Source organism: Pteronotus mesoamericanus, unplaced genomic scaffold, assembly GCF_021234165.1.
Source record: "Pteronotus mesoamericanus isolate MK-2021 breed Mesoamerican mustached bat unplaced genomic scaffold, CSHL_Meso_final scaffold_165, whole genome shotgun sequence".
Lineage (NCBI taxonomy): Eukaryota > Metazoa > Chordata > Mammalia > Chiroptera > Mormoopidae > Pteronotus > Pteronotus mesoamericanus.
In genome coordinates, this window is record NW_026555307.1 from 8,289,985 (window position 1) to 8,362,073 (window position 72,089).

Consider the following 72,089-nt stretch of genomic DNA (forward strand, 5'->3'; position numbering starts at 1 on the left):
TTTAGTTCTCTGTGTGTGGATTCCTCCTTTCCTCTCATTTGGGGGAAACTTCTTTTTCTCCCTAATTTTATGAGTTTATTTTTTTTTATTTTTTTATTAATTTATTTTTTCTTGTGCTTCAATTGGGCCATCTAGATTTCCTGACTTTGTGGATTAAACTTCTATGGTAGTAGGCAGGTCTTTTTATATATTTATTTATTTATTATATTTTCTTTCTAGGCCTGCATCTGATGATGTCAGTCGTTGACTCTACCTGACCTTGGGTCATTTATTTTAGCCTTCCAGGAATCTACTATCTGTGTCTGTCTCCTGTGATTGTCAATCTGGTCATTCTGTCCTCATCTGTCAGGTTTAGGCACCACAGGGTGGAACAGTGCCTCCTGCTGGCGGGAATATCATGCCCCTATAGGCTGCTGTCACTCAGGGGAGTAGTCTGCCTGAGCAAGATGGAGATCATGGACTGGGGAAGAGTCAGGACTGGGACTCCCCAATGCCTCTGTCTCCAGTGTCTCCTCGAGGGTCTCTGGGCAGCTCTGTGACCCCTTTGGCCAGGGATCCACTATTTCTGCTGACCCCTCTGCACTAGCCCACCGGCTTACTTGCACACATGTACCGGCCACAGCAGGCACCCTCACCAGACCATATGTGCTCACCAGCCACCCACGCACACGCCCCTGCACTGGTCAGTTTAGGGTCTTTTATTGTGTGCTTTCCCACTTTTGATCCTTTGGGGGCATGGCCTGCTGTGCAAATAGGGACTACAGAATGGGGAGGGAGTCTGCTCCAGGGATCTCAGATAATCCTCCAGTTCTTTCCCCAACCCCTAAGTCTCCAGTCTCTCCTTAAGGGTCTCTATGCAGTTGTGTGTCCCCTTTGGCCAGGGATCCTCTATTTCTTCAAGCCAGTCTGCACTCGGCCCCCAGCGCACACACACACAAGCCGTGTGTGGAGCATGCAAAAGGCAGGTTAATTGATTCTCTTATGCCTGGGTGAGATGGTAGCTGCAGAGTGGGAGGTGAGTTATCACTGGGGATCCACTGGCCACCGTCTCAGTTCTCTTCACAAAGTTTTCCTCACCAATCTTTCCTTGGGCACTAGCCCACTCTCCTGCTGCCTCTAACCAGAGATCATGGAAGGGGGTTGCCACTGCAAATTTTTGCGTTGGCCCTTTAAATGTCTCTTTGCATCTCCAGATGCCTGTCTCTGGCAGAGAGCGCCCCTAAGCTTTTTGGGGTTGCGCTTTGTATGTGTGTTTTCCTGGTTTCAGCTGCCGTAGCCTAGAGGTTCCTGTTTATGGTTCAGACCCTGTTGTTCTCAGGGGAATCCAACTGGCCAATCCGATGTCCCTCTGGTGCTGGTGCCCGTGGGTGCCCAGCCCACCCTCTCAAGCCTCCACCACACTTCTCACCCGTTAGGATGTGTTAAAGTTGATTCCACTGTCTGTCCGCAGCTCCAAGGCTCCTCTCCCTCTATTGTTCCATTGTTTTCCAGGTGATTTCTTCACTATTTAGTCACAAGTCCAGTTTGGTCTTGGGAGGAGGTCTGCGTGACTCCCATTCACTCCTCCGCCATCTTTTCGATCGATATTGTACTTCTTGTCATTGATTTTGTTTATGTGATGTATTACATTTATTGATTTGCAAACATTGCACCATCTTTGCATCCCTAAAATAATCCCCTTGATCATGATGTATGATTTTTGTAATGTATTGCTGGATCTGGTTTGCCTATATTTTGTTGAGGACTTTAGCATCTATGTTTATCAGAGATATTGGTTTGTAACTTTCTTTCTTTGTTATGTTTTTACCTGATTTTGGAATTAGGATAATATAAGCCTTTTTAAAAAGATTGTGGGAACCTTCCTTCTTCTTAAATTTTTTAGAATGTTTGAGATGGGTAGCTGTTAGTTTTTTTAATGTTTGGTAAAATTTGCCTGTGAAGTCATATGGTCCAGGGATTTTGTGTGTCAGGAATTTTTTTGATTACTTCTTCAAGTTAGCTAGTTGTTATCAGTCTATTCATGTTTTCTTCATCTTCCTGATTCAGTTTTGGAAGATTGCATGTTTCTAGGAATTTACCCATTTTGCCCAGGTTGTCCAATTTCTTGGTATATTGTTGTTCATAGTAATTCCTTACAATCCTTTTTATTTTTTTGGTATCAGTTGTCACTTCTCTTCTTTCATTTCTGATTTTTTTCATTTGAGTCCTCAGTCATTTTCCTCGATGGGTTTGGTTAAAGGTTTTCAATTTAGTTTAACTTTTCAATGAACCAGTTTCTGTATTCGTTGAACTTGTGAATTGTTTTTTTATTCTCTGTCATTTAATTCTGCTCTGATATTATTTCCTTCTACCTACTCTGGGCTTTGTTTATTGTTGTTCCTTCAATTCATTAGCTGTAGGTGTAAATTGTTTATTTGAGATTTTCTATCTACTTTAGATAGGCCATATTGCTATGAACTTTCATCTCAGGTCTGAGTTCACTGTGTCCCATAGCTTCTGGGTTGTTGTGTTCATTTTCATTTGTTTCCAGGTACTTTTTAATTTTTCCTTGATCTCATTTTTAACCCATTCATTATTTATGAACATGTTATTCAGCTTCCATGTATTTTAATATTTTTGAGTTGTTCTTTGAGGTTGATTTCCAGTTTCAAGCCATTCTGATACAAGAAGATGATTTCAATGTTCTTGAATTTGTTAAGGCTTGTTTTGTGTCCTACCATGGGGTCTGTCTTTGAACATGATCCATGTGCTTTAGGAACAAATGTATATTTTGCTTCTTTTGAGGTGAAATATTCTGTAAATATAAATTATGTCCATTTTATTTATAGTGTAATTTAATGCCACAATATCCTTGTGAATTTCTGTTTGGAAGGTCTGTCCATTGTTGACAGTGCGGTGTTAAAATACCCTACAATGACTGTATTGCTGTCCATCTCCTTCTTAAAGTCCTGCAAGATTTACTTTATATATTTAGGTGCTCACATGTTGGATGCATATATGTTTACAAAGGTTGCATCCTCTTGTTGGAATACTCCCTTAAGTGTTATATAGTGATCTTCTTTGTCTTTTATTATGGCCTTTGTTTAAAAGTCTATTTTGTCTAATATAAATATTGCTACCACAGCTTTACTTTATGTCTATATGCATGGAATATTATTTTCCATCTCTTCACTTTCAGCCTGTGTGTATCTTTTGTTCTCAGGTGGGTCTCTTGTAGACAGCATATATGCAGGTCATGTTTTCTTATCCATTCAGCCCCACTTCATATTTTGATTGGAGCATTTAATCCATTTACATTTTTAAAAGATTTTATTTATTATATTTTTAGAGAGAAGGGAAGGGAGGGAAAAAGAGAGGGAGAGAAACATCAATGTGTGGCTACCTTTGATGAGCCGCCCCCCCCCCCCAAGGTCCTTGCCTGCAACCTAGTCATGTGTCTTAGACTGGTAATTGAACTGGTGACCCTTTGATTCACAGGTCAGCGCTCAATCCACTGAGACACACCAGCCAGGGCTAATCCATTTACATTTAAGGTTATTATTGGTAGGTACTTATTCATTGCTATTTTTCTCTTTGGACTTCCCCCCGCCTCTATTATTTCTTCTAAACCAGTAACTTTAGTATCACTTGCAAAGTTGATTTGGTGGAGATGTGCTCATATAGCTTTTTTTTTTTTTTTGTCAGGAAGCTCTTAATTTCACCTTCTATTTTAAATGAGAGTCTTCCTGGACAGAGTAGTCTTTGTTGCAGGTCCTTGCTTTTCATTACTTGGAATATTTTGTGCCAGTCTCCTGGTTTGTAGTGTTTCTTTTGAGAAAGCAGTTTAGCCTTAACAGAGCTCCTTTGAATGTCACTAGCTGTTTCTTTCTTGCTTCCTTTAAGATTCTCTCTTTGGTTTTAAACTTTGCCATTTTAATTGTGATGTTTCTTGGTGTAAGTGTCTTTGGATTCATCTTAACTGTGACTCTCTGTGGTTCCTGAACTTGCGTGACTTTCTTCTTCACCAGGTTAGGGATGTTTTCTGTCCATACTTCTTCAAGCATATTTTCTATCTGTTGCTTGCTCCTTTCTCCTCCTCTGATATCTTTATGATGCAGATATTGTTACATTTCATGTTGTCCCAAAGCTCACTAAAACCATCCTCATTCTTTTTGAGTCTTTTTTTTTGTTTTGTTCTGACTGGGCGTTTTTTTTTTTTTTCCTACCTTGTATCCCAACTCACTGATTCAATCCTCTGCTTTATCTAGCCTGCTTTTAATTTTGTCTAGTGTATTCTACATGTCAGATATTGTATTCTTTATCTCTACATAGTTCTTATTCATTGTTTCTATGCCTTTTTTTATGCTGATGTAATTACCACTAAGTTCTTTGAGTATCCTTATAACCCTTTGAACTCTATGTGTGATAAGTTGCTTGCCTTAATTTTATTTAGCTCTTTTTCTGGTAATTCCTCCTTTTCTTTTGATTGGGAGTTGTTCCTTTGTCTCTCCATTTTAGGTGACTCTTTTTGTTTGCTTTTACATATTAGATTGATACGCTTTGACTCTCGGTTTTCATGGGGTGGCCTTCCGTGGCAGTCCTGTGGGACTCGGGTGCAGTCTCCTTGATCTTCTATGCTTTTTGTGCAGGCGCTGACAGAAAAAAATAACACAGAGAACAAAACCCATACCAGCCAAAATAGCCACTCCCCACATACACAAAGCAACAGCAATATCAACAAGTGAGCAGAGATTAATAAAAGTGCACAGTGAATAAGAATAATATAAGAAAGGTAAAAAAGTATATGAAATGAAAGAAAGAAAAATGATTTTGAAAAGGTACCGGGAGGAGAAATAATAAGAGTAAGGAACAGAAAAGAGGTGAAGAAAGAGAAACTTTTCTTACTTACATTTTAAAATGAAAGTAAGAAAAATAAGAAAGGGAATAAAGAAAGCAAAATGGAGTAAAAAAGGAAAGAATTAAAATATGAGTACTGAAATAAGAAAAAGATGCTGAACTAATAGGAACAAAATTGAAGAAAAAGAAACAATGTTAGGAAACTATGCCAAAGAAAAAACAATGCAACCAATGACAAAGAACCTGGTGGAATTCATCTCAACAGAGTCGAGTTCTTGCCTGCCGGCCTCTCCTTCTGGATATAACTCCGGCAGTCAGGTGCCATCCACATCTAGTTCTTGGCAGCCTGCTCAAGGCTACAACAATCCACAGTTTGTGGCTGTTTCCTTCAGACTTGGCTGCACCTGGGATGGTCCTCACTGTCCTGCCCTGCTGACTTTTCATCAGCACAAGGCTCAGGGGTGGGTCATCCTACATCCCAACACACCACAGGTAACACTTCTACCTGCCTCTATCTGTGCCATTAGTCTTAGCCTTGATGCTGTCATGTCTGTTTCTGAGAAGACTTCTGATGAGATCAGGGGGATAGGACCCTTGGATCTCCCCTGGGAGGTATTGTTCAGATTTCAGGGAAGAAGAGGATGTGTTTCCTTGCTCCTGCACTGCATGTCTTCATCTGTCCAAGATTACTTCCAATATTGTGTAGTTTCTGATGAATTAGCTGTCCATTTTATGTGAGGGGCCAACCTGTTTTAAAGGGTCAGCTCTTTCCTGCCTTGTGCTGATGACAGCTCTGTATAAGAGCTGAGGCTGGGTGAGGCACTGAATACCCCTTGCTGCACCAATTTCTGCAGTGTTCTGCATAGCCCATGGCCTGCTACGTGAGCTGGGCAGGGCCCACTAAACCCCTCAATCTCCCTGCCCAGCTGGATTCAGTGGGAAGAAACTGTGCTTTAAATCTTGTCTTTTTGCTGGAAGAGAAGCTGCATGCAGTCTTCACCCAGCCACATTTCTGCTTTTTAAAAAAGTCTCTACGGGTACCAACACTGCAGTACTAAGTCACTGTCTGGTTCTCTGTACATACCACCTCCCCCAAAAGCAAAATGTGTCTCATAGTCACAGCTGGCTGCAGCCTTCTGGTACCTTTGACAGACCCAGGTGCAGGAACCTGATTGTTTCAGGAGATTGAATTCCTATCTGCAACTCTCCTGGTTGGCGCTACCATGATGGATGTGTGGCTTGCTGAGTGTGTGGTAGCCTCGGTCTCCCAAACTCTGTATATCCTCCCAAGTCACTCCTGGTTAGGGGATCCTTGTGCAGCACTAGGGACCCCTCCTCTAAGAAGGCGGGGGGTGGAATTTAAAAGCCGTGATTTCTGTCTGGTCTCTCTGCTGCTGCAAGTGCCACACACAGGGGGTTTCCCCTTCACTTGTAATATCTGCTTACCAGATGCTACAAAACATCTTCTGTACATCTTTGGCCTGAAAACTTCATATCAGTCAAGATTCCATTGATTGTTTGAGTTAACTGTCAGAGATCAGTCAAAAATCCAAGTTGTGGGCAAGAGCAAGTGGACTCTGCTTTCACCTATTGGCCACCATCTTTGGATAAATAAATACTATGTTTGCCATGTATAGTGCACACTTTTTTGCCCCAATTTTTGAGGGAATAAAAAGGATGTACATGATACATGGGTAATATTAATCCTGTATCTATATAAATGTTTTTAATTTTTAAAATTTATGCATATGTGTTAAATGTGTAACTAGAAAGCAATAATGCTATCCATATGCGAAGTAACACCCTGGAATATGATAATTAGTTTTATTTCTAAATAATAATTGAATTAAAAAATTAAAATAAAAGATTTTTTTCCTGAAAGTTTGGGCCAAAATGTGGGTGTGCATTATACATGTCAAAATATGATAAACTCTTAGAAAGACATAAAATGCTTTCCAAAGAAGAAATAGAAATCAGAATATATCCATAAAAAAGTAAAAAGATTGAATTTGTAATTAAAAACTACCTAAAGTGGAAAGATTGGACCAAGGTGCTTTCACTGGTGAATTCTACTACACTTTTATGGAATTAATACCAATTTTTAAGAACTTTTACAAAAAATAGAAGAGGAGGTAATGTCAACTTTCCTTTGAATCCAGTATTAGCCTAATATCATACCAGAAAAAGACGTCACAAGGAATGAATCCTACAAACAATTTCTGTTATGTAGATATAAAAATCTTCAACAAAAAACTACTAAACCAGCCCTGGCTGGTGTGGCTCAGTGGATAAAGCACTGGCCTGAGGACTAAAGGGTCGTTGGTTTGATTCCCACGCCTAGGTTGCAGGCCAGGTCCTCAGTAGGGGGTGCGTGAGAGGCAACCACACATTAATGTTTTCCTCCCTCTCTTTCTCCTCCCTTCCCCTCTGTCTAAAGATAAATAAATAAAATCTTAAGGAAATAAAACCTACCAGACCAAATCGAACAATATGTAAAAGAATTATGTGTCATGACCAAGTAGGATTTATACCAAGAATGCAAGGTTGACCTATCATTTAAAAATCAATTAATATAATACACCATAAAATGAAATAAAGGACAAAAAACCTCCTGCTCATCTCAATAGATGCACAAAAAGTATTTGACACAATCTAATACCCTTTTATGGTAAAAACACTTTTTTTAAAAAGAATAGAAGTAAACTTTCTCAACCTAAGTTCACCTACAAAAAATCTACAGAGAACATAATATTTAATTCAAAAAGACTGAATGCTTTTCTCCTAAAATCAAAAACAATTTGAGGAGATCTATTCATCAACTCTATTTAACATTGTAATAGAGTTTTTAGGCACAGAAGTTAGGTAAGAAAAAGTGAAATAAAAAATTTTAAGATGACATGGTCTTGTTTATATTGTAGGTAATCCTAAGGAATCTAGTAGAAAACTACTAGACTAAATAAGTTCATTAAGGTTTCAAAGTATTTGATTAATATACAAAAATCAATTGTACTTGCACAGAGTTGCAATTAACAATCAAAAGTGAAAATAAGAAAAAATTCCATTTACTATAACATCAAAAAATAAGAATAGTTTGAAGAAAATAGCCCTGGCTGGTGTGGCTTAGTGGATTGAGTGCCAGCCTGAGAACCAAAGGGTTGCCAGTTCAATTCCCAGTCAGGACACAAACCTGGGTTGCAGGCCAGGTCCCCGGTAGGGGGTGTTTGAGAGGCAACCCCACACTGATGTTTCTCTCACTCTCTTTCTCTCTTACTTCCCCTATCTAAAAGTAAATAAGTAAAATTTTTTTAAAAAAGAATACTTTGAAGAAAATAAGTGTAAAACTTATACTCTTTAAACCACAAAGCAGTCTTAAAAGAAATTAAAATAAACCTAAATAAAAGAAAAGACATTCTATCTTCACTGGTCAGAACACTTAATATTGAAAGTGGCACTATTTCCCAAATTCATCTACATATTGAGTGCAATCCCTTAAAAATTCCACCTGGTTTCCTTGGTAAACTTACAAGCTGATCTCAGAATTCATGTGGGAATTCAAGGGACCTAGAATAGCTAAAATAATCTTGAAAAAGAACAAAGATGGAGGATCACATTTCTTAAATCCAAAATTTACTACACTATAGTAGTCAAGGTATTGTGGTAATAGTATAAGGATAGACATAAAGATCAGTGAAACAGAACTGAAAAATTCAGAAGTAAACCCTTAGATTTACATTCAACTGATTTTCCAGTAGGGTATCAAAATAATTCAACGGGAGAAGTAACAGTTTTTCAACAAATCATGTTGGGGGAATGAATATATTTACATGCAAATGAATAACTTTGGGCTCCCACCTCACACCATAAAGTAACTCAGAATTTATCAACACCTAAATATAAGTGCTAAAAAGTATAAAACAGCTAAAAGAGAACATGGCTGTTAATTTTTGAGAACTTGAATTAAGCAATGGTTTCTTAGATATGACATCGAAAGCACAAGTAATAAAAGAAAAAAATAGATGATTTGGACTTTACCAAAATTGAAAATAAAAACCTTTGTACTTCAAACAACATGTGAAGAAAATGAAAAGACATTTCACAGAACAAGAGAAAACTTTTAAAAAACACATCAGAATTCTATTTTAAAAAAACACAACTTGATAGTAAAGAGACAAGTTTAAAAATGAGCCAAGTATCTGAATAGACATTTCTGTAAAGAAGATATATAAAAGGCCAATAAACTCATGCTCAACATCACTAGTTACCAGGGAATTGCAAACCATAATAAGATACTATCACATAGCTATTAGGATGGCTGGGAAAAAAAAAAGGCAAGATGATAACAAGCAAGTATGTGAAGATATCTGAATCCTCATATACTCTGGTGGAAATATAAAATGGTTCAGCTTCTTAGGAAAATAGTCTGGGATATCTGCAAACTGTTAGACATATAACCATATAACCCAACAATTCCATTCATATATAACCAAGAGAAATAAAAATATGTTCACAGAAAAATTTCATGAATGTTTATAGTAGCATTATTAATCATAGCAAAAAGTTGGAAACAACTTAGATGTCCAGCAACTAAGGGGTGGATAAATTAAATATGGTATACCCATACAACAAGGTACTATTCAGCCATTAAAAGAATGAAGTACTGACACATGCTACAGCATAGATGAACCTTGAAAACATGTTATGTGAAAGAGGCCATATATAAACACATGCTACAGCATAGATGAACCTTGAAAACATGTTATGTGAAAGAGGCCATATATAAAAGACATTATGATTGGGTTTATATGAAATGTATAGACTAAGCAAATCTGTAAAGACCAAGTAGATTAGTGGTTGCCTGGTGTTGGAAGGTATAAGGGGAACAATCCCAAGTAATTAAAGGCTTGTTTAAAGTCTCAAAAGCAGTGGGTGGGGTGAATTTTGATATGCTCACACTATAGAATATTTTAGTTAAAATTAATGAATTATATTGAACCATATGGATGAATATTGACAATCTAATGTTAAGAGGAAAACTGAGTTCCTTAAGATTTTATGTACCATGAAACTCATTTCATAAAGTTAAAATGTACCTCAGATAAAAATTAATCTTATGTAAGAGCTCTTGAGTTTCCAAATCTAAATTCTTTAAAAATTAAAAAAAAATTCAGAATGAGAACTTTATGGATTATAAGGGAACATAATTTACAACTGTAGGTTCCATATACAGCTGATTATAATAACTTGAACTACATGGACATCTTTTTTTTTTCTTCCCCTAAAGGTGATTTTAACTGCATGACAACGTGAAACAATAAAAATAAGTTCCTTGTATTCCTTACTATGGATTCTTTACAACTTCCACTCACCTGAGCACGATATTAAAAGTTACACAGTTTGTAAAAATAGTCTGCAATTTGACTTTTAATGTTAATTTTTCTCTCTTAATTTTCTCAGGTAGTTTGAAGCCAAGGTGGAATACTGATGATTAATGAGATTATAAATTTTGACCATGACTATAGGAATTTTTACCAAAATGCTAGTTTTAAGAAACACACATCTTTAAGAAGCAGAGGTTGGTTCTCACTAAACTAAAAATGCATCGCAGTCTCTCAGAAGCTAGTGCACAAGGATGGAACCTAGACATCAACACTCAAATGCAGTCATTTCAGAACAGCAAGGTGATGATAATACGAAGGAACAAAGACTGTGGGGATTCCATCTGAGTGAGGGAAACTGTGTAGCCCTGGGTAGCAGGAGCAGGAACATCAAGTCCAACATCTATGATGCCAGTAGTGTAAGCTGGGGATTGTGGTCAGTAGCTGCTGTGGTGACCTCACCACATAAGTTCTGTGTCATCACTTGTAGCATTGTTCCCAGTTCTATATCTTTATACCTTAGCACTCAGATTTTGTTTCGGCAGCTCAGTATTCTTTGAATGAATCTCTTATCTACTCAAATAAACACAAATAGACCATATCTACTTTAACCAGTATGTATTTCCATTAAAATTAGAAATAAAACAAAGGTTGCTATAGTAAGAATTTCTGTGGGTGATAATGACCTCTCTTTATTTCTACACAAATGGAGAAATAGAGCATTTTTGTTGGTAATGTTTTAATATAAAGAGGCAGCTTGAATCTGGAATTAAAATGTACATCCCAATGCTTCATTTAAACTCTAGATATTGAACTACATACAAGCAGAGCACAGAGCCTGCAGAGTAAGCATAGATAACACAGCCTGCTCTAGGAAACACAAGAAATTCAGGGCCAAATAAAAGATAATTTGTGCATTTTAATGCATTTCACCAAGGCAATACATAAGTTCTCTTAGGACATACAAACAGGAGGAAGGATGAAAATAAGTTATCCCTGAAAACCAACCCTTCAGTCTGTAAAAATAGGGAAAAATGGTAAGTCTTGCCCAACACCCTCTGTCATCAGGTCTGCAACATGAAGGCAAGAAAGTTAAATATATGACTTTATCTGCAGATGTTTTTAGATTAGTTTTTTAAAGGTTTTATTTATTTTTAGACAGGGAAAGGGAGGGAGAAAAGCGTCAACGTGTGGTTACCTCTCCTGTGCCCCTGCTGGGGACCTGGCCCACAACCCAGGCATGTGCCCTGACTGGGAATCAAACTGGCAAACCTTAGGTTTGCAGGCCAGCGCTCAATCCACTGAGCCACACCAGCCAGGGGATTATCTGCAGATTTTAATTTTAAAAGATTGAAGGGATCTAGCACTTCGTAATCAATACTGTAATAAAAAATGTTAAATTTTCAGAATTTACCAGCATATTTTAAAAGTATTATTAAGCATCATTACATTACAAAAAATATTACTAAGGAGGATAAAGAGTTGTCCAAGAAATTTCATTTTGGGATACTTTGTATTTAAAAATGAATAACATTGAAAATATAATCCCAATGACACTTTTATTGAAACTTGATAAAGTAATTTTAAAATTCTAATAAATATTTGTCTTCACTTACAAATAAAAATTGTATGTTAATAATATACATGTATTTATTTCTGAGTAATAAATTATTAGAAATTGTAATTCAAAGATTGCTGGAAAATAGAGCACAGAAATAGAACTGAGAATAAGCATTTAATATAAAGTAAATATGTTTTATTCAGTAGGAGAAAGACACTTTTAATAAATGGTACTGAAATAACTGGCTTTATTCCTGAATGTAAATAAAGCAGACATCCTGTATCACACCACATACAATAATTAATTCCAGGTGCACTAAAATGTTAAATCTATATGCGTGCATATGTACCTACATAAACACACATGAAAAATTGTACACTCTTTTCCTTTATTCTCTTGCCCTCTAATATTTTCTATAAGCAAGGTCTTCCTAAGAAGTAGAAAAACCCTGGAAGTAGTTTGGGAAACATTATTTTATAGAAATAAAATATATAAATATAAGAATGTGTATTATAACGACTTAAATTTCAAAGAGGGAACAAACTGAAATGTCACAATTGAGGAATAGTAGAATAGGTAGTGGTAAAAGCATACTGTGAAATATACTGAATTATCAAAATTATCAATTGTCTTGAAGGAAAATTCAAAATGTACATCAAAAAAGTAAATTACAGATAAATATGTATCATTTACTTTTGTAAAAACATATTAAAATTACTTGTTAATGTTTAAGGACAAAAGAATATATGGGGGATATACACAAGGTTTAAACATTACTCAGAGGGCAAGAGAGTGAAAAATGAAGGGGATAGAGATATTTATTTTAAAAAATTTACTGGTACTGTTTCATTGGTTTGGGTGCACATGCATTACCTCTGTAATTTTAGATGAGGAACTTAATAAATGACTTGAAATATACTAATGAAGAAGATAAAATTTCATTTAGAAATATTCATTTTTAAGTAATGCAAACCTTTGGAATGAAAAAGCATCTTTAGTAACTCTTCCATTTGCAGATATTTTTCTCATTTTAATTTTCTCAAGTTGATTATGAAATATGCCTGCAAATAACTCAATACTAAAAAAAAGCTAATAAACAAACAAAATCCTTTAACATGATATCTAAGAATGGGAGCAGGAAATGAAAGGACAGACCTGCAGTAACTTGGGACATGTGATTTTCCTTCCATAGAATGGTATCCATTCAATGTAGGAAGTGGTTTTTTGAGCATGAATATTGAGATACAGGAAAGGTCCATGGTAAAACGCCAACTTAAATCTAAACAAAGCTAACTTGTGGGATATTTTTAATATAAAAATTTCTTAATCCAGTACTTTCAGTAGGTTTCTACACTATAATGGCAGAGTTCAGTAGGTGTAACAGAAATGGTATGGTCCACAAAAGCTAAAATATATACTATTGGTCTAGAACACAATACACAATTTAGTGATACATTTGTTGCTAGTGCAAAATTGTGATGCTCTGGTATTTTTTTTCTTTTGAGAGTATATCTCTACTTTTTTTTAAAGATTTTTATTTATTTTTAGAGAGAGGGAAAAGGAGGGAGAGGGGGAAACATCTGAAGTGTGAGAGATACATCAATTGGTTGCTTCTCACATGCCCCCAATTGGGGACCTGGCCAGCAATCCAGGCATGTGCCCTGACTGGGAATTGAACTGATGATCTCTTTCAGGCAGGTGCTCAGTCCACTCAGCCACACCAGCCAGGACTCTATTTTTTTCCAGTTGTGTGTCTATACATATATAGCTTAACAAAGGGATACAAAACATAAAATACAGTAATGCCCCACATACTGATGTTCGGGTCAACAACCAACTGCACGTACAACTGTTGCATATAGTATAGCCTAGATGTTGGTAGGCAATGCCATTTACGTTTATGTAAATAGACTATGTTTGCGCACCAATAAAATTATCTAACAACACATTTCTCAGAACACATTCCTGCCATTAAGTGGTGCATGATTGTATATCCTATTTAACTGACATAATGCTTAGGACAAAAAATTTTTCAATGTAGAAAAAAATTATGTGTGGAGGTTGGCTACTTTATTTCTGCATCTTTAATCTAAAACTGCTCATATCTAAGAAATTCTGGGTAAATTATTCTGTGTTGCACTCCCTCCTAAATTTCCTTGGTGTCAAGGGATTCTGGACTATTAAAAACTCCTCCTCCAAGCCTTTTGCAGTCACTTTTCTAGTGCCTAGAACAAAAGTAATCCATGGGCTACTTGCTACTTAGTCAATACATTTTTGCTTTCATGGTTTTTAGATCTGAGCTGCCATTTGAAAATCAAGAGCCATCACACTTTTAAAAATGTAGATTTCTGGATTTTCTGGAAGTCAGAAGAGCTGGCAAATGGTGCCCTATTTTCCTCGCAGCATCAATTAGCTGGACCCAAACACTGTGCATCCTTTTTAACTACTCTGAATTTGTTATTCTTTGGATACCTACAGTTTGCTAATTTCTTTAGTATGCTTGCAACAACTTTATGAATGAGAGTGAAAAATAGCTTCCTTCATTTTTGTTCTCCGAGTGCACTTGTAACATCAAGATTGAGGGAGGGAGGGGAGAGGGGGCAAGGGAAAGTGGTGAGGGGAAGGCAGAGACAAATGTATTTGAAAAAATAAATTAAAAAAAATAAATAAGATTGTTAAAAGTTTGTTACGATATATCTACTTCCCTGAAAATTCCTTGAACACTTGGGTTACCAAGTGTTTTGCCTGAAAAAAAAATTGGGTTTGGTGCTTTGTCAAAAGCTACTGTATTCACATATACATTTCCCTGTTGCTGTTTGTCTTTCAAGAGTTCTGATTTTGTCATTTTTATCTTCCTAAAAAAAGTAATTTTGTTTAGGTTTTCCAATATATTAGAAAGGACAGTATTCAGTATAGCATTTTAAATCAGGAACTATGAGATGTCGCTATCTATATTCATGTTTTCATGTTTTTCCATTTTTCAAAACTATTGCTGTTTTCCTTTTCACATTTTTTCTTCAGAAGTGTCATCAATGTTTTATCTATATTGTTGTCTGGTTTTACATTCTGTATTATAAGTAGTTAAAAGGATGCGAATCTGAATAAGGTCCTTCTCACACATTACACACATTACCTTCCCCTACTAACTCCCAAGATTATTTCATGTTCCGTAAGAAATAACTGACAGTAGAAAATTTTCTTAATCCATTAGCCTCAATGGGTTATTCTTCAATTGCATATCTTGTCTGATGTTAAGATCTGCCACAACCGTTGTCTTTCAACAAATAATACTGACAACAATGAATATAACAATGACTAACATTCAGTGAGTATATTTATTATGACATGCACAATTCTAAATACTTTGTCTTATTTTATCTTCACACAAAATTATGAGGTAGGTATAATTCTCCATTTTAGAATTTCTACTAAGACACATGTGTATAAAAACAGAAAAATTCCAAGGAAGGGTAAATACTAAACAGATAACTACTATCCTTCATGAATGAAAATGGGTACAAGGATAGTGGTCAAAGGGTATGTTGTTCTTATTTGTAATTTTTAAATCTTTTATAAGGAAACTATATTCACGAATTATTTCCGCAATTAAAATGAGACATGATAAAAAAAGTCAAAGGACAATGTCCATTATGGTACTGTGTATAATGGCAAAAAGCTCTGGAAGAAACTACAATTTCTATCAATAGGGATATGATAAAATGGTATGATGGCAACACAAGGAAACACCATAAAGCCATTAAAGGATCTCTATTTACTGAGTGCAAAGTTGTTCATGAAAGTTTGTATAGTAAGAACGCCTAAATTTTCTAAGGAGCAAAAAGTAGGTTGTCTTCAAAAATAAAGAGGTCACTTCTCTGTTATTAAAGGTATTTTAAAAATAAAGGTATTTTACAAACAATGATGTAAACAGATGGACTTTACAGTCACATAAATTTAAGATGAATTATATGATTAAGAATATAACAACTATAGACAAATTAGGAGGAAAAAGAACATAAAAATCACAGGATTACAATTCAGCATAAATTCTCTGATTTTTAAGGTTATAAAAATGTCAAAAGTTCTGTAATTTTCAGCATTTGCTAGGCTGAGTTACCTGATGTCAGGAGAAATACAAATTTTATTAAAGAGCTTCCAAAATGTATTTTACTAGTGGGGTGTTTTTCCTACATTTTTCTTGGGCTAAATAAGCTGCTGTCAACAAATAGCCTGTTTCTTTATTTAGAATTACTATTATTAAGATAATTCTGATGCTGAATAGTTGAGCTGTAATTAAAAGCCTTCCTACACATTTCATATATTCTATGGTTTATCACCAGTACAAATTTTGATGTTGAATAACTTGTGAGGCAAAATTAAAGGTCTTCCCACATTCCCTATATTCATAGGGTTTCTCACCAGTATGAATTCTGTGATGACTAATAAGTTGTGAACTCTGAGAATAGGCTTTCCCACATATCTTACATTCGTAGGGTTTCTCACCAGTATGAATTCTCTGGTGTCGAGTAAGGTCTGAACCAGAACGAAAAGCCTTTTCACATTCCTTACATTCATAAGGTTTCTCACCTGTATGAATTCTCTGATGTTTAATAAGTTGTGAGCTCTGACTAAAGGCATTTCCACATTCCTTACATTCATAGGGTTTCTCTCCCGTATGAATTCTTTGATGTTGAGTAAAGTTTGAGCCACTACTAAAGGCTTTCCCACATTCTTTACATTCATAGGGCTTCTCACCAGTGTGAATTCTCTGATGTCTAGTGAAGTTTGAACCACTACTAAAGGCCTTCCCACATTCCTTACATTCATAAGGCTTCTCACCAGTGTGAATTCTCTGATGTCGAGTAAGGTCTGAGCCACAAATAAAGGTTTTTCCACATTCCTTACATTCAAATGGCTTCTTGCCAGTATGAATTTTCTGATGATGACTGAGTCTTGATGGATGTCTAAAGGCCTTTCCACATTCCTTACATTTATAGGGTTTTTCAATGGTATGAATTATCTGATGTGTAGTAAGCTGTGAGTCATGTCTAAAGGTTTTCCTATATTCCCTAGTTGCACAGTATTTCTCTTTATTATGAATGATTTGCTGTAATGTAAAGGATGGATGCTGACTAAAAGTGGGCATGCCTTCACGAGTGTATATTGGTCGACTGAAATGTCCCTCCTGAGAGGCATGTTGTCTCTCAAACTGGTCATTACATTCCCAATCATCTCTGAAACTAGAGCACTGAAGGTCATGTCTTGTAAGTCTTCCCATTATCTCCCACTGGGCTGACTCTATTTCATAAATTTCCTTCTTCAGAAATAATTTCTTGGCTTCACATCTTGATTCCAGGACTGAAAGAAAATATAAAAGCAATCACTCAGATATTTCTTGTTTGGGAGAAATAAAACTTCAATTAAAATGGAAGAAATAACCATATTTAAAAAAATAGACTAGCTGAGTGAGGAGAGATCACATAGATGAAGGCAGAAAGTAAGCTGTTGGTTTCCAAACATTGCTTCAGATAGGAATTATGTAGGGGAACTTGCTAAATATACAGATAATTTAGTCTTATCTCCTTTGTTATAGGATCACTCTAATCATACACACACACACATTCAAGTGAGAGCATGCCACAGCGTGAAGTGTAAAGTAAGGAAAATAGTCACAACTAGTTAGCAGAGTTGACAGAATTAAATTATTAAGTCAAAGGAAAAATTCTAAGGGGCTGGCAAACTATGCCTGCAGCACTGCAACAATTTTTATAAGTAAAGTTTTATTGGAACACAGCCACATATTCATTTATGTATTGTGTATGGTTATTTTGAGCTACAATGATAGATGTGAATAGTTGTAAAAGAGCCCACACTGTGAGCCAAAAATATTTACAATCTAACCCTTTAAGAAAAAGTTTGCTAGTTCCTGGTTAGATATGTGCTGTCCATTTCAGTAGTCACTAGCATATTATCTATTTAAATTGAACATAAGTAAAATAAAATAAAATAAAAATTCAAATTCAGTTGGCACTATTCACTTTTCCAGTGTTCAATAGCCAATTGTGGCTAATGGCTACCACACTGGAAATCACAAATATAGAACATTTCCATCATCACTTGAAGTTCTATTTGACAGCACCTGTCTAGATTCAGTAACTGGAGGACCAGGGTCTCATAACAAATGATAAAGAAATAGAGGGTAGTGATCCAGATGGGTGAACAGCGTAAGCGAAGTCAAAGTTGAATTAATCTAGCATGAGTGATAGCAGGGAGGGTTCTTTTGTGGCTAGATATATGTTTGGGTTTGATGAAAATACTATTTGCCTTGAAATTCTATGATGCTGACCTTAGAAGAAAAGAACTTAACACAGATGCATAAGCACTATAGCGGTGCTGATCAACTGATAGGGAGGGCATTTGTAGGCTCAAAGAGAAGAAATGAAAATATAAAGGAAGGTAGTGATTGCTATTGAAATATCAGAGGCATAACAAAAGTCAGTTATATAGACTTGTGAACTCAAACTCAGCTAATCACGAGCACAGTTTTCTTGGGCAAATTAGTTTTGTCCCGTTGAGCCCCCAATTTTCTGCCTATACAATAGGAATAACTAGCACATTTATTGTGAAGGACTTGAAAAAATACATGAAAAGTACTTTGTATAAAACACTGTTTTGTATTTAAGAGATATTATTATGAAAGAATTTCTCTACAAATATGGGGATGTTAGGCAAGTAAAGTATTTTGAAGAGCATACTATAAACTTGGAGGGAAACCTTAAGCCAAAGAAATGAAAATTATTCTGGTATCATCACCTTTCTCTTCTCCTTATATAATGATTCAGCTAATACTGTCTAATCTTGCTCCTAAATACAGTTTCAAACTCTTCCCTCTGTCCTTACTACCTAATATGAAATCTCTATCTCTTGGTCTACTGGAATAGTCTCCTATCTAGTTTTCCCACTTAACGTTTACAATCTTGAACCCACATCACTAGAATGGCATTGCCTGCCACTGGCTCTGCTTACAATTCTTCAGTGAATTCCCATGGTATTCCTCTTACAATAAAAGCTAAGCTCCTGAACATGATCTCCAAAGCTCTGAATGATCTAGTTCCTGCCTGACTCTTCAACCAAATTTCATACTCTGATCCCTTTTGGTTTCTAAGCTCCATCCACACTGGCCCTATTCTGCAGTTCTTCAAATACTCCCAGCTCTTAGTCCTTCTTAAGGCCTTTCCAGGTACTGTTCTTTATATCTAGAAGATGTTTTCTTTCACTGTTAGCCTTAATCACTATTACCCATTTTCCATATCTCTACTTAAAGGACATACTTTTGGGGGTCTTCTCTGATCCCTTTACCAAATTAATTCCCCCTGTAATTACCTTTTTAGCACTTTATTCTATTCCTTAACAGGATTTTCACAATTTGTAATTATGTATTTTTTTATGTTCATTTTAATATCCTTTTCTCTCAATAGGTCTTAAGCTTTGTGAAGGCAAGAAAAATATCTGATGTATTCATCAATGTGTATTCAATACTGAGCACAGTATCTCCCACATATTGGAAGCCCAACAAATATTTATTGACTTACCAAGCATGTATACTCTTTAATAATATGTCTAAAATATTCTTCTAGAGAAAAGGGACATACTGTTTTCAAACATGGCACACTGAATATATGCATTTGTCACTATTCCCTCTAAGTGATAGTAATGAGACTAAATGAAAGAAGTCTCACTAGGACAAAGAGAATGAGAGAGGAAAGAGTAGCAAAAAGATTTTGGAAGCAAGAGAGTATATGGAATAGTAATAAATGATATATCAACCATTAAAAAAAAACCCTGAAAAACTAAAGTTGCAGATTGGTCCTATTGTTGAATCCCAGATATTTTTAAGAACTGAAATCATTGGTTACCTTGGGAAAGAAGGGTGTATGAGGGGCTGCAAACAGGATGATTAATTGAAAATCTGAATGAAACAGGCAGACCGCAGATTCTCAAACCTACCTCATATAGCAGGCTGATTCCCCAGTCTACTATATCCAGTAAACTCCCAGAATCTGTCAGCCAAAGCTTATTTTATGAATTCCCAGAAAGAGTAGAGGATTTCATTCTGGAGAAAGCCAGCCCCCGAAAAAAGACTTGAGAGCTGTTCTCAGCCACTGAACTGTTCTAGGCAGATCACTCTCAATAAATCTACACCTCCTTAGATACCAACAAGCTCTAATCAGCTTTTTAATGCCAGTGTTTTATATGCTGATAGCTTTGAGTTACTAGCTATTTCAGGAAATTTTTAAACATAAGAGATTAAAATAAACAAAGAGGACAAAAGAACTCCGGAAAGAGAGACATAGGGAAAACATTTTAAAACTCAAAAGAAGAATGCTTCTGAAAACAACATATAACAATCGCACAAGAAAATGTCAGAAAAAGAAATATTCAAAGAAAAATGTTTTTTATAAAAACTCATCCAAGAATTAGAACTTAGTAAAATCCCACAGAAGTACAACATAAAAAGAGAGATGGAAAATAAAAAATAAATTCTAGGGCTAGGGCAAGAAATTTAAGATCTGATTTATCAGTTTTCAATCATTCAAAAATTCAATGAGCCCTTCCTTTGTGCCAGACATGGTATGGGGCACTGGATATGAAAAGTAAAGTTTAAAACATAGAGGACAGAGAACATAATGGGGGACAAATGATCAAGAAAATTTCAATTATATAAAGTTTTCAGAATAAAATGTCTCAGTGTGTTCGCAGCCAAATGAAAGAATATAATCAATATCATGTTATCTCAACATAACATATTAGAACATCATAAATAAAGAATTCTAAAAGCTTCCACTCAAAGGAATTAAACAGGTTACATAAAAGAATTAAAAACCCAAACGTCTTTTGGACTTCTCAAAAACACCAGATGCTAGATTTTAGAAATCCACAGGGCAATGTCATCAATATTTTGATGGCTAGTTTTCAACCTAAAATTACATCTCCAGACAGATTATTAATCAAACATGTGAGTGAAATAAAAACATTTTCAGACACACAAGGATCCACAGATATACTTTCTGCTTACTTCTCTTACATACTTCCCTTGGTTGCTTTTGGAAGATGGACTTAAAAGATAGTCAGGGAATGAACTAAGAAAGAGCTCCAACAGTCAAGGTATACAAAAATACAGAAGAAAGACAAAAGGAATTCAAAGGAGAGAAGTAAAGGGAATCAATGGAATGATGTTAAGGGAATCCATATAATGATAATGAAGGGAAATTCTAAAATGACAACTATGTAACAGTCTCAGCTGGGGCAGAAGAGCAGAGGACTAGAGGAATGTCTCTGTTAAAAAATAAACCAGTTACCTGATGTGTCTGAAGAGTTAGACTAGTAACAGATAAACAGAAAACTAAGGACCTCTCAATGAACAAAAGGATTGACAGCATGGAAATTAACAGAGCTCAGCAACAAAGGCCAATTATCTACTTGCTGAGTGAAGTGAATAATGACATAATTTAAAACTGTGGCCCTGGGCAAGTGGCTCAGTTGGTTGGAACGCTGACCTGTACACCACAAGGTTATGGGTTGAGTCCCAGTCGGGACACACGCCCAAGTTGCAGGTTCAGTTACTAGTCAGGGTACGTACGGGAGGCAACCAACTGAGGTTTCTCTCATATCGAGGTCTCTCTCTTTTTTCCCCCTCCTTCTTCTCTAAATATCAATAAATACATTTTAAAAACTGTCATATATTTGTAAGATGAGGAAAGAGGCTATAAAGTAAGCAATATCTTCAAATTCCACAGTGAAAGGTCAATCATTACTAAAACTAGATATTTTGAAAAATTCTCAGAGGAGAAAGAATAGAAATGGTGACAAAAAAGTGTCATGGGAAAGGAAAATTATATAGAAAATAAATGTAAAATATGACTCTCAGAAGGAGAATACAGAGGTGACACAGAACCAAAAATAATATTTTAGAGGTGCAGTCTTTTAGTAATCAGATGGTTCCCTTCTGTGCTGAGCAGAATTTATGAAGAGAGATTTTAACTAGCTATATCTTGGTAGAATTTCTGAAGTACAAAGGAAAAAATTCTCTTAAAAGTTTGAATAGTTACCAGCCTTGAGTTACCAGATTTAATAGAGAAAACTGGATTTCTGATTTTCGTGAAAGACTGGATTATCTGGCATCACTGGGCTTGCATTCTCACATGATAGTTGTCTGCAGGCCTTAAGTGCTTACCCCTTTGAGACAGGGTGTATTAGCCACAGTCTTCACTGCTGCCTAGTTCCACATAAAGCCTCAGGCCAAAGTCAGTTGCCATGTACATCTGCAGTACTGCTTTCCTTGTTTTCACCTTCATTCCTGAGGAGTTTCTGCTGGATATATAGAATTCTGGGTTGACAGTTCTTTTGCACAATAAAGTACTGTTCCACTTTCTTTTGGCCTACCAAAAGGACTGCAGTTTCATTCAAATCAGTTTCTCTCCAAGTAAAGCATTATATTCCTATGATTCTTTCAATACTTTCTTTGTCATCCATTTTCAGCAATTTGATTATATGTCTGAACATGGACTCCTTTGGGTTTTTAACCTGTTAGAGGTGGTTAAGTTTCTTGAATTGGTGTATCTTTCACCAGTGGTGGTAAACCATTTTCAAATAGTTTGTTTAAATTCTGATCTTTCTCCTCTCCCTTTGGGATCTGAATAACAAAAATGTTAAGCCTTTGTTGTAGTCTCACAAGTCCCTGAAGTTGTATTCTTTTATTTTCAAGTCTTTTTTTCTGTTACTCATATTGGCTAATTAATTTTGATCTACCTTCAAGTTCACTAATTTTGCTCCATTACCTCCATTCTCCTATTGAGTCTATCCAGTCATTTTAAAATTTTGGCCATTGTATTTTTCAGTTCTAAAGTTTCCATTGTTTTTTATGTCTTTTTAAAAAAATCTTCATTTGAAGATATGTTTTTAATTGACTTGAGAGACAGAGAGAGAAAGGGAGGGAAATGTAGATATGAAAGAGAAGCATCATCAGTTGCTTCCTATATGCTGACTAGGGATCGAACCTCAACATAGTTATGGGTTGTGACTGGGGACTGAACCCACAAGCTTTTGGTGTACGGGATGATCTTCTAGCCAACTGAGTCACCAGGCCAGGTCTATATCTTCTATCTTTTAATTATATTGTTTGGTTTTCTGCTATTGACTTATATGGGTTCTGTACATATTTTTTATATATCCATATTTTTATATACCCTTATCAGGTATATGATTTGCAAATATTTTCTCCCATTCCATAAGCTGCCTTTTCATATTCTCGATGGTTTTTTAGTTTATTAGTCCCACTTGTTTATTTTTGCTTTTGGTGTCAAATCCAAAAAAAATCATGGCTGATTTCAAGGAGCTTACTACTTATGTTTTCTTATAACAGTTTTATGGTTTCAGGTCTTTTGTTCAAGTATTTAATTCATTTTGAGTTGATTTTCTGTGTATAATGTAAGATAGTGGTCCAGTTTTATTCTTTTGCATGTTAGTCAAATTTTCCCAACATCATTTATTAAAGAAACGGTCCTTTCCCCATTGTATATTCTTAGCTCCTTTTTAATGAATGAGGTACTACACATGTATAACGTGCACCTTTATTTTTCCTCAAAAATTTGGGCAAAAGACTGTACATTATACACAGCAAAATATGGTAATTAGCCCTGGCTGGTATGGCTCAGTGGACTGAGTGCTGGCCTGCGAACTGAAGGGTCACTGGTTCAATTCCCAGTCAGGGCAACATGCCTAGGTTGCAGGCCAGGTCCCAAGTAGGAGGTGCACAAGAGGCAACCACACACTGATGTTTCTCTCCCTCTCTTCTTCCCTTCCCCTCTCTCTAAAACTAAATAAAATCTTAAAAAAATATATGGTAATTAAAGTCAGTCCTCCACCTACGCAAATTCCCAAACATGGTTCAGAAATACAGTTGACCCTTTAACAATGTGGGTTTGAACTAAAGCATTTAAGTAGATCCATGCAGTTCAAACCACACTGTTTAAAAGTCCACTATAGCTTGAAAGCAGAAAAAGTGATGCTTCCAGATGGTTCCTTCTTTCTCAAAACTGCTTTGCTATTCAGGGACCTTTGTGGTTCCACTCACATTTTAGGACTGTTTCTATTTCTCTGAAAGTTGCCATTGGAATTTTGACAGGACTGCACTGAATCTGTAGATTGCTTTGGTTAGTATGGAAATTTTAACAATACTAATCCTTCAATTTCTTTCATCAGTGTCTTATAGTTTTCAGTGGTATATTTATTCCTAGGTATTTTATTCTTTTAGATGCAATTGTAAATGAAATTATTTTTAAATTTCTTTCTGAGTGTTTGAGTGTATAGAAACCCAACTGATTTTTGTATATTGATTTTTGTATCCTGCAATTTTATTGAACTCATTTATTACTCCTAAATTTTTTTTTGTGGGGATCTTTAGGGTTTTCTATATAAAATATCATGCCATCTGCAAATACTGGTTTGGCCAAAAAGTACATTTTTTTTCTGCAAAATGAAAGACACATTTTTCATTTTCACCAATAACTTTATTGATTTGGATATTTTGAGTATATCAGCTATCTTTCATTATTGGCTTATAGTGGGCAGAAGCCAGGGGTGCCACTAAATATCTTCCAATGCATAAGATAGCCCTACAGCAAAGAATTATTTTGCCAAAATGTCAATAGTACCAAGAAACTTTGCAAACCAGTTTTGACATGTACGATCAGTCATAGCACCTTCTCCATACACTGCACAAATATTTTTTTTGCATTTCAGTTGCAAAAAACTGAAATGCAAATAATAAAGTAATAATATTTTAATAAAATACTTTACTAATAAAATAATAATTTGCTAATAAAATACTTTAATAATACTTTAATAAAATAATAAAGTATAATAACACCAAAAATGTTGCTTATTTTCTTCCTTCTTCAATATTAAAATGACTACACAAAAATTCACCAATTTTGATAACTTTTTTAAAATGCATGCTGATATGGTAGCTGTCACAATATAATCTAACAAAATTCTTTCAAATGAATTTAAAGACAACTAAGCACTACAAGAGCCACTGCAGGGAAAAAATGTAATGGAGCTTTTGGTGAACCCAATGGAAACTATTTTACTTCTTCCTTTCCAATTTAGATGCCTTTCATTTCTTTTTGTTGCCTTACTGTTCTGGCTAAGACTCAGTGCTACTTTAAATAAAAGTGGCAAGAATCCTTATCTTGTTCCTGATACGGGAAAAAACTTTTAGCTTTTGCCTCAACATGATGTTAGCTGTGGGCTTGCCATATACAGCCTTTATCATATTGAGGTATTTCCCTCTATACCTACTTTGTTGAGAGTTGGTTTTAAGATTTTATTTATTTATTTTTAGAGAGGGAAAGGGAGGAAGAAAGGGAGAGACTCATCAATGTGTGGTTGCATCCCGCGCACCCCCTACCGGGAACCTGGCCTGCACAGCCCAGGCATGTGCCCTGCACTGGGTATCAAACAGGTGACCCTTTGATTTGCAGACCGGCACTCAATCCACTGAGGCACACCAGTCAGGGCTGTTAAGTTTTTATCATGAATGGATGCTTTAAAAATTCAACATTTTAAATGAAACTTTACTTAATGTAATTTTAAAGTTCATATAAAAGACCAAAAAGGCAAGTATAAACACATACTTCTGAAGAGAAAGGTGGAGGAATCTGTCCTACCAGAGAGCAGAATGTTTTTTAAAGAAGCAAGAGTTATTAGGACAGAAATAGATAAAAAAGCCAAATGTAACAAGAGTGAATTATGTATACATGGAATTTAATATATGACAAAAGAAACATTGCGGATCAGTGGAAAACAGACTTTTTATTCAGTGGGGCACCCATAATTTGTTCTTTGTATGGGAAAAAATTACAACGAATCTCTATTTCACATCTTTGATAAAAACAATTCCAGTTACATTAATAGGAAATTCCAGTTACATTAATAAGTCAAAACATCACAAACAGGAGAAAACTGGGCTAGGGAAATGTTTTAAGACTCTCCCTCAAAGGTATGAAGCACATAGGAAAAAGGTAGAATTTTTCCTTTTTATTTTTTTCATCATCATTTATAAAGTTAAAGTTTTATAAACTATATATTATAATTTAACTACTAATTATATAATTTAACCATACTAACACAGAGAATGACTATTCATCAAATGATAACATAAAGAAAAAAGAACCACAACTGGCCCTGGCTGGTGTGGCTCAGGGGACTGAGTGCCAGTCTACAAACCAAAGTTGCTGGTTCAATTTCCAGTCTAGGGCACATGCCTGAGTTGTGGGCCAGGTCCACAATATGGGGTGTGCGAAAGGCAACCACACATTGATGTCTCTCTCCCTCTCTTTCTTCCTCCCTTCCTCTCTCTAAAAATAAATAAAATCTTTTCAAAAAAACCACAACTGGAAAAGATGTCTATAAAACATGTTACTGACCAGAAATTAAGTATCCAGAAAATATTTAAGAAATTCCTACAAATCTTAAGAAAAAGACCAACAGTCTAATACAAAAATGATCAAAGTAGCACCACACGAAGACACACTAATGGCCAAATAACATATGGAAAGGTAATAATCTTCAATGGTAACCAGAAAAATTTAATTTAAACCAGTGAAATAAGATTTTATACTCATGAATCAGACCGTTAAGAAAATGAAAAAAATCTTACACTTCAGTTACAGGGAGAAAAGGTGGAACAAACACTTGCAGAGGAGTTTGGCGTTACCCAGTAAAGCTGAGTAAGTATGTATGCCAAGACCAAGCAATTATATTCCTAAGGGTATTTCCTAGCAAATCTCTTACATATGCAAATCTAGAAATTTACATTTTATCTTATAATTTTATGTTAATCTTGTTATATATACCCTATGGTATACATAAAATATATATTTAATATACCTTATTGTATGTATAAAATGTATATTATGTATAAAATGTATATTAACTACATTTTGTAACTATTTTTTAAATAAAAAACAATAGGTTGAAGAGCCAAAAGGTCATAGCTGAAGAATATATTAGTAAATCAACAGAAGTCAAACCAAGAATTTCTATGTAAAAGCAGTATAAATGGAAAAACAGATGAAGAGTAAAAGACACTGGATGATCTGGATGTTCTAATGCCTGTTTAACAGGAGCTTAAGAGGGAAAAGGTGAAATGGCAGCAAGGTAATATTTGAAGTGATGACTGCCAAGGACTTCCTATAACCAAAAACAGGTAAGTCCTCAGATTGCAAAATATACCAGAAGTACTGTTGCATTTCTTCAGGTCTCTGCACAAATGTCAACTTAATCAAAAAGTTTTTTTTACCATGTCACATAAACTAGCACCCTCTATCCCCTGTTTCTACTTCGTTTTTCTTTTTAACATTTACTATTACATGATAAATTATGTATTAATTTATTTGTGTATTTCTCCCTGCACTGGAGGGTGACCTCTGAGAATAAAGTTTTTTCAGGTTCTATTTGCTACTGTAACCCTCAGTGTTAAGAACAGGGCTGGGGCCCTGACTGGCAGCTCAGCTGGTTGAGTGTTGTCCTGCAAAGTGAAAAGTCTCCAGTTTGATTCCCGGTCTGGGCATATGCCTGGGTTGCGGGTTCAGTCCCTGGTCAGGGTGCATGTGAGAGGCAATCGATTGATGTTTCTCCCTCACATTGATGTTTCTCTCTCACATTGATGTTTCTCTCCCTCTCTGTCTCCCTTCCTTCCCCTCTAAAAATAAATAAAATACAATAAAATATAAAAGAATAGTGCTGGGTATACAATGGGTACTCAGTAAACATATACTGAATGCTGTCCCATTTTTCCTCCTGCATATAAAATCTCTTATTCTTTGCCAGCTCTAAGTTCTCAACAGAAGCACAGGCCCTTCATTTCCAATATTCTACCTAAAGTCAATGACATGCGTGCTCAAACCTCTGACTGCTTTGTGGATCAATTTCTCTTCCACACCTTTAGCTCTCACTTTCTGCTGAGCTCCCTATTTTAACCACTCTTATGGTGGTTCTACTTTGTAGAAGTTATATATAAACATGTTCTAGTACCCCTACTAAGCTATAAATTCTATAACTGCTTATTCCTTGTTTCAATATCTCCAGAATCTAGTAGAATAACTCACACACATTAGAAAATCAGTAAATGTTTGTTAAAAGTATGACTGAATCAATGAGTGTATGAACTACTGTCTAAAAAACTCTAAATAATCAGTCATTGGCAATGTAGAAGAGAATATATTTCAGGAGACAGTGATGCTTTTTTAAAGGTTAATACAAAAGAGGATGAGAAGCTGATAAGGAACTAGATCCAAAATATGGACACAAAGAAGTATCATTAGAGAAGGTAGAAGAGGGCACAGCTAACTAGAATTAGGAGAAAAGTGTAAGAGGAAAAGAACAGGCAATGTGTTAAGCAAGTGAAAAAGGTGAAGTCATTTGAAAGCTCACACAGAAAAGGCTTACTTTTGTACAATAGGCCTAAGGCTTTTAAGGGAGCTTCCCAGATAGCAACTAAGGTATAGCCTCTCCACTGAACAACTGGGTTGTTACTGCCATGCCTCACTTACCTGGACACTGGCCTCCTGTTACTTCTCTGTTAACCAACCAGGGCTCCTTCCCCTGCTCCAAGAAGGAGATCACATCTGGTTTAGAAATAGAATGTCCTGCTTATAAAAGAAGTAATGAGACATGTTTATGATAAGAATGTCCCAGAATTCAAATCTAGTTCTTTCATTAAGAAAGAGTCAAAGAAAGGTATAACAGATACATGAAACATAATGAGGATTTGAAACTTCCTTCATAACTCAACACAGCTTCTTCTTTCTCACTCTATAATATTAAACACATTTCTCTGGGAACTGGATTAGAAACCTAATTGGTTCCTTGGAAGGTGAGTATTTCACCCTGGAGGAAGTAGAACTATTGAGGGCAGAATCTGAGTTAATATGGACAGATGTCCTTACCCATTGAAACCAGGTTGTTGTAATTCTCCAACATCACATCTCTGTATAAATCTCTCTGATCATCATTCAGGCATTCCCACTCCTCCTGAGAGAAGTCTATGGACACATCACTGAACATCACTGACTCCTGGAACAACAATCATGTATATGACTTGATTAATTAAAGAAGTGTTTTTGTGAAGAAAAGAGAGAAGAAAAAATAAAAGTAGAGGAAGTGAAAAATAGCAAGCATATAGAGAAGGTCTGAATGTCTGGGATGCAAGCAGAGGACTGTAAACAAATAAGCATGACTGAATCAATGTGCTTCCATACCATTATGTTTCCTCCAGACAAAACTGCTTCTGTATACTGGAACACTTCCACTATGTAAGTCTGAGAAGGTACAAAGTCTACTAAGAGGAGTTTCAGAATTAAATGAAATAGTATATGAAAACGCCAAACACAATACTTGTCATACAGTATATGTGTGCTTCTTTGTCCCTCCTCTTTTTCCAAATACTAAAAGTAAAATTTCAAAAGAAGTGATAAAGGGAAGATATTAAAAGCATTCAGAGAAGAGTAGATCATTTAAGACATCACGAATCAGAGAGGCAATGGGGTTCTTTATAAAACTACTAAAAATAAGAAATAAGAGCAATTCTTCAATATTCTTATGGAAAAAAGAAATTCTGACAAAGAATTCTATAAATGAACTATCGTTCTGTTGTAAGGAGTGAAAAAAAACAACAAACATTCCTAGACAGAAAGGACACAAGCACAAGTTTCTTAGGAAACTAATGAGGATGTACTCCACCAAAATGGAGCAATAAAGAAGAAAAGAGGAAGACATGAGATTCAAGAAATAGGCAAATTAACACACGAAAATAATGAAGGAAAATCCCAGGAAACAAAAAAAAAAGGGAAGTCTTGGGAAAACTGCAGCAGGCCTAGAGAGTAATCAGACTAGGAGGGAGCAGGGCCAAAAAGGGAACAGAGATGGAAGTTTCCATTTGTTCAAAAGGAATGATGTGTTTGATCAGATAGAAAACACATTAATTGGCATGTGACAGTAATCCTGGAGATTTTGAATAAAAATACATGGACAACTAAGCAAATGTGGGGAAAAAATTAACTTCAGGAGAAAGGAAACGCTGTAATAGGATACAGCTGAGCTAACTCAGGAGTGACTGATATTTACAGTCCTAGTAGTCTATACACTATTAATTTAAGCGAAAATTGTAAGATAATAACAGAATGAGAGGAAATGAAGGATGCAGTAGGTAGTACAATGTTACTTCCATTCTGCAGTAAGTCAAGAGATAATGAGTAAAACTGATTCATTAAAAGATACCGAGTAAGCTGGTGTGGTTCAGTGGATTGAGTGCCGGCCCGGCCTGTGAACAAAAAGTTGCTGGTTCGATTCCCAGTCAGGGCACATGCTTGGCTTGTGGGCCAGGTCTCCAGTAGGGGGACCATGAGAGACAACCACACACTGATGTTTCGCTCCCTCTCATTCTCCTTCCCTTCTCCTCTGTCTAAAACTAAATACATAAAATGTTTAAAAAAAAAAAAGAGAGATAGCAATTATACCATATTCAAGAGCTGAGGGTGAAAAGGTGTTGGGGACCTGGGTGAAAAAGGTAAAGGGATTAAGAACTACAAATTGGCAATTACAAAGCAGTCACAGGGTTATAAAATATAGTATAGGGAATATAGTCAATAATATTATAATTATGTATGGTGCCAGGCAGGATCACTTTGTAAATTATATGATTGTCTAACCACTACACTAAACACCTGAAACTAATATATAAGTAATATTGAAAATCAACTGTAATTAAAAAATTAAATAAAAAAAGAGTTGAGGGCAGCCAGCTTTTAGGAATGGAACTGGTGATAAGACTGGAGTAGTACTACTTCACTTGTATACATGTGTAAAGTGACTTTTAAAAAATTTCATCTTAGAAAATTATATTCACATATAAGTCAAGACTGAACCATTAAAATGTCACACTATTATATAATAAGTTATTCCTTGTTACAACAAATTCTTTTAATAAGCATATTTTTCACTGAGTAATACTCTATTATAGGGCTATAAATGATAATTTTTCTTTTGCTTTCAGACAGTGAGGCTATAGGTGATCTTTAAAGATCTCCCCAACATTAGCCCAATCTTAGTACTTAAAAAATGAGTTTGTAAACAATGTTTAAAAGAAGAAGGGAAAAACTAGGGGTTGGGGGGGTGCTGGGTTGTTGAGTAGGAAATAGGGGTGAGTCTCCTTAAGTGGGACCATTTTAACCAGTGTAAAAAAAAATTTTTTTCCCCCAAACCTGGTCTCAGGTCAGACAGTTTTTTTTATATTTTATAACTTACAATCTCTATGTGGAAACAAGTCTTGATGAAATTCATAAGGAATTTTCTGATAAATATTAATCTGATTAACGCCTCTTCAGAGAAACTTATTATCCAACCACTTGACCCTCTAACAGTTATCTGCAAGAGTATAAAGAGAGATCTTTAACCAGACATTCTTTTCTTTTTTCCAACAATGATTATTGAACCACTCCCTTTTTCTATAACTATCTCCACAAACAGAGAAATATTTAAATTGGACTATCAGAGATCTTTTTATTCAGAGCAAAAGTAAGAGAACTTTGGAGATAGTTATAATGAAACTGTCTGAAAGTTTGTTTGTTTTTGTTTTCTAAACACCAAAAAGCATCATGATGAGGAAAGCAAGTGTTTTCATGTGCTAGGGATAAAAATGACTGTATTTGAGCAAAAGAAAATATCATCTCACCTGAGCCATGGCTTTGATATTTGCGGAGAAAGGTCAATCCTCTTTGGGGCTCCTTTTTTGGAAAAAGACAGAGCTGGGGGAGGCAAAAGAAGCTACATAAGATCCCACTAGCCTTATAGCTCCAAAAATGATCCTTTCCCCTCTGTTCATTCCACACAAACACTTGAGGGGTTATTAGTGAGAAAAATAAACAAATATCCCATTATAGCCAACTCCAAAATCCTCAGGCTTTAAGTAGAGCAGGATAGATTTGAATAACCTGATATGGCTTGGAGAATACACTTTGTATATATGCACATATATACCCAAAGATATAATTTTTACACAAATGGCAGCATATTATACATACTGTTACACATATTTGCTATTTTAACAATGTATTTTGTATTGGATCCCAACTAGTATATAGAGAGATACATAATTCTCTTAGCTAAATAGTGTGTCATTAAGTAGATATACTTTATTTAACTAATCTGCTGCAGATTAGTTGGGTTGTTTCCAATCTTTCACTATAACCATGCTATACTAAAGATCTTTGTACATATCATTTTACCAGCATATGAATTTTGATGATTAATTCCTAAAAGTTGATCATAATCACTTTGGTTTGGATATACATTGGCCAAACCAGTTTTCAATGATCTTGGATTATACAGTCAAGTCCAAAGTCCTGAGCAAGAAACAACTGATTGATAAACCAGATCCTCTAATCCTGCCTTGAGAGTCTTGCCTTACCTGAAATCAAGAAAAACAAAGTAATGTTACTGAAACTGATGTTGTATTACTCCAACCGAGCCACCAGGGCCCAGTACGATTTAAATTAGCTTAACAATAGGAAGGAATTAAGAGTATAGAAATTATGTCGCAATTGACTATACTCACATCACTGATGTTTTAGAATAGCTTTTACTTTATGTAAATGAAGTAATACTTTTAATCATCATGTATATTCTATCTCCCTCTTAAGATGTGTAAAACATCCAAAAGAGCCCTGGCCAGTGTGGCTCAGTTGGTTGGACCATTGTCCCATAAACCAAAATTTTGCGGGTTTGATTCCTGATCAGGGCACATGCCTAGGTTGAGGGTTCAGTTCCTGGTCAGGGCACATACAAGAGGCAACTGATCAATGTTTCTCTCCCACTGATGTCTGTCTCTCTCTCTACCCTCCTCTCCCCTCTCTTTAAAATCAATAATCATGTCCTTGGTGAGGAAAATAAATAAATAAATAAATAAATACCCAAAAGAATAAGTTATACTAAAATACTAACAGAAGTATAAATTAACTGATTTGTAACTGATTTGTGATATACGTTTAAACTTTTAAGAAAAAAATTTCTTTTTTGCTTATTAGACATAGGAATAGAATAAACTGAGCATTATAAAAGTATAAAGGACAGTGAGCATTCATTTCTATGCACAAAGCTCCTTGATTATTGAACAATTTATCAATAGTTTCATGTAAAACTAAACACCTAGGAAACAGCACCATGTTTTCAATTATTTAATGGCTACTCACTGTATTCCTCCAGGTGTATACATGTTCCAGGAAATCAAAACCAAAATAATCCATACGTCTCTTCCTTAAAAACCTAAAGGCACTCCTTTTTAAAAAATACCCTTAATGGAAGATATGTTTATTGATTTTAGAGAGAGAAGATGCGGGTGGGGGGGGGGAGAGGGAGGGAGACGGAGGGGGGGGAGAGAGAGAGAGAGAGAGAGAGAGAGAGAGAGAGAGAGAGAGGCACTGATCAGTTGCCTCTCATAGGCACCTGGCCAGGGAGGGATCAAACCCACAACTCTTTGGTGTATGGGATGATGCTGCAAGCAACTGAGCCACCCTGCCAGGTCCTGAAAGCACTCTTTTTAATATTATTACTATTTATTAAGTCCCTAGTACTCTTTTACCAACCACATAGCCTATGTACTAGGTATTGTACCAAATACTATAGAATTAACAGTAATCCAGAAAGACTTGGAAACAAAATTCTTTCTCCCATACTCATTTTATGTCTTCTTTTCTGGCCTCTCCTCCTGGCCTTTCCCTGGTTAAAGGGACATCATCGGGTACTGCACCTTCCAAGTATTATTGAATGAGCAGGAAACATTCTTACTTCAATACTTCCTTCTACCTTTGTCACATCCCCAAACCTCTTCATCTTTGCCCCTATGGGACATCCTCACAGGCTGAATTCTTGCATACAAGGGATCTTCTCCTTTTGAAAGCCAAACAACTCTATGGACAAGACGATGATAAACAGATAGGTAGGTAGGTAGATAGATAGATGGAAAGAAAGAATGCATCATTGCAAAAAGATATCTCTACAGAGAAGAAAGTCCTTTAAAACTGGGTAACTAACTTACATTTTTTGTGTTTCATACTCTTCTAAATAATGAACCTAGCTCTGACCCATGTGGCTCAGTTGGTGGAGCATCCTCCCATAGACCAAAGGGTTGCAGATTCAATCCCTGTTGGGAGGCAAACGAGAGGCAACGAATAGATGTGTTTCTCTCATATCCATGTTTCTCTCCCTCCCTTCCCCTCTATCTAAACTTGCCCTCAGGTGAGGAGAAAAGGGAAGGGAAGGGGAGGGGAAGGGGAGAGAAGAGGAGGGGAGAGGAGGAGAGAGAAGAGAAAGAAAAAAAATAATACACTTATCTTTTTATAAAAAGATCATTACTTCACTTAACAGTATGTTTTAAATTATTTCCAGCATCCTGAAAATTTCCCATATACTAGGTATTATATGTCCATAACAGAGATCTGAAAAGCAGTTTAAATTTTGTTTTATAATGAGAAGGCTAAAAGTAGATAGTGGCTGGCCTTGGCCCCCACAGTTGTTTCAGATGCACTATCTATCATACAATTAAAAATTACTACACATGCAAAAAGATTAAAAACAGAAATTAGGAACAGAACCACAGACAATTCAGATATTGGAGTTGGCAAACAAATAATTTAAAATAGCTATAATTAAATGTTAAAGACAACCAAGAAAAAAGATAGGCAAATGGATGATAAGATGAAGAAATTAAATGGAATTGAAATCTCTAAAAAAGAATCAAACAGATAATATAGATCAGCAAATTAAGAAATTAAAAAGTCTTCGCACAGTTTTAACAAGAGACCAGACAAGTAAAGGACAGGATTACTGAACTCAAAAGCAAGTAAAAAAATATATACATATGAAGTGCAGACAAAAAAGGAATAAAAAGAACATAACTGAATATAAAAGACACATGGGACACAGTCAAAAGAGCTACCATAAGTGTAAGTGGAGTCTCAGAAGGAAGAAAAGAAATTGGAGAGGAATTACTATTGAATAAATTAATTAATCAAATGCTTCAACAAGAGTTTCAAAAGCTCAGCAAATCTGAAGAATACTAAGTAAAATGAAAAGTAAAACAAACACACAAAACAAAAAGCCACAATCAAGCATAGTCAAAATGAAGAAAACCAAAGAGAAACAAAAAAGCTTGAAAGTACCCAGAGGAAGAAAAGAATATTACTAAGAGCACTGATGGGAAAAAAGGGGTTAACTATACAAATGAACAATATCAGGAATGAAAAGGTAACACCATTCCAGATGCCACAGACATTAAAAATATAGTAAGAGAATACTAATAACTTATGTTCTTAACTGTGAAAGCTTAGTTAAAATAGACAAATTCCTTAAAATGTCAAAACTGACATAAAAATAACAGAACATCTAAAGTGTTAAATTGATTCCATAATTTTAAAATCTTCCTATCAAGAAAAAATTAGGCCCTGACAGCTTCGCCAGTGAATTCTTTCAATTTAAGGAACAACTTTATTCTTACATGTAATGAACAAAGAAACAGTGAATTCTTCCCAGCTCATTTTATGAGGCTAATAGAAGCCTGACACCAAAACTTAACAAAAACAGAAGAAAATTATGAGCCAATGTATCTCATAAATATATATACAGAAATTCTACACAGTATTAGCAAATTTGACCAAGTAAAATTTTTAAAGAAAGGTTTAATACATTATGGCCAGGCAGAGTTTACTTCAGGAAAGAAAGGTTGGTTCGACATTTGAAAAGCAACATAGTTTACCACATTGATATGTTTAATAAAAGAAAAATCATATGATCCTCTTGATAGACACAAAAAATGAATCTGTCTAAATTCATCCTTCATTAATGTAAAAAAGTCCTAAATGAAAAAGAGAACTTCCTCAACTTGATAAATAGCATTTATAATAGGTGTTTTATATATGCTTGATACAAGGACAATATACAAAAAGCAACTATACTTTCAGCAATAAACTGGAAAATTAAAAAAGAAATATCATTCAGCTTCAACAATAAACATCAAATACCCAGGTGTAAATCTAACAGACATGCATCGACAACTACAAATTGCTGAGAGAAATGAAAGACCTTAACAAATGTAGACATATATTTATTAGTTGAAAGATTAAATATTGATAAAATGTCAGTTTTCCTCAAATTAACATACAGATTCATAAACAAAATCCCAGCAAGGACTTTTCTTTTTTGGTGAGAATTAACAAGTTGATCTCAACATCTATAGGAAATGGAAAGGATATATAATAGCCAAGACAGTCTCAAAAAAGTAGGAAAAACGTTGGAGAATTAATACCACTGAGTTCAAGATCGTGGCACTGACCAAAAAGACAAATAATAAAACAGAATACAGTCCAGAAAGAGCCACAATATAATATCACCTGATTTATGATAAAAACTCCTTGTATTCAGATGGGAAAGATGGTGTTTTTAATCAACAGTGCTAGAACTGTGTACTTGAATGTGAAAAAAAAATAGCCTTTACCCCTACCTCTCACCATACACAAAAATTAATTCAAGATAGGTCACACACTTAAATATAAATGATGAATCTGTAAAACTTTTAAAAGAAAACATAGGAGAATATCTTTAAGATGTTGGGAATAAGCGAAGATTTCTTTTCAAGGTATAAAAAAAGTACTAATCATAAAAGATAAAGGGCTAAAAATCATCTGGAAAAATGGGGAAAAGGCATAAATAATCAATCTAAAAAGATTTAAAATGTTCAAATGCACTCATATTTAAAAAAATAAGAAAACAACACTAAGATGCTGTTTTTCATGCATTAGATTGGTAAAAACCAGAAAGCATGACAAGACATTCTGTTGGCTATGCTGTAGAGTGGGGGACAGGAACGTGCTCTTACATATTGCAAGTGGGAATGAAACTGGTACAGGAGTCACACAGAGGAATTTAGTAATACCCATCAAAACTGTGTATGTACTTACCTTTGACCCAGCAATCCCATTTCTAGAAATCTACCCTGAAGATATACTTCCAAGCAATACAAAAATACACATGTACAAAATTTATTGTAGGACTCTTTACAGTAGCAAAATATTGTAAATGACTTAAATGTCCATAATAGGATAGTGGCTGAATAAACTATGGTAAACCCATAAATATACTATAATATTTATTATGTAACTATATAAGCAAAAGCTACGAGTATCCCATTGAATTGTGATGGAGTAATGTCCAGCATATATCATTAAGTGAAAGAAGCAATGTTAAAAAGAGTTTGCTATGGTTAATGCAAAAAAGAAGTCATTCAAAAGGATACATGTGCCTTGGCTGGTGTGGCTCAGTGGATTGAGAGATGGTCTGTGAACCAGAGTTGCCAGTTTGATTCCCAGTCAGGGCACATGCCTGGGTTGCGGGCCAGGTCCCCAGTAGGGGGCACACATGAGGCAATCACACACTGATGTTTCCCTCCCTTTCTTTCTCCCTCCCTTCCCCTCTCTCTGAAAATAAATAAATAACATCTTTAAAAAAAGGACACATGTATTTTCTCATTTGCACAAAATAGCAGAAGGATAAAGCAGAGACTGAGGTTCATTTACATGCAGGGAGTAGGCAGGAACCACATTATTTTCGTGCTCAAAATACTGTGACATTCAACAATCAACCAGGATGTGAGGGAACCCAAAGTGTAACACACAAAGCTAAATATATGAAAAATGAATAACAAAACTACACTAAGGCTGGCAAAGAAAAGAACTAAATTGAAAATAGTTTTTCACTATATATCTGCAAGGTTAAGGGAAAAAAGTGGCACACAGATACTTCACTGTAGTTTGTTTTTTATATGAATATGAGTGAGCAATTCTGAAACTACATTTATTCTAGGATATAAATAAAAAAATACTGACACTAGAAACAGATTTCTCACTGTTGGAGAAAGGAGTTACAAATAAGGAAATGGCCAAACCTGATGCACAACAGTTCTCCTTGGTGTGAATTAACAGATTTCTGCACATCTTGCCATCAGAAGCACTAAGCTCTATTATTTTGTATTATTATTTCTCTGAGATGTTTATTTAGTCAACAGCCTTGAGAGACAGATATTCTCTCTCCAGAGAAAAGGGCAAGCAGGCTTACTACCCAGTATATAAGATTCAAGTTCCCTAAATTCATGGGAGCACACATATATTTGTGTATTTGCATCACCCTATGGGTGCAAGTGAGCCAGTGCAAGAAAATATAGATACTTTGGCTATTGCTATGAGCAATTAACTGTCTTTTATTTCTGACCCAAAAGTCACCTGTTTCCTGCCAGCATCTGTAGATATGTGCCAAGCTAACTTGTTAAATTACAAGTAGGGTAAACTCTCAGACACTTCACAGTTCTTGACAGGATCCTGTAGCATTGGATTAGAAGTGAAAGTATGAGTATGAACTAGTGGTTTTTTAATGTACACAAATAGATAGGTAGATAAATAGCTATAATGTGTATATATACATCTGTGTATTTTCTCTCTCTGTCCAATGACAAAAACTAGAGCAATTACACACAGGTAGCAATGAGCAGACCTAGTGACCACAGCTTGGTTTATAAATCCACTCTGCAATAAAAGAAATCAGGGTTCCTTGGAAAACTGCTGATTCCAGGGCTGGAGGAGAGAAAAATACACGAGAAGCCTGGAGCGTTTTGGTGCTAGAAAGCAAGAAAGCGTTCAGAAAACGATGACATGTTGAAAGGACACATGAGTCAACTGAAGGAGTTCCTAAAGGCAAAATCTGGGACAATTTAGCAATAAAATATATAATAATAATGATAATGATGATGATGATGAATTAAAACTCAGAATGAAATAAATGTCCACAAGTTCACAAATAATCAAATAAACACATAGAGAATAAGGAATAGTTCTTCCTTGTAGTAGAATTTAAATTAATAAATGCAGAAGGAATGACGGAAAGAGAAAATCACCACAAAGCAAACATCAGAGTAATAATTATTTCATACAAGAATTACCAATGAATTTAATGGGTAAAAGAGTATGATGAGCAATATTATTTTTGCATAGTCTCAAAGAATATCTTCACAAGATACTAATGAATAAGGAAAAATTTGGCATATGAGAGACCTGGCACCCACCACCAGTTAATTTGTAATAGTCAAAAACTGGAAACTATCAAATATTCATCAACAATGTAATCTATTACTAAATAGCAATATATCCCCAAATGTAATGAGCACTAAGTGCAATTACACTCAAAAGCATAGATGATTCTCAGGTATAATGTGGAACAAAAGAAGCCAGACATGGGGAAAATAGCACATGTTATATAATTTCATTATAAATGAAGTTCAAAAATAAGTAAAACTAACTAATTGAGATAGGCTTCTGATTAGTGATTCTGGGAAGGAAATAATAAGGAAGGGGTATGAGGGAATCCTTTGGGAGTGCAGGCAAAGTCCTTTGTATCAATCTAGGAAGTTGTCATACAGCTGTATACTTAAATTTTGTGCACTTTACCATATATCTCATAAAAATGTCTTAAAAACTATCAGAACCATGTTTTGGTATAGATATATGGAATAATAAAATGTTTTAAACATTGCTGTGCAAGTATAAGTTTGTGCACCACGTTAGTAAATATTTTGGCATTAATTAGCAAAATATCATATGACCCAGCAATTCCATTGGTAGATAAATTCATGCACATGTACTTTATGAAAAAGAATGCTGTGGCAGCATTGTTATAAAGGCAAACAACCAAACTAGAAATAAATGTCCATCATTACTAGAAAGGATAAGTAATAGTGGATCAAAAGAGGAATACAATATAGCAAAGAAAAACGAACCATTATTTAGAGCTAATATGGAAAATTCTCAAAAACATAGTTGTACAAATAAGCAAAAATAAAAGATAAAGCACAGCATTCACATAAAGTTTAAAAACCAGGGAAAACTACAGTATAATGCTTAAAGAAGTATACATAAGTGAAAAAAACCTCTCATACATGTATACAGTCACAAAATCACAGGACCAACTATGGGAACATAAAGCTAGAGGCGACTCACAATAAAAAAGCAACAGGGCCGCACACCCAGGGCCTCACACGGTCACAAGCATCGCATACCACAGTATTCACAGGCACCCCCACCTTTACCCTACAGCATAGGGTCACACAATCACACCCCTACGGGGTCAAACGCTGACACATCCACCGAGTCAAAAGCTCCCCACACACCCTTATAAAAAGCAGCACGTACCCCTCCTCCCATGGGCCAAAGCCCTTTCATCCCCCACCACACATACACCGGGTACTGCCTAGTCACACCAGCAGTCACAGGTTCCCAGACTGTGCTGCACACGGTAATTATCAAACAGCAAGTCACAACCACACAGTCAATCACCACATACCACCACCATATAGACATACACAATTCGAATCTGACCTCTGCGGTTCAAAGCCGAGGCTCCGGCTCTGGCCCCGCCCCCTCTTTGGGTTCCCCACGTCAGGCCTTGAGAGCTTCCAAACCAGCAGGAGCCTCCTTCACAGCACTGTTATAGTTGCAGGTGTAGACCTGTGGCTCCCGTCAGCGCTCGACTTCGGCCTGAATTCACGCGAGAATTACGTTATGCCGAGGAGTCCTTTGGGAAATGCAGTCAGAAACGTACCTAGGCGGGCAAGATGGCACTCTAACGTCAGGATTCGCGTCAGAGCTTAACTGAGACCCAACAGAAACAATTGAGCCCCAGCGGTCGAACCGCGCCCCAGCGGTCTCATAGAGCCTGGCTCAGCCTCGGGCCGTACTTCTGAAAAAGACCACTCCGTGTTTGAAATGGAGTTGGTTCCCTTAACTTCCGTACTATCCACGGTAGTTGGAAAGGCTCAAGAAGAGGAGGGCTGGTTTGCAAGGGAAGATAATAAGCACCGCCGACCCTTCTGGGAAATGTAGCTCGGGGCAGTGAAGGCGGTGGACCGTTGGATTGTTCACAGCCCGCGCCTAGCTACATCTCGGAGATTTCTGGGAGTGTCACTGCTGCCAAGGAGTACAGTTTCCCGAGTCGCCCTTTTGGCCGTCGTTCCGGCGTAACTTTGGCTTGGGGTTCTTTTCTGCAGAGGAGTTGTGGGACCTAAGCTTCTGAGTCCCAGAGCCGGTCCGGGAGGCTGAAAGGAAGAGACTAGGGACCTGCAAAGGAATTGGAAAGGCTGGTGGGGAAGAAATGCTAAACGTGAAACACAGTGGGGGAAGCGGAAGGGGAGGAGTTTCCGAGAATGCGTAAGGGGCTGGTATTCTGAGCTACTGGCGTTCCCGCGATTTGTCCGGGTCTGAGGATAAGAAGGCGACGGTGAGGCAGGCTTTGAAGGAAAAAGGGAATTGAGAGTCTGAGTGTGTGTGACAGGGTTTTGGGCTTCGTGGAGAGAGGGAGAAACTGTGTTCAGGATTTTGTGTGTGTAATTCAAAGTTCAAATGAGGATCTCTATGTTATCACTGGGATTGTATTTTGGAGAGTAATCTTTGAGCTTCCTCGGTGAAACAAACAAGGATACCTCTTCCTGGAGTGGTTTTCATTGTTTTAGATTTGATGGGGGAAAGTTTACATAATTGAGCTAATAAATATTTAAAGCTTGACTTTTATGAAAAATCAGAAGCATCTTTTATGGAATAGAGATAAAAAGTGTTGTTTTCTTTTAAAAGCAAATTTCAAAAAGTAACTTCTGCTGTTGCTTAGAATTCAGACCCTGGAGACTGCCTTTCAATCTCATAGGTTCTTTTCGAGTCCTGGGGGAAGGCTGCAGGTCTTACAGATCCTAAGTCTAAGGTCTAAGGGAACCGATTTGTGAAATCCTGGACTAAGGACTTCAAAGTTTGACAGATAGTGTCGACCATGGCAAATATAAGAGAATTGGCATGACTTAACAGAGATCAAAGAATGTAAGTTTGAATATACTCAAAGAGACTATTCAGATCAACTGATTTACTGATTCTCTAGGCCAGACGCATTTTGTTGGGTATAAAAATATTTTTTTCTAACTGCAAAGATGTTTTCTCCAAATATTTTATTGCAGTTACTTTTACCGTAAGTTTTAAAATTGATTTTAGAAGGAGGGAGAAACATTGATTTGTTGTTCCACTTATTTATTCATTAATTGGTTGATTCTTATATGTAACCTAATGGGGGGTGAACCTGCAACCTTGGCCTGTTGTGAGGACAACTAACCAATTGAGCTACTCAGCCAGGGCTAATGTAATTTTAAATAAAGGGAGAAAGCAAGGTGGTGGGTATAAAATTCATGTAAATGAATTTAATATATACAATCAAAACCTTGCAATAGGATTAAATGCTTAAGAATAATTTTAGCAATAAATAAATTAAAAGGTTTAAAACACTCCTAAAAGGCACAGAAAAAGCCTTATAAATGAAAAATATTATACTATATCCTGAATAAAAATTCTTAACATAAACATTTTAAATTAATTTATGAATTTAACATGATCCCACTTAAATATAGTATATTTTTCTAAAGTTCAAGTGGAAAAAAAGGTTAGAATAGACAGTATATCCTGAGAAAAAATGCAGTATGGGGCAGCTGGGGATAGCCTTACTGTAACGGGGCACAGCCAGGCACCCCGCCCCCCCCCTCCCCCCCCGCCCAAGGATATTTGTAACAGGGTCCAGAAATTAGGGTGTCTAAGAAAACTACATTCACCCCACCCCAAGACAGGCTGCCCTGGGGGATGGGAGACCTGGAGAAGGGCCATTGAAAGTTACTTTGTCTATCAGCAACAGGCCAACTTCCTACCTGAAGTGAAGCATGGCCACCGGAGGGTCATTTGGCATGTCAGTAACAAGATAGTTTCATTCCTCATATGCAAAGAGGGTTTTTTACATTTCAACAAGGCTAACCAGGAAGGTCTGAAAGACTTAATACAGAATGCAACAGAGAGAGGGAAGAGGAAAGACTGGGGCCTGCGGGAGAGACAAAGGGACTCGGACTACGGAACAATGTGAACCACGCAGGAAGAAGGAGGGGAGAAAGGACTCTTGCTAGTGGGCCGTAAGAAGGTGCCACATGGTTTTGGAGTAAGAACTGGAGATTGCGGCAACACAGCGGATGGTGCTGAGAATTGTGAAAGGCCTGCCTAACCAAGTCCGAAACTTCTGTTCTTTTCCTTCTGAAGGACGGTACCCCTGACTGACCTAACTGGGCAAAGCAGGGAAGGCAGGACTGTGTGTGTTTTAAATGGTGGGTGTTTTAAATGGTGGGAGCTTTAAAGGGATTTTGAGATTTAAGAGCAACATTTAGCCATTAATCAAACCTGTATAACTTTTGAATAAAGTTCCTTTCCTTTTCACCAAACTCTGCCATTCAGAGCCATAATTCCCAAGGCGGCCGGCAAAGAAACTACAACTGAGGGACACCAGGAAAGGGGGGGGTCGTTGTTTTGGTAATAGCATCTGGGCACCTCCCCACGGGTCCATTGTTCAGTAACATTGCCAGGTTACAAACTGTACCGGTAAACTTAAAAAACTGAAATGGAACTCATCTGACTGGACAGACCAGTGGAACACAAGAGAGAATCCAAAAACAGAAACAGAATTTTAGTGTATGGTGAATGAGGCATTTCACATCAATTGGGAAAGATGGACTTTTCAAGAAAGGTAAAAAGGGACAATTTGATAGCCTTTCTGGGAAAAGAGAGAGAATGGAATACTAGTGTTTTTGTCTTTGCTTTCAAAGTAATGATGACCTTGTAAAATAAGTTAGGACAAGTTCACATCTCTAATGTTTTAGAAGAATTTGAGAAGGATGGATGTTGATGCTTTAAGTGCTTAATAGAATTGAGCAGTGAAGCCATCTGGTCCAGGCATTTCTTTGTTGGGAGGTTTCATCACTGCTTCGATTTTCTTGCTAGTTACAGATCTCAGAATTTCTATTTGCGATTCAGTTTTGGTAAGTTGTGTGTTTTTAGGAATTTATTTCATATAGGTTATCCATTTGTTGGTGTATAATTGTTCATAGTATTCTCTAATAATCCTTTTTATGTCTCTAAAATTGGTAGTAATGTCCCCACTTTGATTTTCAGTTTTACTAATTTGAGTCTTTTTCTTAATGTTATCAATTTTTTTTGAAATAACTGTTTCATTGATCAAATTATTTTTCCAGTGTTTTATTTATCTGTGTTCCTACCTTTATTTTCTCTTTACTAGTTTGTTTAGTATCCTCCTATTCTAGTTTTTTAGGCTGGAAACTTAGTCGTTCATTCAACTTCTATGTGTTTAAACTTTAACCTTTATTCTTAGCATTGCTTTTGCTGCATCCCGTAAGTTTTTATATGGTCAGTGTTCATTTTAATTTGTTTCCAAATATTCTTAAAATGTTTCTTGGGATTTCTTTGACTCCTTGTTTAAGAGTGTGATGTTTAATTTCTACTTATTTGGAATTTTCCACTTTTTCTGCTTTTTTTTGATGTCTAGTTTCATTCAGTTACATATCATTTGAAGTTATATATTGTATTACTCAACTGTTTAAATTTATCAAGACTTTTTTTTTTTAAGCTTTTATTTTTAGAAAGAGGGGAGGAGAGGGAAACACCAATATGTGGTTGCCTCTTGTGCACCCCCAAATGGGGACCTGGCCTGCAACCCAGGTATGTGCCCTGACAGAATTGAACTGGCAACCCTTTGGTTTGCAGGCCACCACTCAAGCCACTGAGCCAGCTAGGCCTCAAGACTTGTTTTGTGACCTGATAGTCTATTCCGCTAAATGTTCCATTAGAAAAAATTTTATTCTGCTGTTGCTAGGTGCAGTGTTTCCTGTTAGGTTTAAATGGTTTTAAACCACTTTTAAGTCATTTTTGTCCTTACTGATTTTCCTGTTGTTCTGCTCATCATTGAGAGTAGAGTATAGCTCTGGCTGGTATGGCTCAGTGGACTGACTGCAATCTGCTAACCAAAGGTTGCCGGTTCTATTCCCAGTCAGAGCACATGCCTGGGTTGTGGGCCAGGGCCCCATTAGGGGGTGCACAAGAGGCAACCACACACTGATGTTTCTCTCCTTCTCTTTCTCCCTCCCATCCCCTCTCTAAAAATGAATAAATAAAATCTTTTAGAAAAAAAGAAAAACAGAGTATAGCCTTGCACCACTTAATGATGAGGATATGTTCTGAGAAATGCAGTTAGGTAATTTCATCATTATGTGACCATCATAAAGTATACAGGTATACATCATTTTATTGCACTTCACAGATACTGTGTTTTTTACAGATTTAAAGTTTGTAGCAACTCTGTCAAGCAAGTCTGTTGCTGTCATTTTTCAAATAGGCTCAGATGATGGTTAGTATTTTTAGCAATATTTTAAATTATGGTATATACATTTTTTAGACAAAATGCTGTTGCACACAATAGATTATAGTGCAAATATAACTTTTATATGCACTGGAAAACCAAAAAAATCATGTGACTCACTTTATTGCGATATTTCCTTCATTGTGGTGGTCTGGAAATGAACCCACAGTATGTCAAGTATGTCTGTAATCACACAAACCTAGGTGATATAGCCTACTATATACTATATATATTTTTTGATTGAAAAATGAATCAATATACATTTAATTACTGGAAAGGAAGAACTGTTAATTTACTGTTTTTTTGTATGTCTATTCTGCATTCCCCTCTCATTTTCCCAATTACTGCCCTCATCATTGAGTTACATTTGTAATATATTTTGATTTGGTTCCAATTTTATTGTGTGTGTCCTATGGACATATCTTTATAGTTACCATGGGTATTACATAAAACATCCTAGGTTCTAACAATCCAAATACCAATTTACCTACAATCACATTAAAAGTTTTACTATATTCTCTGTTACTAATATCAAAATATTGCATCTTCATAGTGTGTCCAGTAACAAAGATAATTACTTTATGCATGTCTTATAAATTTTTAGGAAATAAAAAGTGGAATTACAAACTAAAATTACCCACATTTCCCTCCAGGCCATAGATTTTTATTGTGTCTCCACCAATTCACCTTGCAGCCTTTATGAGCAGTGCCTGCTCACTTTCCCACCTGCATTCTGATTCGTGCAAAACAAATGAGTGCCTTATATCAGCCTTTCATATATTCTCAGGAAAGGTTAGAAAAGATATACAACAATAATTTGTAAGCATGGTCTGCTTTGCTCCCTCCAGTTTGAAGCAGACCTGCTCAAGACCAAGATCACTGCCATGCTAGAGAATGGGGACAAGAGTAAAATGACACAAAACTATTAACATTTGATGATGGCTTTTTCTTGACTGGGCATTTATTCCTATAAACATTCGACTGTTTTCCAGGGGTACTGCAAATTTCAGAAAACTTGGTGGGTTTTTTTCCCCCCCAAGTTTGTGGGGAAACAATAGATTGGAGCTATTTAGCTCAACATTTTGGTGATGTTACTCAAGTAATTATATTTGTCACATAATTATTTCCTGTTTCAACAATTCTTACTTTAAAACAGAAATTGATGCTTAGGAGGTTTTATAAATTTTCCAAAACTGTGGAGCTTGTTAATGAAGTTGGGATTACGCTCTCGTAATGAAAAGTGTCTTTGTCTTAGTTTGTTCTGCTAGAACAAAATACCATAAACTAGGTGGCTTGAACAGACTTTTTTTTTTCCCCTGAAAGATTGTATTTATTTTAGATAGAGGAGGGAGAAAGAAGCAGAAAGAAACATCAATGTGTGGTTGCCTCTCGCGCGCCCCCCTACTGGGGACCTGGCCTGCAACCCAGGCATGTGCCCTGACTGGGAATTGAACCAGTGACCCTTTGGTTTGCAGGCTGGCCGTCAGTCCACTGAGACACACCAGCCTGGGCCACACATTTTTTTCTTAATGTTCTGGGAGCTGCAAAGTCCCAAGATCAAAGTGCTGGCAGATTTGGTTCCTGGTTAAGGTCTACATGACCTTTCCTTGATACATACACCTGGAGAGATGTATTTCTCTCCCTCTCTTGTAAGGATACTGTCCTCATGATGAGTGTCCTACCTTCATAATCTAATGTAAACCAATTACCTTCCTAAGGCCATACCTCCAGATACCACCGCACTGGGAATTAGGGCTTCAACATTCACACTCAGAGATGGAAACATTCAGCCCATAATAGGGATTTCTCTTATTCACTCAAATATTAAAACTTTAATATAATGGTATTAATCAGAGATGGGCTTCAAATTTGTTCAGAATCTTTATGCAGAAGGACATGTATTATAATTTGAATAAATGCAAAGGCATACTACATTTGGGGGCAGAATGACAATATCATGTCACTTCTCCCAAAATAAATGTATAAATTCAATACCAATTAGAATACCCAATGGTTTTTGTAATTTGAGAAAAATACCTTCATTTATGTGGAAGTAGGAATTAAAATTGTGAAAGACAGCAAGGGGACTTACTACGCAATATTAAAATACTACAATAAGGCTAATGTTAAACTGATGTGGTATTAGTATAGGAACTGAAAAAACGGATCGGTGAAAAAAAGAAATGTCTTGATATAAATGAAAGTACAAGGTAGTTTTCAGTTGAATGAGGAAAAGGTCATGTGGGTAAATTGATTTACATAGCAAAGATTCAGTTGAATATGGAAAGGATGCTATCAGTAAAGTGTTAAGAACAGGTCTTTTGCTCTGGCCCCTGACCAGGTAACTCACTTGGTTAGAGTGTCATCCTTATAAGCCCCATTTGTGGGTTCTATCTTGGGTCAGTGCACATGCAGGAGTCAACCAATGAGTGCATAGATGGGTGGAAAAACAAATTGATGTTTCCCCTCCACTCACCTTCCCACCTCTAAAATCATTAAAAAAAAAATCCACAATTTTTCCCACTGACCCAATTTTGGAAAGGTGACCTTACACTTACCTTTCTACCACAGCTTCTTTGAAGAAAATTACATTGTAAATCTCTCATTTGTAGCCTTTATCTGGACGGGGAGAGCTATGAACTGGCACGTGTACATTGACAGTCTTTGTGACTAAAGGCATTGTAAATCTTGGGGAAACTAAGGTAGTGGATTCCCTGTGCCTAAGTTGTTATCAGTCTTACAACTCAATGTGTGCCATGTGATGATGGCACACCATGCGTGTGTACCAGTGGATTATCATAAAATGTCCTGAATATTAATGTTTCCCAGTGCTGAGGTCCCAGAGGCTGTGCTTGCTTGAGCAGTCACATAACATACTGTGAAGGTGTTTTTGTGTCAGGACAAACCTGCCAATAAAACTAATTCAGGCTTGACACCTATTATGATTGCCAGTTTGAATCTGTGATTGCTGCTGGTGTCAAGAACTGTATGACTGGCTGTTGAACATATAAATTATTTTAATGAATTGTGCTTATACAACAGAAACCTACCTGGAAGAAAATAACAACCTCATTTTATATGACATTAAAAATTAAATTCTACATGGATTAAATATTTACATATGGAAAAAACCAATAAAGAGTTTGCATGGCAACCTAAGAAATAATATATATCATCTAGAGATTAAAAATATATTCCTAATTCATAAGCTTAAAAAATACATACGTGGTTACATAAAAATTTTCAAGTATTTTAATGGAAAAGTCATAACAAAATTAGACATTCCTAATATTTAATATATGAAGGTCTTCAAAATTGACAAAAAGATAACAAAATATAGGAAAATGGGTTAACGTCAAAATTTATAAAGAAGCAAATCTAGGAGCAGGTGAGGTTTATGCTCATCAGACAAGCACGAATTTGAGTAGTTTAATACCATCAATTGCATGGCTAGATGTCTTTATTTTGAAATTTATTGGGGTGAATTGGTTAAAAAATTGTTTCAAATGTACAGTTCTTTGATACATGATCTATATATATATTGCATTGTGTGCCCACCACCCAAAGTCAAATCTGCAGTCATACTTTTGATTCCCTTTACCCATAACTACCCACTCCTTCATCCTCCTCTCTCGTAACCACCATATAGGTGTCTGTCTTGTTATTTTCAGTTTTATATCCTATATATAAGTGAAATCATATGGCTCTTGACTTTTCTGACTTATTTCGCTTTGCAGATATTCTCAACATCCATCCATGTTGTCACAAATGGCAGTATTTCATCTTTTCTTATGACTGAGTAGTATTCCATTGCATATATGACATCCTCTTGTCTTTTTAAGACTCACAGTATCTATTAACATTTTAAAATGACATATATCCTTTGCCTTGTCTAGCAATCTCTTGCCTATAATCTACTCATCAGCAATCAAAATACCTAAAATATAAGGGCCAGTTACAAGGGTGTTTACTGTACTGTAGTTTGTGGTGGCAATAATTAGCAACAAGGTGAGTCAGTAGGGAGATGGTTGAATAAATTTACAGTAGATAACATCACAGATACTGTGCAACAATTGCTCGTTTTACTTTATCTGACCATTATAATTATTCTCGTTGCTGGGTCTTGGCACTGGCCACTTATAGGCAACAAAAAGTAGTCTTCCTAGTTTGGCCTGACTTGAGTTCCTAGTTCTTCTGGTGACTTCGAAGGTACACAGGCACAAAGGCAGAGCACTTAAGGATTATGAGAGAATGTTTACTGAAGAATGGAATAGAATTTAAATTCATATTGATATACATGTATGTTGTTTGGGTACATTACACCTCAGAAAATCAACCACTGGTATTTATCATCTTACCACAAGACTAACCTTCAAAAATGCTAATAACAAGAACTGCAGTGCTATAGGTGGATTAGTATTTTATTATTTTGAATTTAAAAGAAATAGATACATGTGAAAATCAATCTAAGGTTTAAATGTTGTACAGTCATTTTTATAACTATTTAAACAGCACTAACAGCTTTCTACATGTCAAGTTGTGAAAAGAGATCAACTATCCATTTCAAAAATCCTAAAAAAAGATTTGCTCCAAGTAAAATACCTGCTTAAGTCCATGTCTCTTTTCAGCACCTTTTCCCCCAAGAAGACAAATGGAGTAAGGGTGGCATTGATTATGTCTGGCAGAATAGAGAGAAAAAAAATAGTCTGAGGTTAAAATTGAGGCTGAAATGCCAGAGTGGATGTTTTATTCAGTGGCATGTTAAAAAATTTGAGTAACACGGTTTCCTCATTTTAAAGTCTAATTTCCATCACCAATACTGGTTATATGGGGTATTAAAATTTATGATGTTTCAGTGAAAATGTATTCTTTCTCCCAGGTCTGTGCATGTATTATTAAATGTAATCCTTAAACGTATGTGATTCAACCAGTCTATTGCAAAATCATGCTTAACTGCTGAACAGAAACTACACACAATAATGTGACATGTGAGAGTAAGTTTAATAATTGGTATCTGTTAAGTTACTATCACATTTTTTTCATAATTTTAGAAATATTTAAAATAAAATATTAGCATCTGACTGGGAATGTGAATCCATTTAAATATGTACTTCATGTACAGCTTCCCTACACCTATCTCTATCTTTTTTAATTTTCAGAAGTTTAAAGGAAATAGCACAGAAATAATTTAAGCACATGTACTGACACAGCCTAGAATTAACTAGCGTCTTGTTATGGTTACCTGAAGACTATTTCTTTTTAATAAGAGATATTTAGATAAAAAACTGAAATATTCTTTAGCTACTGTAGTGGATCCCACTTCCCTTCCTCTCCTTTCTAGAAGCAACCACTTTTGGGGACTGAGTGTGCATCCTTCCAATCCATTCTTCATAGTTTTACATAAAAATGTTAATCTATAACCAGTGCTTAATACGTGTTAGTTAGTGGTGATTTAATTCAAATTCACACAGGTATCATCATAATATATTTATCACTTTCACTTTTCTTCATTCATGACTTTTCAGATTATTTTCTTGTTAAAAGATATACATTAACTTGTATTTTACTACTGGAGAATATTCTACTGTGTGACTATATTTTTTTCAACCATTTCACAACAGACAGACATTTCCAATATTTTGCTAATACAATTCATGCTGCAATGAACATAAAGGTGTATGACTCCCTGGGTACATGTATCAGTTTCTTGGGTATATGTAAATATACTCAAAGGGAGTATTCTGGAATCATTTTAGAATTTCTTTCCTACTCCTAGCTTTTAAAAACATTCTATAAAATTCTTATATTACTGTTTTGCATTATAGTATTCAATATTATTGGACTTTATAATAAATACTTTAAGGTATATGATGACAGCAAATATTTTTCCATATGTAGAGTCAATTACCCTGAGACCATTTCTGACTCATGCATGATTTCCCTATCAACTTGTGATACATCTATCAATTACCAATTCCTCATAAAGGCATTCACATATTTCAGGATACAATATGTTTTTTAATGAATGAATCAAAAGCAAATAATTGATTATGCATATAGCAAAACATAACATGAATGACAGTTTTCTCTCAATTATAAATCTTTATACCTCTTGTATTTTTGTCTTAATGCATCAGGCACGCCTTCCAGAACCATGTTGATTGGTGCCCATGACTGGATCCTTACTTCAATGAGAATGTTCCTAAGAAATACAGCATTAAAATTATGCTTGTTGTGGGGGCTCTGGAGGTATAAGTTTTCATAACACCATACTTTTTACCTAATATCTCAGTATTTTAAGTTTGAATTGCTGAAGGATTCTTCACATTCATGTCACTTTATAGTAAGATTGACTTTTTAATGTGCAATAAAGTATGAATTCTGTTGAAGGTTTTCCTAAATTCAAGGCATTCATAGAGCTTTAATGAGTATGAATTCTCTGGTGTCTAATATAATGTGACTTCTGGCTGAAGGCTTTCCCACATTCACTACACTGATAAGGCTTTTCTCCAGTATGGATTCTCATATGAAGAGCAAGAGTTGAAAATTGAGAGAAGGCCTTCCCACATTCATTACAACCATAGGGCTTCTCACCTGTATGGCTTCTCATATGCACAGTAAGAGATGAGCTTTGACAGAAGGCTTTCCCACATATTTTACACTCATAAGGTTTATCACCTGTATGAATTCTCACATGTACAATAAGTGATGTAATTCGAGAAAAGGCTTTTCCACATTTATTACATTCATAGGGTTTCTCTCCGGTATGAATATTGTGATGTTTAATGAGATACTGCTTCTGCCTAAAGATTGTTCCACATTCATTACATTTATAGGGTTTCTCTCCAATATGAATTTTCTCATGCTCTGTGAGATTTGATTTGCCACTGAAGGCTTTCCCACATTCCTTACATACATAGGGTTTCTCTCCTGTATGACTTCTCTGATGTCTAATGAGGCTTGACTTTTGAATAAAAGCTTTCCCACACCCTTTACATTCATAAGGTTTCTCTCCAGTATGTATTCTTTGATGGATAATAAGGTTTTCCTTCTGGCTAAAGGCTTTTCCACACTCATTACATTTAAAGGGTTTCTTTCCACTATGAATATTCTGATGTTTAATGAGGTATTGCTTCTGGCTGAAGGCTCTTCCACATTGATTACATTCAAATGGTTTCTCAGCCATATGAATTTTCTGATGTTCAGTGAGATATGATTTGCCATTGAAGGCTTTCCCACATTCCTTACATGCATACAATTTTCTAGTATGACTTCTCTGGTGCTTTGTAAGACTTAGCATCTCAATAGAAGCTCTCCCACATTCATAAGGTTTCTCTTCAGTATGGTATTTCTGATGAGAAAGGAAGTTTCCCTTTTGGCTAAAGGCCTTTTCACATTTACTACATTTATATGGTTTCTTTCCTGTGTGACTTCTCAAATGTAGACTAAGAGATGAGACTCGAGAGAATACTTTACCACATTCATTACATTCATGTGATTTCTCTCCTGTATTCATTTTCTTATGCTCTATGAGGTTTTGCTTCAGACTAAAGGATTTTCCACATTCATTACACTCATAAGTTTTCTCTCTTGTATGAATTTGATCAGGCTGAAGGATATCTGATTCGGTCTGAAGGCTCTCCAACATTATCATGCAGATATTTTCTCCAATAAGACCTTTAGTATCTCTTGACGTGTCACAGATGAAAGCTTTTCCATATTCACTAAATTTACGTGGTTTTTCCTCCAATATCAATTCTCAAGTATCTCATGAAGTTGAATGTACAATGGAAATCTCTTCACATTCATTATCCTGAGATTAGGAGATTACAAAACAATGAAATATAGCATTCTCATTCATTCTTAATTTTTTCTTAGCTTCTCTCATATTTAAGTACATATTATGTTACAAGCTCTTTAAAATTGAGTCCCAAATACACAGTAGTCGTAAAAATCAATGTCTGTGATCAGATGAAATACTTTTGTTTCCTAGGTTTTCTGAGTTTTTCTTTAGCTTTCATGGAGAAGGATGAGACTTTACAAGACGTCTTTCATGATGTATCTTTATAAATTTCTCAGGTATCTTCTAAAAGGGAGTATAAAAAGATCATCATTGAAGAGTTAATAACTGTAAAATATTTAGTGCCTGGCATGTAAGTGAACATCCAATAAAGCAGCTATCATAAAAATTGGTAACATTAGTGAATTGTTCCATTATTATTAATTAAAAAATACACTATTATAAATAAACTATTTCAAACCTACCCTACCAGTATCAAAAAGAAAGTTCAAATACAAATGTCATTCATGGGTGCATGTAGGTTAAACTGCTTATATTGTAATCTTGCACAGTTCATAAATTAATAAAATAAAACATCTTTATGTGGCAGATGATAGGATGAAAGGACAAACACAAAATTAGGAAAGCCTAGAATGAAGGGATTTAAGAAAAATGAAATAGAAGAATTATTAAAGAGGATATGTAGTTAAATAAGATACAGCCATACCCTGCAGTCAACGATGAACTGCATATATGACTGTAGTTGTATAGGTCAGTGGTCCCCAGCCTTTTTTGCATGTGACTGGTTTTGTGGAAGACAATTTTCCCACAGACCTGAGTGGGGGGAATGGTTTTGGGGTGATTCAAGCACATTACATGCAAGTTCTCCTGCTGTGTGGACCGGTTCCTAACAGGCCTAGACTGGTACTGGTCTGTAGCTTGGAGGTTGGGGACCCCTGCTATAGGTTATATAATGTAACTTAGGTGTGTAAAAGGCTATATATCTAGGTTTATATACGTACACTTTATGGTATCTGTACAATGATAAAATCACCTGAAGCATTTCTCAGACTGTATCTCCATTGGTAAGTGGCACATGACTGTATGTATTTCTACATGTTCCTTGTACTCCATTAAAATGATAGTAAGGGGGTGAAACACATACTCATAAAAACTAAAAGGTTGAGGAGTAATCAGTGGATGAAAAGTATTAAGAAATTTTGAAAGGAAGACAAAGGACTGTTAATTAACTGCAGAACTGAGTGGCTTAAATAAAATGCCAGCAGATGAGGATGACACTTAAAGGTAAGGTAATTTAGTCCTGGTGGGGTGGTTCAGTTGGTTGGAGCATGTCCCATGCACCGAAAAAAAAAACAACAAAAAGCAACCCTGTAGGTTCGATGCCCAGTCAGAGCACATACCTAGATTGCAGGTTCAATCCCCAGTGGTGGTGTGTATGGAAGACAACTGATTGATGTTCCTCTCTCACAATGATGTTCCTCTCTCTCTCTCAAAATCAGTAAATATATCCTATACCCTCAGGTGAGGATTAAAAAATAATAAATAAATAATTAATTAAAAGTAAGATAATTGTAATACAGCTGTCAACAGAAAGGCTCTATAACTAGAGAAACTGGGTGAGGGTTAAATAAAATGGTTATAAAAAGAGCAGCTGATGCACCCAATTCCTAGCTGGAAGGAAATAGGAATTTTTTATCCAGAAAAAATATAATGAAGTCTCCAAATTTAGTAATGACAGGCAAAGTACGTAAGAGTATCATACTGAAAAGAAAGGGATGAGTAAAAGTTTTTATATAGAAGGGGGTCCCAACCTCTTTCTAGTGCTGAACTTCGTAAGTGCTGATGGTTGCCAGGTATCATGTAACAGAAAGGTTCTTTTCAGAAAAAATGAGATCTTGAGAACACCTACAGATACTGACATTTGGAGTCATATAAAGGAAACACCTAGATATCTTACTTAAATGTTGTACAGTGAAGCCCACCTTTTCACAAGTGCTACCCATGCAAACAAAGATTCCAATAATCTTTCTGGTCCTAGTGTTCATAGTAATGTAGAGCTGAAGATCACAAAAACTGATGAAAGCCCTAACATGAAAGGTAGATGAAAACAAAAAAGAAAAAAACAAGGCAAGAAACAGAACACACACATTCAAATGATCCAACACTATAATTAGTATCACAGAAAACTAAGAGATTATATACCAATGAAATATTAACAGTTCTATAAAGAAGTTCTTTAGGAAATAATATGCTATTGACCTTAAAAATTCAATAGAATAAAAAAAAAAAAAATTCCAGGACATCTCCCAGATAAAATAAGGAAGAATATAAGGAAGGAGGGGAGAAATAAAAAGGGAGTAATGATCACCTTGGCCAGGTGGCTTGGTTGGAGCACAAAAGGTTGTGGGCACACACCTAGGTTGTAGGTTCAGTCCAGGCTGGGGCACCTACAGGAGGCAACCGATGGATGTTTCTCTCTCTCTCGCTCTCTCTCTCGAAAAAAAAAAAAAAATCAATAAAAATCCTGGTGAGTATTAAAAAAAAAAGTAATGATTGGAAAATTAGTGTATTTGTGGAAGAATTCAAGAATTCAACATCTGCTAAAGGAATTCCAGAAAAAATATGAAAAGTAAATACAGGAAATTTTATGAACCACATCTTTCATATCAGCATGTTGATAATGTTTAAAATTCATTAAATAAAAATAGGTAAAAGTCATATAAAAGTAAGAATAACCAGTAACCACAATTAAGTAAGTGTAAGTGGTTACCTCTGGGTTAGTGTAGGAACATGTAGGTGAGGAAGGATGAAGCAAGAATAGCTATGCTATAATCCTATTTGACCTTTAAAAATTTAGAAGCCCCTATTCATTATAACTACAGAGATGACCTTGAAGACATCAGCCTTTTAAAAAAATTTTTACTTTTTAATTTTATAGACAGTGGGAAGCAGAGAGAGACAGAGTGTGAAAAAGAAAGAGCAAGAAAGAGAAAAATATTAACTCATTGCTCCATCCATTTATGCATTCATTAGTTGATTCTTGTATGGAACCTGTAGCCTCTGGACATGGGGACAACAGTCCAACCAACTGAGCTCCATGGCCAGGGCCAACTTAGGCCTTTTACCTTGATCTATAGACAGTGCTCTTTTTATCTAGCTGCAATTGAGTTTCACTTGGGCTAAAAAGCAAAATACACACATAGTTAATACAGAAAAAGAAAATAGGCCAGAAAACAGCCATCTTAGCTTTCCAGTCATGCTGCAGTGTTTTTGCTTATTGATACTATCATTTTTGGATACAGAAGCTGTCACTGACATCAATTTCAGTTTTCACTTATTTTTCTTCTTTGAATATGCCTGATACACTGGCACCAAAGCTCTTCTCTTATAAAGAATCTTTTTCTTGGCCTCTCTCTAAATCCTTTCTTTTATAATTGTCTTCTATCCTCTAACTGGAAAATTTCAACTTTATCCTGATCTATACCTCTCAAAATTTTATGCTCATTTTCTGATAAACCATTCAAGAACCAACTCTGCTGTCACTTAATCAATTCTATAGTTTCCATAATTAGGAAAAAACCTCAATATGTATTAACGCTATTAAAATAAAAATGGTAAAGTAGACTTCATCAAAATTAAAAACTAATGTCCTTTTAAAAACAAAAAGGAAAGCCACAGACTGGGAAAAACTCTTAAGGGTTCGTACCCAAAATATATAGGACACTTGAAACTCAATTAAAAAATAAATCTAATTTTTAAATAGGCAAAGGACTAAAATACATATTTACAAAATAATATATATGAATGGCCAATAAGCATATTAAATAAAGTTTATCTTTACTAGTAATCAGGAAAAAGCATATGAAAACCCCAGTGTGGTAAGTACTACACACACCCTTTAAAATGGCTAAAGTTAAAAGGACTGCCAATCCAAGTATAATAGCATAAAGCCACTGTAACTCATACATTGTTGGTGGGAATGAAAAATGGTACAATTTGGAAAACAGAATATTTTATAAAGATAAATACACCAGTACATTTACAATTCTACTCAGCAATCCCATTCCTAGGCCTTTATTCAAGAAAAATTAATACAGATGTTCACAAAGACTAGTATGTGAATATTCATAGCAGCATTATTCATAATAGTCAAAAATAAAAAAAAATATTCAAATGTCTGTTAACTGGTGAATAGACAAAGTATGTCCATACTATGTAATACATAAAAAGAAATATTAGCTCTGGCTGGTGTGGCTCAGTGGACTGAGTGCTGGCCTGCGAACCAAAGGGTCACTAGTTCGATACCCAGTCTGGGCACATGCCTGGGTTGTGGGCCAGGTCAGGTCCTCAGTAAGGGGTGAGCAAGAGGTAATCACAAGTTGATGTTTCTCTCCCTCTCTTTCTCCCTATCTTCCCCTGTCTGAAATAAATACAATCGTCAAAAGAAAAAAAAAAAAAGAAATACGCTTTAGAAAAAATAAATATTGATATATGCAACATGAATTAAAATCAAAATGTAAAACTAAGTCAAAGAAATTAAATGCAAAATATTATGCATTGTATGACTATATTTATATTAAACTCTAGAAAAGGCAAAGCTATAGTGACATAAAGCAGATTAATCTCACCAGGGATAGGGAGGGTGTGTGGCTCAACTGCCTAAGGAACTGTTCTATATCTTGAATTTTGGTGTGGGTTAAATGACTATATGATTATCCCTTGGTATCCCTCCCTGCCACCTCTCCCACCATGGATACCAAAATTCTTGGATGCTCAAGGCTCAAGTACCTTGTATAAAATAGCATACTATTTGCATATAACCTACCCACGTCCTCCCATATACTTAAATCATTTCTAGATTACTTATAATACCTAATACAATGCGAATGCTATGCAAACAGTTTCTATACTGAATTGTTTAGGGAATAGTGACAAGAAAAAAAGTCTGTACATGTTCAGTGCAGATGCAACCACTGTAAGCCTAATTATAGACATACCTCGAACACATTGCTGGTTTAGTTCCAGACAACTGCAATAAAGTAAATATCACAATAAAGCGAGTCACACAAGTTATTTCCCAGTACATAAAATCAAAGCACAATAAAACAAGGCACACCTGTACATGGTACACATCAGGAACAACATTTTTTTTACTAAATATTTTTGATTCAAGGTTGGCTGAATCCTTGGATGTGGAAACCAGATATGAAGAGCCAACTGTATACAATTACCAAAATTTATCACATACTTAAAGAGGGTGACTTTTATTTTATATAAGTTTACCTCAGTAAAGCTGAAAAAATAAATCCACACTGAAGGTCTACAACATTATAAATTGTTTAATAATTACCTTGATTGTGTTGAAGACCTGCTGCAGGCAAGAAGGTAAAATACTGGCCTTTCTGCTGATGGCTTTAATGTATGTCTTAGACGCCAAAGTGAAAAATACAAATAAAAGAGAGTATATACTTTGAATCCAAGTTTCTTGTAAACTACAATATGACATGGAGAGATTGGAAAGCTGAGAACAGTAAAGATATTTTAATTAAAATGAAGCTCAAGATTAAACAATAAACAATGTAGATAGATGTATCACTGCACAATTAAAGGAAAAGATACAAAGAATTTCATATACATGAAGGGGGAGGTAAAAACGATGCAACTGATCCTATTTCAAGCTGCAATAATAACCACAATCACCAAGTATGTGGTGAGAAGAGGGAGACTGAAAATATACCCATGCATAAAATATACATCACCCATAGTGGAGAGTAAATATTGTCTAAAGAAATCAAGGACAAACTAAGAAAGTTATGGATGCAAAGACAATTAAGAGAAAGGAAAAACACACTTTCCAAATTTTTAGAAGGATGGACATATGTACTCAAAGCAAAGATTAACATCTTACAGTAAAAGATAAAAAGGAGATAAAATTTAAAATAATGTATAGTATTAAATAAGACAACAATGCCAGCCATATTGTTTCTGTCAATATATGCAAGTAAAATAAACGTAACTATTAAAACAATGGGATTATGATAATAGGCTCCTACAAAAAATTCTCAGGCCCTTACCCAGAACACCTAGATCAGAAAATGTGTGCGTGGGGCCCAGCAATCTATATTTAACAAGCCCTCCTGGTTATTTTGATGCATGCTAAATTTTAACACTTATTTAGTAAAACCCATCTAAACTTTATATATGCAGATATGCATCTAAAACAATTTGTACCATAAGTGCTGAAAATAAAGAATAAAAATAAAATAAAGAAGATAATCATGAATATATAAACTACAGAAATCCAAGATTGAAACACATTTATAGCAGAGACTACCCCATAAATTATGTAAATATATAAAAAATAGGAAAATAAAATATATACTAATTTATAACATACACCTAATCATTTTATTCTGTATCTTGAAAATAGATAGTAGACCATCTTTTTAAATGCTCAAAAGAACAATTCCCAAATCCAGTCCAAATAATAGTCATATAAAACCTCAAATATTCCACAAACTAGAAAAGGGAGAGAAAAAAATACTATGACAACCCCCCCCAAAAAAACCCCTTAAATTAGAAAAACAAAATCTTTCATTTGAAAATTCAAAATTTGATGACTTGAACTAACTCTTTGGTCAAAGAGAAAATTAAAATAAATTGCAGAATATTCAGAAGTATTGGTCAGGAAACAATGTATATCAGAACCCATAAAACACATTTGAAAAAAATGCTTATAGAAGTTTTAGCATAAGTGTTTATATTATTTTTAAAAGAAATAAGTAATAAAGTAAGCATTCAAATTAAGGAATTACAAAAAAGTAAACAATAAAACAGACACATTAGTAAAGATAAAATAAGTTAATATATTACAAACAAAAAAATAGAAATAAATTCATGAGTTGATTCTTAGGGAAAAACAAGGGAATAAAAGCAAAATTATAGAAGTAAAAAAAGACTTTGACTATTTGAAAATAGTCATAGATTGAAAATAAGGAAGAAAATAAGGTAGAAATTGTCTTGCTTAACCCTATGACAACAAATTTGAAAACCAAGCAAATACAACCTATGAAAACTGAAACCACAAAAGACAGAAACTCTAAACAGAAAAATAAACATAGAAAAAAAAATAGACAATCGTTAAGATGTTTCATCACCCCAAAGCCCACAGCACAGATGGCTAAAAGGCATGTAGATTTTAAACTTTTATCAAATTACAGTAATACTATTTATTTAAAATTTTCCAATTGATTCCTTATTAAATTTGCAAAAGCACAATATACAACACATTGGGGCTTAAGGTATTAAATTCCTAATAAGCCACAAAAATTACACCTCCTTCATAATTAAAGTCCCTCATATTTTTATAAGATTTACATCAACATCCTTCAAACATACTTATCAGAATCGAATTTTCATACTATAATATGAAAGTCAAACTGAACTAGGCAGCATCATCTGAACACAAGGCAGAAAGGTCCTTCCAAGAGAATTTGCCTTGTGGCTCAAAAATATTTTCAAAATATAAATCAAAATGCTCTAATATCAAGCAAACTATTTTTGTGCTATAATCCCTGAGTTGAGTACCTGCAATAGAGATACTATGGCCCACAAAGTCTAAAAAATTTACTATCTGGCTCTTTACAAAAAGTAGTGAATCACCACTAGAGTAGTGATTCCTTCCTCCTCTACCTGATTGGAAGTAAAATATATTGTTGCTCCAGTTCCAACCACAACTAAATAATAAAGAGACAACTTGGAAAAAATCTGGATCCTCAAACCACCACAAAGACCAAAGCTACCATGCAAATGACTATTCACCACGTAACTGTTACGTGACCAAGACAGGACTTGGAAGTCATTGTTGAGGGTCAAAGCAGCACCCCAGATTTCAGGCTGAGTCCTTAGGACTATCAGGGACTTTAAAGAACAAGGAAAGTACAGCTCCTGGGGATGCACAAGGAAGCTGGCCTATGAAAAAGATCAAAGTGACGATGACCCTTTGCCTTAGAAACTGTCAACATGCATATGACAGTGAACCCAAAAAGCCAGGTATTTTAAAAAAATTGTGTATTTGTTCTAACATGTTTAAACCTCAGTCACTTTCAAAGTACTCTCCATTTGATGCAATATACCTATCAAGACTTTTTTCCACTGCTCTAAACAGTTTTTGAACTCATTAATTTTGATGCCTTTTAGTGCTTCTGCAGTTTGTTTCGCCTCCTCCACATTGGCAAAATGTTTCCCTTCAAGGACTTTTCTGATCTGGAGAAACAAAAAAAAAGTTGCTTGGGGGCAAGATAGGGTGAATATGGAAGGTGGGGCATTGGGGTCATGCAGTTTTGGGGCAAAAACTGCTGAACACTCAGCGTGGTTGGTGTGGGTAGGTGCTTTCGTAAATCACCCATCATGAAATGCGCAAATGTCTTGAACAAGTCTTTAAAAAAAATTCATTGAAGCCAAACAGTCTCTTACAACAATACCAGCTGGTACACTGATATAGACACTCACCTAGCAGGGGAAGCTTGTACTACAAGTGGCCCGCCCTCCAGAAGAAAATTCGTTTTTAGGGGGCACCCCCTCATACATATGAGTACATGGAAAAAAATATTTGTACTTTGCATCTGAGGCCAAATCCATCATACAATTTAAAGGCTGCACACTCATTTCAGGAATGGGACAGAGAAGGTAACTTATTTTCATAATTTAGGTTATACAGAGAAAATACAAAACTGAGTTTCCAGAGTTCTCCAGAATCACAACCTATGTAGGTACTTTCAAGCAGGTGTCACTTGTGGTCTTCCTCCTTATTGAACAGTCTCAGTTTTGAATATAATTTTCTCCCGTAACAACTTTTGTCATAAGCGTGAAGTCACCAACCTTGAGTGATATGAATAAAATGTAAAGGAAGTTATTCTTGTATTGTTCATGGCTCAGAGTTCTTAAAATTTTTACAAATCCTTGGGAGAAATTAAATATTATAAGTGTCCTACAATTATATGGTCATTCATTGACTTAGGACACATATATATTTATTATTTATTACGTGTGATAAATAGAGCTGAGTCTCCAATTTTTAATGGGGCGTGACAGATAAAAGGGACAAATTTACCCAGAAGCTATTCCATTACTTGGATGTAAGATTAGCATCTGATTAGATAGTGTTATGAGTTGATGTAACAGGTAATGCAGAAGGTGTAATGGATGGAGGCAAACTGTAGAAGGAAGGAGTTATGACATTTTGGACATAGTTTCAAGTTCCTGGGCAACCTCCCGGGGGACTGTCCTTCAGGCACCTGGATGTGTGGATGAGCAGCTTAGGACAAGTCTCAGACAGGAATGAACATGTTATTCATTTGTTAACTGAAGCCATAATGGAATGCTATTGCTCATAGAGTTCTTCTAGGTGAAAGCTCAGTAATACTAATAGTTAAAGGACAAAGAGAAATATAAGTCACTAAGGGAGCTGTGGGGGAGGGTTTGCTCCTTGATTTTGACTGGAATTATAAAAATGAGAGTAGTATGAAAGTCAAGGAAACATTCAAGGATGAGGCAACGATAAACACCTAAAAAGCAATGAAGAAGCTAACACAGAAATCTAATTCCTCTACCCCAGTTAAAAATGGAAATACACAAAGAAAGGCAAGCAAAAAAATGTGATTCTTACCCCTGCCCCAGCTGCTGCATCTCCCTCCCCAACAACAGTCTTTATTTTAGGTGTAAACCTCAAAGGTTTCTTCATGCAACTACAAATATACATTCTTATCTCCATTTACTTAAAAAAGCAGTATATTACACCAAACATTGTGTACCTTGCTTTCTTCACATAACAAAATACTTTGCAGTTTTAAAATCTATCTAAAATATGATATATATTTCCATTTGCTCAGGTCTTCTTTTGAGCCCTTCATTAACATTTAAAAACAATCTTAATATAGGCTTTAAAACATTTCTTCTTTATTCCTAGGTGTTTTATCTGATTTGTTGCTTTTGTAAACAAAGTACCATCTTTTCTACAACTGATTATTTTTTTGTATATATCAAAGCTATTATTTTTGTATATGAATTTTTGTAGTGTGGTCCTTTATTTTTTCATTTTGAAAAATATGTTGCATGATAAAACACTGGAATAAAGTATCTTTTTAGATAGAAGAATATTTGTTTCACTACGTTTACAAAGGCCATATGGTCTGAGTAAAACCCGGTCAAATTAGGAGTCAGAATGCCATACTGATTTACAAACTGGATAGTTTTTAATCGTTTACCTGATCTCTCTGCACAAAAAGGACTTGTAATTCTGTGTTGTCTGCACAAGTGGAAATTACCTCTTAAATCTATTCCTTAGTCCAGGGCTTTTCAAGCCAGCCTCAGCAAAGTTCTTTCAAAGAATTAAGTCAATACCTACGGAGGAGTCTAGACACTCAATAAAGTTTTTCGAGAATCTTTCCTTTAAAAAAAATTGCTGATTTCGTTTCTACAACTAGCTAGCTTTTATGTAAAATCGTTTTAAAAATTACTAAATTTTAAGCCTAAAAAATTGAGCCTAAAATCACTTAATTGCTTAGCTTTCTTTTATCTTTCAGAAACTGATGCTTCAGAAAGATGTATTCTTACGATCACTATTTTAGAAATGGAAAAGGTGAGGTTTAGAGGTTACTACCCCACAAAACTCACATGCCATTCGCCCTAACAAACGTGGAACAACAGTGTCTCACACAGGTTGTAACTCTGCAACCCTCTCACACCTCCTTACACCCAGTCACCCACCCGCGAGTCCGCCCCAGTTTCCTCTTGTACCCCTGCCCCTCCACATAAGCTTTGAACCTTACACTTCACAGGAGACGATTCCTCCCCCTCAGCCTCTCCAACCCCGTCGCAGACACCACGAATCATCCCCTACAGCCTCCGAGCAATTTACTGAGCCTAGAAACGCAGGTCCCACGGCCAGATTTGCGTTTGGCAGAGCCTAAATCAAACTCACCAGCAAACAAAGACTTCGATGGCTAGCCTGGAAGTCTGCGCCTGCGCTTTGCTTGGGCTGGTTAGCACTCCCAGCGGTCTCCTGGGCTCCGCCAAGCCCGGGCTCAGTACAAGATGAATTAGTCGTTGTTGGCCGATCTTCCACTTTTCTGACTGTGGACTACATTTTCCAGAAGTTTCAGTGGCTCCAGTCTCGGAACTCAGTTAACTTTCTGTGTTAACTCTGCCTCTGGGAGAGGGCAGTGATGTGCCTTGGCTTTTTATAAGCTCAACGCAAGCACCCAGGGCTAACCACGTAAGAGCCAAAATCGAGGCAACACCGGAAGCACCAGAAGACTTGTGGGTGCGGTTCTCTGCTTTCTTTGGCCAGGTTCAAGCCCAACGCCATCTAGTGTATCGCGAGGGCTTTGCGGAACTACAGTTCCCAGATGGCGCCACGCCTGCCGCTCCCCGCCACCACCAGGAGGTGGATGTTTGTGCAAGGCCTGAACTGGACCCGGGTAGTGGTACCTGAGTGGTTCCGCTTGGTCGCTGACGCGATTCGGGGGAGACAGAAGGTTAAACGTTTAGAGGCAAGGAGGGCGACTAAAGTCTGTTCGGGCGGAACGAGCTGAGAAGGGATGATTGTAAAATTGTGACTGTGTCCCAATAATGTGTTTGTGGTTTTGACTGTATGTGATACTTTGTGTGCGGAGGTGAGGAGCTTTGGCTTGGTGTGGCTGTGATTCCCCATAGTATGATTGTTAATATTTGACGGTGTGAACACTGTGGGGATTTGGGTTACCTGTGACTTTATCTTTGTGGTGGGTGTGTGATTGTGAATATGTGACCGTGTATACCTCTTTACGTGCAGTTATAGAGAGCTCTGTGGCTGTTCTTTGAGACCCTGTGGGGATTGTAACTCAGCAGCACTGTGTGGGCAGGGGAGGGAGAATGTTTGTGACTGCGGGTGTTACTTGGTGTCAAATGATGCGCGTATGACTCAGCAGTGTATGTGTGGATATGGGGAGACTGTACATTTCTATTGCTGAGAGTGTGTCATATAGTCATATGTGGGTGCACAGGACGGCTCTGCCCTTGGACAGTAAAGACTATGTTACTGAGTTTGAGTTGGAAGCCAGGGCTCCTCTGGTGGGGGAAGGGAAAGAGGGGCATCCGAGCCCCCAAACAGGTCTGTTTTCTGGCTCCTCATTTCTATCCTCCCAGTGAGCTCTTCAGATGAGGAGGAAATAATAATTGTGATATCTAAAAGGCATGTTTAAAGTGCCTTGGTATTTTCTCTGTTTCCAAAATATATTTTTCCGGACATGATTTTCTTTCTTTCTTGATATATGCTTAATAAAGACCCATCAAGTGACCTGGAACGTACTGTTTGTTTTTGGAAATATCTTCCTTGCAATTCCTAATCTTTTTATTAATATGGCAAGTCATTCAGTTTATCTTATGTGCTGAGTATTTTGGTTTTACATGTGTACACAAATAAAAACATGTACATACACTTCTGTGTACATATATACATATAGTTTTATATTTTCATTTAAGTGATATTTTAACTTCTTACATAATTGAAGGATCTTTAAGAATGCTTTTTATATTAGATACTGTTAGTTGTTTTGTCACATGTCACTAGCCCATTATTCATTCTCTCACTTTTCAAAAATTAAATTTATTGGGGTCTTATTGGTTAATAAGAGTATATATTTAGGTTTCAAGTGAACATTTCTATGATCTTTATATTGCATTGTGTGCCCACCATGCAAAGTCAAATCATCTTCTGTCACCATATTTGACGTCCTTACCCTTTACTACCCCCTCACCCACCTCTCCTCAGATAACCACAATACTGTTGTTTGTCTATGAGTTTTTGTTTTTCTTGTTTGTTCATTTGTTTTCAGTTTTCTATCCCACTTATGAGTGAAATCGTAGGGTTCTTTCTCTTATTTTGCTTACCATGATATTCTCAAGCTCTGTCCATGTTGTTGCAAATGTATTTCAGTAGTATTCCATTGTACGGGGGCGGGGGGAGCAAAAGTAGGTTTACAGATATGAGTGCGTGAAACAGAGTTAATAAAGCAATGTCACAACTGTAAATCTACATTTGCTCCAACCCCTGATGTACCACATCTTTATCCAGTCATCTATGGAAGTACACTTTGGTTGTTTCCATGTCTTGGCCACTGTAAATAATGCTGAAACAAACACAGGCATGCATGTATTTTTGTGAATAAATGTTTTTAAAATTTTCAGGCAGATACCCAGAAGAGAGATTGCTGGGTCATGTGGTAGGTAACTCTATGCTTAATTTGAGGAACCTCCATACTGTTTTCCCTAGTGGCTGTACCAGTTTACATTCCCACCAGCAGTGAAGGAGGGTTCCTTTTTATTTCACAACCTTTCCAACACTTGTTATTACTTGTCTGGTTGATAATAGCCATTTTAACAGGTGTAAGGTGGTACCTCATTGTAGTTTTGCTTTGCATTTCACTAAGAGCTAGTGAAGCTGAACACATTCAAATATATGTTGGGCATTTGTATGTTTTCTTGAGAGAAGTGTCTGTTTAGGTCCTCTGCCCATTTTTTATTTAAAACAGGAGAAAATCAAAATTTTAATACATGTGCATGGGGAATTTCCATAAGCATGAAAATTTCAAAGAATGAGGCAACACTAGGTATATGTAAGATTTTGGAAAGAGGAGAAAAAATGGGGCCAGGAAACGGGGTCTTAGATATCAGGAGTGAGAATAAGCAATTTGCAGGTAGCTGAGGAAGAGCATAACACACAAGCAGGCAAATTCTTACTAGGTGACTCGGGAACAGTGGGACACAGTGGGAATCTAGTAAATATGCTTGTGCTTGCTTTTAGCTTCCTCTCTAATACGAAGGTGATTATGTTAAGGTTCACTTCCTGAAGCGGGTTTTTTCCATCTGAATCTCTTAGGCAGGAAAGGAGAAAGAGCCACAGGTTCTTTTTGAATCTTTTGTTTCTTAATAACTAGCTAAAAATCAAAGGCAGCTTTAGGTTGGCAAAACTTTGTCCCCCTTTATTATCTAGAAATTGGAACTAGCTACTACTGTTCACCTGGGTCCAAAGGTAGAAAGCCACCACTTTCTAAGATGGCCATGTCCTTGCTGTGGCCAAATGCATTTGACCCTATTACTTGAGAATGTGTGTTCTTATGCACAGGAATGTTTATGTGTTGGGACTTTTCACTGTTGTTGGCTTCTTGAGGTTCCTGTCAGTGAATAATAGGTCCTGATAGTCAAAAAGACTATGCTTTTAAATTTTTGAACAGTGATGAGAAATGAAAGTCCCAGTTGCCTGGACCAACCATCATTTCTGTTCATGATTTCCAGGGCCATGAATTGATTCTTGCCTTAGGACCCATCTCTGCAGAGCAGAGGGAGCAGCCAGCCATCCTCAGGTCACCCAAAAATGATCTCTTTATGGGTGTGTGTAGGGTGGAGAGATCACAAAACAATGTTTTGGGGACTGTGACAGAACTAAAAATTACTTTGGTCCTCAGCTCTGAATGCAGCACCTATTTGTATTTTTGTGTCTTTCCTAATCTTTGTGCACAAGCAGATGTATTTTTATATTGTTTTAGTTTTCACCGTATAGATGCACATCTAAACTAATAATATTTTTTAAATAAATAATAAAACTTAAAATTTCCCATTAGGTATGTACTTATTATAAAACATTTAAAAATATAGAAAAGTATTGTATTATATATTTATTTATTATATTACCTAGACAAGACCTGGTAACATTTTAGTGTTACTTCTTCAAACTTTTAACACATGCATTTCTTCCTACATAATTTGATCAAATTGTATATATAACTTTGCTTTCTGCTTTTTTATTTCACATGATTTTAAGTATCTAGTTATTTTAAACCTGTGATAAGTATCTTTTAAATAGTTACATTATATAGTACATTAACAGGTTGTAATTTGTTTTCTCATTCTCTTATTAGAAGATAATGTTCCCTACTTCTTGCTATTATAATGCTGCAAAACGGCATGATAATCGTAAATTCAAATTTTTTGTGTGTGTCCAGCATAATTGCCTTACTCTTTCTAAAGATAACTTTGTGTGATCAAAGTAAATGAAAGAATTTGCTGCCTTTCCTAAGTATTGTATTAATATAGAGTCTTACCTCCTTGCAAGTCAATCATCTTTCTCATCTTTTGGTCTCTTAGTATGGAATCATTGTATTTTATTTATATATTTTTATTGAATTTATTGGGATGACATTGGTTAATAAAATTATATACATTTCAGGTGTATAATTCTATTAAGACATCATCAGTATATTGTATTGTGTGTTCACCACCTTAGGTCAACTCTCCTGTTAACATTATTTCCCCTTTACCATCTTCTACCTCCCCCCATCCTCCTTTCCCTCTGCTAAGCAACATACTCTTGTCTGTGTCTACGAGTTTCTTCTCTCCTTTGCTTAATCCCTTCACCCTTTTCACCAAGCCCTTTGTTCCGGTCCTCTTTCCATTTTTAAATTGGATTATTTGTTTGGTGTTGAGTTGTATGAATTCTTATATATTTTGGACATTAACCCCTTGTTGGAGCAGATGTTTGCAAATATCTCCTCCCATTAGGTTGGTTGCCTTTTTATGTTGTTGGCAGTTTCTTTTGCTGTACCAAAACTTTTTAGTTTGATATAGTTCCATTCATTTATTTTTGCCTTTACTTCCCTTGACTTTGGGGTCAAATTCATAAAATCTTCTCTGAGACCATAGTACCTATGTTTTCTTCTATGTAATTTATTGTTTCAGGTCTTATAGTTAGTTCTTTGAACCATTTTGAGTTACTTTCTGCATATGGTGACCAATGACAATCTAGTTTCATTCTTTTCCATGTGGCTTTCCAATTTTCTCAGCAACATTTATTCAACAGGCTTAAAAAAATAGATTGTATTTATTTATTTTTACCGAGAGGGGCAGGGATGGAAAAAGAGGGAGAAAACATCGATGGAGAGCAACATAGATTTGTTTCCTCTCAAATGCCCCTAACCAGGGACCTGGCCTGCTACACAAGCATGTGCCCTGCCTAGGAATCAAACAGGTGACCTTTCATTTTGTAGGATGATGTCCAACCCACTAAGCCATGCCAGTCAGGGCTGAACAGGCTTTTTTATTTTTTCTCCATTGCATATTTTGGCACTGCTGTCAATAATTATTTACCCATAGACATGCGGGTTTATTCCTGGCCTCTTAATTCTGTTCCATTTGTCAGTGTCTCTCTCTCTTTTTTGTAAATACTATGCTGTTTTTCTTATTGTCACTTTGTAGTATAATTTGAAGTCAGAGAGTGTGATACCTCTGTTCTTTGTTCTTTTTTTCTTTGGCTATTTGGGGTCTTTTGTGGTTCCATACAAATCTGGTGATTTTTTTGTTCTATTTCTTTGAAAAATTCATTGAGGTTTTGATGGGGAGTGCATTAAATCTGTATATTGCTTTGAGAAATATGTCCATTTTAACTGTTGATTTTTCCGATCCATGAATACAGAATATCTTTTCATTTCATTGTGTCTTTTTCAATCTTTTTCAATAATGCTTTATAGTTTTCAGTATATATGTTCTTCACATTCTTTATTGTTTATTCCTGTGTATTTTATTCTTTTTGTTGCAATTGCAAAAGGAATTGTTCATTCCATTTCATGTTAGAGTATAGGAATGCAGGGGATTTTTGTACTTTGATTCTGTGTCCTGCAACTTGATTTGTTTATTGTTTCTAATAGTTTTTTGGTGGAGTCTTTAGAGTTTTCCGTATAAAGAAACTTTTACTTCTTCATTTCTATCTTTGATGCCTTTTATTTTTATCTCTTGCTTGATTGCTCTCTGACTTGGATTTCCAATACTACGTTGAATAAGAGCCAAGAGAGTGGACATTTTCTTGTTCCTGATCTTACAGGAAAAGCTTTCCAGTTTTCACCATTAAGTATGATATTTGCTGAGGTTTGTTATACAGCCTTCATCACATTTAGGTACTTTCCTTCTATACCCATTGTATTGAGTGTTTTAATCATAAATGGATGTTGTGTTTATCCAATGCTTTTCTGCATCTATTAAGATCGTCTGTTTTTTATCCTTTCTGTTGTTAATGTAGTGTATTACATTGATTGAATTGCATATGTTGAATCATACCTGTGCCCCTGGAATGAACCCCATTTGATGATCATGATGTATTACTTTTTCAATGTATTGTAGTATTTGATTTGCTAGTATTTTGTTTAGGATGTGTTGGTATTCATAAAAGATACTGGTGTGTAGTTCTCTCTCTCTCTCTCTCTCTCTCTCTCTCTCTCTCTCTCTGTGTGTGTGTGTGTGTTTTCTCCTTGACAGATTTTAGTATCATGGTTATGTTGGTCTCATAAAATGTATTAGGATGTATCGCCTCTTCAATTTTTTGAGGGAGTTTGTAAAGGATAGGTATCAAATCTTCTTTTAATGTTTTGTAGAATTTACTAGTGAAGACATCTGGTCCTGGACTTATATTTTTTGGGAGGTTTTTGATGGTTGTTTCTACTTCCTCACTGCTGATTCATCTCTTTAGAATTTTCAGTTTTTCATGATTCAGTGTAGGAAGGTTACATTTTTCTAGGAACTTAACATTTCTTTTAGGTATTGAATTTGTGTCATATAATTTTTTGTAGTATTTTAGTATGATTTTCTCTGTTTCTGTGATGTCTTTGGTAACTTTCCTTTCATTTCTGATTTTGTTTATTTGAATCCATTCTCTTTTCCTTAGTGAATCTAGCCAGGGCGTTGTCAATTTTGTTAATATTTTCAAAGAGCCAGCTTTCTGTGGCATTAATTCTTTGTATAGTCTTGTTTTGCTCTCTATTTCATTCAGTTTCTAATTTTATTTTATTTTAATTTGTTTGGAGATTTTATTTATTCACTTTTAGAGAGGGCATGAGAGAGAGAGCGGGAGAAAACATCAATGCATTTCACGCACCCCCTGCTGGAGACCTGACCTGCAGCCCAGACATGTGCCCTACACTGGGAATCCAACTGGTGACCCTTTGGTTCTCATGACGGTGCTCAATCCATCGAGCCACACCAGCTAAGGCCTCTCTGTAATTTTAATTTTCTCCTTTCCTCAGCTGACTTTTGGCTCCTTTTGCTCATTTTTAGCTCTTTAAGATGTAATGTGAGATTGTTGGGTTCTTTTAAAAATTTATTTATTTATTTACTTTTTAAATACATTTGTCTCCGCCTCCACCCCACCACTTTCCCTTGCCCCCTCCCTCCTTCCCTCCTTCAGCTCTTCCCCTTTGGTTTTGTCCATGAGTCCTTGCTGTATGTTCCTTGACTTTCCCCTTCTCTTCCCTTTCCCTGCCCCCCCTTCCCTCTTGTCTCTGTTGATTTCTTTTCCTTTCAGTGTTGCTGGTCATATTTTCCTTGCATCTTTGCATTGTTGGTTAGGTTCCGCTGATAGGTGAGATCATATGGTATTTGTCTTTCGCCCCCTGGCTTATTTCGCTTAGCATGATGCTCTCCAGTTCCATCCATGCTGTCGCAAAGTTTAGTAGTTCTTTTTTTCTTTCTGCTGCGTAGTATTCCATTGTGTATATGTACCATAATTTTTTGACCCAATCATCTACTGATGGGCATTTAGGTTGCTTCCAACACTTGGCTATTGTAAATTATGCTGCTATGAACATTGGGGTGCATAGGTTCTTTTGTATTGGTGTTTTGGTGTTCTTAGGGTATAGTCCCAGCAGGGGAATCACTGGATCAAAAGGCAGTTCCATTTTCAGCTTTCTGAGGAAATTCCACACTGCTTTCCATAGTGGCTGCACCAGTCTGCATTTCCACCAACAGTGTACTAGGGTTCCCTTTTCTCCACAGCCTCACCAGCACCTGTTGTTTGTGGATCTGTTTATGATGGCCATTTTGACTGGTGTGAGGTGGTATCAAAAAACTCCTCAACCTAATAAGTGAATTTGGCAAAACAGCAGGATACAAAGTCAACATTCAGAAATCAAAGGCGTTTTTGTACACCAGCAATGCAATAGAAGAAGAAGAAATAAGAGAAAAAATACCATTTGATATAGCAAAAAGAAAAATAAAGTAC

The 72,089-nt window shown here is 35.9% G+C and overlaps 2 protein-coding genes across 2 annotated transcripts; both read right to left on the reverse strand.

Annotated features, from left to right (window-relative positions):
- Nucleotides 1–15,943: 15,943 nt before the first annotated feature.
- LOC129083220 (zinc finger protein 566) lies at nt 15,944–40,497 on the reverse strand. Its single transcript, XM_054589084.1, has 5 exons — nt 40,308–40,497; nt 31,568–31,640; nt 28,785–28,911; nt 28,389–28,484; nt 15,944–17,130 (listed from the first exon to the last, which is right to left on the reverse strand). Exons 2-5 carry the CDS (start codon nt 31,574–31,576, stop codon nt 16,106–16,108), a joined length of 1,257 nt encoding a protein of 418 aa, XP_054445059.1. The 5' UTR covers nt 31,577–31,640; nt 40,308–40,497; the 3' UTR covers nt 15,944–16,105.
- Nucleotides 40,498–51,299: 10,802 nt separating this feature from the next.
- Nucleotides 51,300–64,309, reverse strand: ZNF260 (zinc finger protein 260). Its single transcript, XM_054589085.1, has 4 exons — nt 63,990–64,309; nt 55,377–55,501; nt 54,409–54,517; nt 51,300–53,293 (listed from the first exon to the last, which is right to left on the reverse strand). The coding sequence occupies exon 4, from the start codon at nt 52,859–52,861 to the stop codon at nt 51,629–51,631; it is 1,233 nt and encodes a 410-aa protein (XP_054445060.1). The 5' UTR covers nt 52,862–53,293; nt 54,409–54,517; nt 55,377–55,501; nt 63,990–64,309; the 3' UTR covers nt 51,300–51,628.
- Nucleotides 64,310–72,089: the final 7,780 nt, after the last annotated feature.

Bases quoted from the DNA above. Each gene is read 5' to 3' on its own strand.
- LOC129083220 (XM_054589084.1), bottom strand. The intron at 28,485-28,784 runs GTAAGGACATCT...TTTTATAAGCAG, and splicing joins CAACAACCTGGTTTCAATGG to GACATTCTATTTCTAAACCA. The intron at 17,131-28,388 runs GTAAGTGAGGCA...ATTTTCTTTCAG, and splicing joins AACAGGAGGCCAGTGTCCAG to TCCTGGAATCAAGATGTGAA.
- ZNF260 (XM_054589085.1), bottom strand. From the start codon at position 52,861: ATGATAATGTTGGAGAGCCTTCAGACCGAATCAGATATCCTTCAGCCT.